Genomic DNA, 72,089 nt, shown 5'->3' on the forward strand with positions numbered 1-72,089 from the left:
TAAAGATAAGTGAAGCCTGGCCCTTCTGTTGTTCCACATGAATTTAGAAAACATGCTTTTCATTTTTGCAAAACATTTAGTAGGAGGACTAAGAGGAATCGACTGGAAAAGGTAAAGGAATTTCGGAAGAATATTCATCTTGAGAATATTTACACGGCCTATCATGGAGATTGGTAGCAACGACAATCTATTAATTGACTCCGTCACTGAATCAATTACTGGATCGTAATTTGCAGATACTAAGTTAACAATTTTAGGGCTGATCTGTATGCCAAGGTAAGTGAAACTATCTGAGACCACTTTAAATTTTGTTTGAATAGGTGGACTTACTGTGTGTTTAACCCTTGTGTAATGTTCATGTTGTTGTTACTCAGCCAGTGTTTGTGGGTCTGATGGACCCGTTGCATTTTGTGGCTTTTAATGCGAGGTAAAAAAATTGTTTCATGTGATGTGTCCGCTGAGTCCCTGAGACATGTCGAGGACAACTCTCATTCCTTGGTTTTTCTCGGGGGCTCCTCCATCAGGTTTCCCTGTGTAGACTTGTAAGTTCCAAGCATATGTGGCATCACAGGCAGCCCAGCTCTTTGTACCATACTTTGCAGGTTTGAAGGTCTGTTTATTTTGTGTTTCTGCACCTTCGGTTCCCACACAAGGTTGCAACATTGTTTGTCAACACTGTCTGCTCTCATTTTCTCGCACATTTGACCCTCTGATGTTCTGTGTGTGGTACACAGAACATCAATTTCCACACTTCTATTAGCCCCGGGTCCAGTGGACCTGTACATCTTATATGTAATAGAAATGTGTAGGGGGGGTGTATGGTGTTTGGTCATTAAATATGTATTCTGATATATGTTCTTCACAGAAAATGAGCCAAAGTCAGTGAGTCTCAGTTTGAAAAATTAATTAATTGTATAATTTTTCTTTTAATAAAAAATGAAAACGGGTCCCACAGACCCGAACACCACACAAGGGTTAAAGGAAAAGGACAGCAGATTTTGATTTGTTGATTTTATAACCCGATAGAGAGCCAAATGACTTAATAATGACAGAGAGCGTAACGACCGTTCCAAATGGGATAAAAACACAATGTAATCCGCAAATAGACCAATCTTATTCTCCATATTGTTTGTGTTTATACCCATAATATTTTGATTGCTCCTAAGGGCATTTGACAATGGCTCTATTGCCAACACAATCAAGAGTGGGGAAAGGGGCAGCCTTGGCGTGTGCCCCTTGCAAGTTAAAAACCTTTGGATGTGATATTGTTAGTCGCCACCGAAGCCACTGAGTTTTTGTATAATATTTGAATCCAAGTGGAGCAACAATTGCCTCGACCAAAACGAGAAAGCACTTCATGGAGATAGTGGTGTTTGACCCGATCGAAGGCTTTGTCTGCATCTGGAGGCAGTAGTGTGGCATCTGAATGAACATGAATAATATTTAGGGCTCGACGGACACAATGGAAAGCTTGCCGCGCCTTGATGAACCCACTCTGATCAGGGTCAATGAGAAAAGCCAGGTGCCTCTCCAGCCTAAGCACCAGCACTTTCGCTAAAATCTTCGCGTCAGAATTTATTAGCGATATTGGTCGATATGACTTACATTATGTGGGTGCTTTCACGGGTTTTAATAGCACAAATATGAGAGCACTACACAAGGATGGAGGAAGTTCACCTGTTTTAAAAGCTGTCCATCAGCACATCGAAAAGGGAGATATTAATTTATCTTTAAAAATGTTTTACATATCTAATGAACACTGTTAGAAACACATAACTGCAAACAGATTCTCCCCAACTAACCACTGTGTAAAGTCTACACAGTTGTCCCCCCGCCCCGGAAAAAAGACTTGGTTATAGTCCCTGATCCTTTAGAAGGAGCAGAGAAATCAACCTGCTCGAACACAGATCCATGCTCCGACCCTGAGAGCAGTGGTCACCCTATAACCCAGCTAAGTGAAATATGCCTATATGACAGTCATTTTATCTCAAATATATAGATTTATGCATATAAAAGGAAAACAAATAAAAATGCCAATACTGAATTGTCAGTCTTGAGGATACACACGTTAGTCAGGTAACTCAGTGTGCTCAGTGTAACCGGTTACAGACCCTCATGGTTAACCAGCACTTTGTTGTTGGACCGGCCGGCTGAAATCCTCCACCTCCGCTGCAGAGTTGAAAAGGCTTCGGCTGCCCTGATGGAAAATCCTCATCCTCGCCGGTAAAATGAGTCCAAAGCTGATGTCTAATTCCCGGAGCTGTTGTTTCACCCCGTCAAATTGCCTCAGTTGTTTTTGTACCTCCATGGACAGGTCCGGGAAAAACACAACATGTCGATCTTGGTACATCCCTTTACCTCTTTGAACTACCTTCACCTTGTCTTGATATTTGAGAAACTTCATGATGATGGCGCACGGGGGACCATTCGGAACCTGTCGACCCGGTAATCTGTGGGCCTGTTCTAAGACGGTTGGATTCGGCAGTGCATTTTTTTGACGGGACGACTCCTTGCTAGTTAGCAAACAGATGTTGTCTTTAGCTTTACTGATACGGGTCTCGGCCGAGGTCAGCCTCTCGGAGAAAACAGCTATTGCCTCTCCTATTTCTTGGTTGGAAGTTAGGACTTCTCGTATTTGAGTAGAGACGTCCGCTCTCAAATGTATGGCCGCTAAAATGTTAATCTCGTTGTCTACCTGGCCGCTAGTGCTAGCATTAGCATCTTCCTCATCCTCTCCATCCAGTGAGGTGCGGTCTGTGCTAGCTTCGTTAACGTCATCGACTTCACCCACTTCGTTCGGTTTATATTTACGTGTGTTAGGCATAATGGTAGAGAAAGTTGGAATATACTCGGTACTGGGGCAAGCGTGGGCAACTAAGTGACTCTATGTTAATATGCGAATGACTGTCGTAGCATATTATGTCATATTAGGAGGCCTGTAGTTACAATCATTTAAAGTCTTCTTGAGGGGGAGGAGCCTCACCATGGGCCTGTGGTTGGTGACTTCACATCCTGGTGTGATGAGTCCTTTCTCCAGCTAAACGCTTTGAAAACTAAAGACATGATTCTTGATTTTAGGAAGACTCAGTCTAGTCTTAAAGGGTGCTGGTATTGAGATAGTTGACAGCCACAAACATCAAAGCACAAACTGACCTTTGAGCAACATGCTGCTGCTACAACATCAAAAGGTTTTTCTTAAAATAACATGTTTTTTTTATTTTTCCTCTGAGATGTGGACGCTCTTTTATTGAATATGCTTTAATGTTTTTGCTCAAGGGTTCATGGGAGTTCGCCCAACCAGTCCATGTGCTTTGTAGATCAGGAGAAGGCGTTTGACCTTGTACCCGATGGCGTCCTGTGGGGGGTGTTCCGAGAGTATGGGGTCCGAGGCCCTTTGCTAAGAGCTACCCGATCCCTGTATGAGCAGGAGCCTGGTTCGCATTGCCGGCAGTAATCGGACCTGTTTCTGGTGGTCCTCTGGCAGGACTGCCCTTTGTCACTGGTTCTGTTCATTACTTTTATGGACAGAATTTCTAGGTGCAACCAGGGGTCGGAGGGGGTCCGGTTTGGGGACCACAGGATCCCCTCTGCTTTTTGCAGACGATGTGGTCCTGTTAGCGCCATCTTACATGGACCTCCAGCGCGCACTAGGGCGGTTCGCTACCGAGTGTGAGGCAGCTGGGATGAGGATCAGCACCTCTAAATCTGAGGCCATGGTTCTCGACCGGGAAAAAGTGGCTTGCCCTCTCCAGGTCAGTGGGGAGTCCTTGCCCCAGGTTGAGGAATTTAAGTATCTCGGGTCTTGTTCACGAATGGGGGGAGGATGGAGCGTGAAATTGACAGACAGATCGGTGTATCAGTCCATCCTGGTAAAGAAGGAGCTAAGCCGAAAGGCGAGGTTCTCCATTTACTGGTCGATCTTCGTTCCTACCCTCACCTATGGTCATATATATATGACCATGAGCTTTGGGTCATGACCGAAAGAACGAGATCCCAGATACAAGCAGCCGAAATGGGCTTCCTCCGTAGGGTTGCTGGGCGCACCCTTAGAGATAGGGTGAGGAGCTCGGTCACCAGGGAGGAGCTCGGAGTAGTCAGCTCCACATCGAGAGGAGACAGCTGAGGTGACTCGGTCATCTGGTCTCGATGCCCCCTGGACACCTCCCTGCGGCGGTGTTTAGGGCATGTCCCTCCAGGAGGAGGCCTTGGGGTAGACCCAGGACACGCTGGAGAGACTATGTCTCTTGGGAATGCCTCAGGGTCCCACCTGAAGAGCTGGAGGAAGTGTCTGGGGTGAGTCCTGTACATGTCCATGCCCGTGACCTAGCCCCGGATCAACAACAGAAAATGGATGGATGTTATTGCCCATTATTGTAATCTGCCTCTGGTCAATAAAAAACGACGTGGTAGCCTGGTTAAAGGCTGCAGGGAAGATCAGCCCAGATCAGCCTCTGTATGCAGAGTCCAGATCAGCATCTATATGCAGAGTCCAGATCAGCCCAGATCAGCCTCTGTATGCAGAGTCCAGATCAGCATCTATATGCAGAGTCCAGATCAGCCCAGATCAGCCTCTGTATGCAGAGTCCAGATCAGCCTCTATATGCAGAGTCCAGATCAGCCCAGATCAGCCTCTGTATGCAGAGTCCAGATCAGCCTCTATATGCAGAGTCCAGATCAGCCCAGATCAGCCTCTCTTTGCAGAGTGAAGCCTCCTCCCGTCAGGCACATGGTCCTGACTAAAAGGCTTCAGGTCTCAAGTCTGGTTGTCTCCTCTGGTCTCTTTTATCTGGATGCTGGAGCATCTCTGCTGGCCTTTCATGGTTTATGTATTGATGCTCTTAATGTTCACTGGATCATTTATTAGTGTTGTTGTTGTGTTTGTTTGTTTCCAGCTGCAAACAAATAAAGCTACCTGTGACCTTTGACCTTCAGTCACATTATAAAGACTCTACCAAGGAATGGATTATATTACTTTTTATTGGTTATAATTATTCAAACATTGATCAGTTATCATAATTCAAACATTGATCAGTTATAATAATTCAAACATTGATCAGTTATAATAATTCAAACATTGATCAGTTATCATAATTCAAACATTGATCAGTTATTGGTTATAATTATGCAAACATTGATAAATTATTGGTTTTAGTCATTTAGTCATTAGTCATTTAGTTATCATAATTCAAACATTGATCAGTTATTGGTTATAATTATGCAAACATTGATAAATTATTGGTTTTAGTCATTCAAACATTGATCAGTTATTGGGTATAATCATTCAAATATTGATCAGTTATAATCATTCAAACATCGGTCAGCTATTGGTCATAATCATTCAAGCATTGATCAGTTATAATAATTCAAACATTTATCACTTATTGGTTATAATAATTAAAACATTGATCAGTTATACTAATTAAAACATTGATCAGTTATTGGGTATAATAATTAAAAAATGTATCAGTTATAATCATTCAAACATTGATCAGTTATTGGTTATAATGATGAAAACATTGATCAGTTATAATCATTCAAACATTGATCAGTTATTGGTTATAATGATGAAAACATTGATCAGTTATAATCATTCAAACATTGATCAGTTATAAGCATTCAAACGTTGATCAGTTATTGGTTATAATGGATCATGATTCATTGCTGGATTGATCTCTTCATTCGATGATCTCCATGTTTTTGATGTGATCATTCTTCAGACATGGGGCCTTGTCTTCGCTGTAAAGAAAAACAAAACAACAGTAAACATTTGACCTGCTCACCTGAACACAAAGAACAACATGTACAGGATGTCTGTGTCATGGTTTCTCTGGTTTATTAGATTGCCTGTGTCTTATAGGTCTCACCTGTGTCCTTTTGGTCTCACCTGTGTCTTATAGGTCTCACCTGTGTCTTGTTAGTCTCACCTGTGTATCATTAGTCTCACCTGTGTCTTATTGGTCTCACGTGTCTTATTGGTCTCACATGTGTCTTGTTTGTCTCACCTGTGTATCATTAGTCTCACCTGTGTCTTGCTGGTCTCACCTGTGTTTTGTTAGTCTCACCTGTCTCCTATTGGTCTCTCCTCTCCTCTCTCCTGGTCTTGTGGGTCTCTCCTGTGTCTTTTTGATCTCTCCTGGTTTCTAATGAGTCTCACCTGTGTCTGAGTATTATTATTAGTCTTCTCTTCTGTGTCAGTTCATAGTCAGATTTTCCCCATAGTTATGCATCTACATACCAGCTTTCTCTTCGTTGTTTTTTGTCAGATATTTTGGACATTTAATTATGTTTTTTGTTTTGCTCTGTAATTATTTAATATTTTGGTGTCCTCTTCTACCTTTTGTTTTGCTCGAATTCCAAACTTTACTCTCTCTATTGTCATCTTCATGTGGAGTTAATAGTAAAATCTTCCCTCCCTCAGAATCAGTAGGTAGTGGCTGAACATGTATTTGTGGGATGGGGATGAGGAAAGTGCAGTTTTTCCTGCTTTCTGTTCCATCCAGGTACTTGAGCTAATCACCAGGTACTAAACAGGTATATTTTACTAATATTCATGAATGTCTGCTGTGTATGTGCTTTACTGAAGAACAGCATCAGGTGTGATGTTACCTTGTTATTATTTAAGAGGCTGGAGACCAGGTTCCGGTGGGGGTCGTTCTGATCATTGTAGCCCTTGGTGTCGATCCATTTATTGATGGTGTTGAGGTGGTCGTTTGTCATGACCCCCTTGTCTTTCAGCAGGTTGAACCAGTTCTCCACCATCTTTTTACTGTGATGTGGAAAACTGTCTTCATAAATGGAAAGCCTGGTTTTACTCATTGGGGTGTTGTTAAAGTCCTTAAAGCCCTGGTTGCTGTTCAGTCTGAACCTCGGCATTGAACCAAGAATCGTCAGTTTGAAGGTGCCAACAATGTCATCATTTTTTATAGCGTTGGCCAATTCTTGTCTAAAACCTTCTGATCTTGTACTGGGTACATCCATATGTATGTCCTTTGGTACATAAACAGCTGGAAGGTAAGGGCCACGATTTCCCTTCATCTTCATCGCCAGGTCTGTATCCAGAGGAGATGAGTTTGTTCCCACTTCAAGCATGGCATTGGCTAATTTGCTATTTTGGTTCAACTTTCCTGCATTTACAATACAGCTCACTGGTGGCTGGTGGTCAGCATGAATGAAATCTCCATTTCCTGGATTATCCTTTGTAATTTTTGTCAAGTCTTTGTACGCTTCTACTGTTCCAACATGTTTCTCATAAAATTCTCTGGTTTCTTTTATTTTTTTCTCTGGGTGAGCTCCCTCTGCCATGTACCAGTCCCCTCCTCTGATGGCTTCAGTCCACTCCTTCCTCTTGACGAAGGGCTCCCATTGGCCTGGGTGTCTGAGGAGAGCTTCCGCCTCCTCAATGCGCAGGCTGTCTGCTGTCTTTGTGATCTCTGCTTCACTGGCGCCTGGTTTCATGCCTCGTGCCAGAGCATGGAAAAGGCAGCTCTTGCCTGTACTCTCTATGCTAACTGTCTGGTTATTAATGAGCACATCATAATGGCCATCTGGGTGCTGGTCGCTCTTTGGTCTGTAGATCAGAGTCACTTTTTGATTGGCAGGGTTTGTATTTGGGCTGAGCTTCTGCATTGTGGTCAGCTTGCCCGTGCTGTTCTCAGTCAGGATGACAACCTCAGTGCCGGTGGTTTCTGACAGCACCCTGATGTCCAGAATGGTGCCTGCAGTCATGTGGTCCTTGATCTTCTCAGCATGTGACTTTGACTGTTCACCTGCTTTACTATGATGTTTAGAATCTGTGTCTCCTGGCATGTGTCTGATGTAGTTGTTATTCTGACCAGCTCTGAGTAATTCCTCTGTTCTGTCACTCTTTAGGCCAGATCTCACATACTTGGAAAGGACGCCATGTGCTTCGCTTTGAACCAAAGAAACCAAGTGACTAGAGAACTTCTGGTGGAAAACTTCTACCAAAGCATCAGCCATTAAACCACTGATGACATCAGCTAACTGCTGTTTGAATTCTTTCACCCTCTCAGAAGCAGATAGATGCTTTGCCTTCTCGTCCTTGGGAATATCATTTTCTTTTTCAAAGTTTCTCAGCTGTTCCTGAAGGTTTAAGAAAAACTTGCTGGAGAGGCTGAGCACTGCAGCGGTGGCTTCTCCTGCCAGGGACACCATGTAAACAGATTTGATGGCTGTTAGAATCCACCGTGCTTTTCCTTTGACTTCTGCTTTAGCCTTGTCAATCACTCCCAGGATGGATGAGTGCAACTTGTTCAGCATGCTAAGGTCTGCAACAAACGGCTGTATTGCAGTCTTACTCAGCTCTGTGAATATGTTCAGGAGTTTAGTCTTTCTGTCCTCGTCCTTCAGGAGATCCTGAAGTTGCTCTTCATTTTCAACATGTGAGAGGATGATGATGTCTACTAATGAACCCAGCTCTTCTTTTTCTAAGTGTGATTTCACATCATCAACAATTCCTTTTTTGACTTCATTTCCAATGCAGTCCAATTTTTCCGTTAGTATTTCCTCCTCTGCCTTCCCTAACCCAAAAGTAATGAGTTCCTCTGCTGTTTGTTTAACTGTGTGCATTACTGCATTCTTCATATTTGTTCTTGTAACTGAACTCAAGACATCTTTAGTCTGTTTGGAGAGAAACTTTGGCATTGCTTTAAGTTTTTTGCAGAATCCCTTCAACAACGATTTACAAGCTTTGAAGCCCTTTGAAATGAGCTTTCCGATTCCAAACCCAATGAGAGACACACCAATAGAAACAGCCTTTTCTATTGCCCACGATGTCCAGCTGAAGACCCCGGTCACCATGGACTCAATGCCAGAGATGCAGTCTGATATTCCTTCAGAGATGAGTCCCATGCCGACTTGAGCCAATGTACCAAATGTAAATGCAGTCAGCAAAGCACCTCCAACGATCTGAACAACTCCAAGGATGAAAACCACCAGAGCTCCCCATGGGAAGCGAGGCTCCTCCTCGACACTAAATACGTATCGCAGACCTTGTCTGAAGAGGTTGCCAGCCTCTACTTTTAATTCTTTTTCAGCGCTCGACACCAGGGAATGAATTGAGGATTTTTTGGCGATTGCATCCTGTCCATTTGCTTTGATGTCGTCCAGCATTTTGATGGCCTCGTCAATGTTTTTTTTTAAGAAGTCGTACATCTCCAGCTTGGTTAATAGCTGCTTATGAAGGCTGTTTTGGTCACTGTTGGCTGAAATCATATTCAGACAGATGAGGCATTCTTCAGTGAGATACGTCAGAGACTCCAGCGCCTTCATTAGGTCGTCTCTGGCCTCAGTGAGGTAACCTTCTTTCTTCTGCATTATGGTGCAGTATGCATGACTGTAAAAAGCTATGGCTGCCCAGCTTCCATCTTGTTTCATAGCTTTTTCAAAAAGCCTGCTGCTTACTGCCCATTGTCCTTCAATCAGGGCAACATTTCCAAACTTGATGTAGTGATATATGCTTGAAAATGGGGAAGTTTGATTTCGACACTGACTTTTTGCCAGTGACAAATCAGCTTTCAAACTCTCTTTCAACTCCTTTGTTTTGAACTGGTCAATTTCTTCAGATTTCATTTGCAGCCATATCCCCCAGAACTCATTCATGATGGCAACAACAGCCATTTTCTCTTCCTCGTCTGTGTTCTTATGAATTTCTTGAAGAGTTTCACAGTAGTCTGAAAACAGCTCCTCCCGCAGTCTCAACTCCTCGATGTCTTTCATCAAGTGTTCTGTCTTTTCAGCTGAAAGTCTGTCCCTTGTGTCTTTAGCTTCCTCCAGAGTGGATGCCATCTTGAAAGACTGCTGCAGGTGTTCAGTGGACATGATTATCTGAGCAGATCCAGGTTTACCTTTGCGGGCAGTTCGACCAAAGGCCTGGAGTTCCACTCTTGTGTTCTCAGAAAGGAAGGAGAGCACCACAAACAACCCTCCATTGTTGTTCACTGTTTTGGACACTTTTATGTCTGTGCCACGCCCGGCAAGGTTTGTGGCAACAACGACATGACCGGGGAGAAGCTCGGTACTTATGCGGCTCAAACTGTTTGTATCACTGCGGCAGTAGAGGATGGTTTTATCTGGAATAATGCTTTGAAACACGTCATGGATTTCTTTGGCTTTGTTGATGGTTTCACATATCACAAGGGCGGCTCTTCCCTCTTTGTATGAGTTTGTGGAAATCTGATCCATCACAACACGTTTTATTTCTGATTTCCATTCTTCAGCTGAGGTAGTCAGTGTTCCTCTGAGTTCAAATAATTTCTTTCTGTTGAATGTTGGCATTTTGCAGGCAGCGAGGTTTGGGTAAAGTTCCTGCAAAAACTGAATGTCTGCTGTGCTCCCAAGTGTCCCAGTTGTTCCATATATTTTTCCATTGTACGTTTCAAAGAAGGAGATGTTCGAAACATAATTTGTCACGATAGACATTGTGCTCAGTTTGACTTTGTGTTTTATCTCTACAAACTGCTGCAGACCATCACCCCATTTCTTGTTCAGTTCTACAATACCAGTGGACCTGAAATCCACTGGGCAGACGTTGTCGTCATGAATGACGTATTCCCGCCCTTCTCTTAGTTGTATTGCCAAAAAGGCATTCTGAACCCACACACACACTTTCTCCTTAATCAGATTCTCCAAGAATCCAGGAATGTTGACTTTCTCAGCATTGTTCTCACAAGGTGTGTACTGCAACTTCTGTAAGATGATCTCTGCAATGGGCTTGATGAGGTCTTCTTCTGAATCATAGAGAATACAACACAAGCCTTCATCCAACACGAGAAAGGAAAGCTCTGGAATGTCCTGCTTGTTGTACGGACTATGCTTTCTTAGAACAAGCAATCCCTGGTTGTCTAAGGTGTAAACAGTGAAACCATAGGGAACATAGTTCTCAATTTCTTGGAAAAAATCAACCATGGCATCCTGCCTCACAGTCTTCAGTTTCTGTAAAAGTTCTTCCTTCTTAGTTTGATAGACAGCCTCTGTAAATCCTTTCTCCACAGTTTGTGTTTCTTCAGCGATCTGTAAAATGTCCATTGGATCTTCAATTTCTGTTCCTTCTGTGTCTATTGAGTCAAAGATGGCTTTAAAGAATGAAGCAGGAGGACTTCGTAGGAATGTTTGGTGCCCTGCAGACAGGAAGCCATACTGGCTGACGTGGACAGAGATCATGGCCAGGATACTGTTGAGGTGCTGCATGGAGACCATGGGGCTGGACAGGTATGTGAGCTGCACTCCTTGATCCAGGAGCAGAGAGTCTACTTCATCGATAATGATGCACTCGTACTTTCGAAAAGGCCTCACGTCCCTCATCTCGAATATCTGGCGAAGGTGATCAGCAGCAAAGGCTTCGATGGTTCCGTACACCACATCTTTCTGGTAGCATTCTTTTCGCTCTGCATCTTTAGTTTGTTTTGTGTTTGAGTCAGCTGTCATGCCAACGTACTTGTAAAAGTTTTCCCATTCTTTTGCGTCTCTTTCACATAACACAGAAGAGCTGGACACCACATCTACTTTTTCACCCTGCAGGACACGCAGCGCTGCAAACATCGCTATCACACAAGACTTCCCCTCTCCAGTGCCCATCTCAAGCAGCCTCCCAGTGTTGGACAGGGCGAGGAGGCACCAGCTGATTATTTGAGTGTCTCTTGGCCACCATCCACCAGCTGTGTCGTGTACAGCATTACACAAAACTGCTAGGATCTCCTGGAGGTGTTCTGGCTCTCTGCTGTGACTCAGACTCCTGGCTCTCTGGACATCTGTGTGGTTTTTAATGTCACCAGTGTTGATCAGGTTCCTGACATGAGTCACTACTTTGTAGGATTTACTCAGTGTTGGTTCATCAACGTCTTTCATGTGCCGTAATTCATCAAAGAGAGTGTCGATGCTTTTTACTTCCTCATCTCTGAGGCTCTCCTCTAAATGTTTGATCAGATCCTCAGTCCTGTATGTGTCCACAAGCTTCAGGAGACATTGGTCGTTTTCATTGGTCCATTGTGACGAGATCTGATATGTGGACATTAGATGCAGAATTTTCATGATGTTTGTACAGTCGTCGTTGTGATGGTGGTCAATTAAGGCTGCAAGTAGGTTTAGAGACTCTGCTGCTGACCACAGTCGTTGTGCATGAAGAGCTGAAACCATCTGGATGACTTCTTTTAATATTGTTGAAGAATTGCATTGCGTCACACAGGTCAATAAAACCTCCAAACACTGGTTTCCTGCAGGAGAGTCTTTGTTTATCTCAGCATCTGTTTGTTTAGTAACCTCTCTGAGAAGGTTCTCAAGAAAGGTGAGAATGAAGACCTCAGTGGGAGGCACTTCTTCTCCAGTGACCTTCTGTGAGACGGAGATGATTTTACTGTCAGAGGTTGTATCTTTGATGAGGTTGGAGTGGAGCACCTGAAAAATAGTCTTAGTAAAACTGTGTCTCATCTCCTTATCTTCACTGTGGAATTTTCCCATGAGGCTTTGAAGGACCTTTGCAGCTAACACCCCAGAATCAGGGTCCTTAAACCTTGAAAATTCAAGATTTGTTGACAATTTGAGACTCTGTCCTTCAAAGATGAATTCACGGCTCTGCTGAGGACTCCCCTTTTCCATCAGCTCCATGCCCTGCTGAAAGTAATCTGAGAGGAAGTCATCCATCTTTCCATACACAATGTCCACTTCATAGACGTTCCTGCCTGACGCTTTAGATACCTTCATGTTTGTGTCGACAGACATTCCCAGGTACTCGTAGAAGTCAGACCACTCCTCAGCTGTCTCCTCTGGGTGACCATCAGAGTTCAGGACGATGTCCACTTTGTTTCCCATGAGCACTTGTGTGGCAGCAAACATGGCGGTGACACATGTATCTGATTCCACAGCAACCGGGTCTAAGGCTGCGCTCTTCTTAGTCAGCACCAATGCACACCAGCGCAGCATCATCCTGACTGTGGGCCGCCAGCCTTTGGTGTCATAAACTGCTTTGCAGAGCTGAGACAGAGAGTTCTGCAAGTCACCTGTATCAAAGGTCACACCTTTAAAAGAATCTTTTATGGATGGACCATCTCTAAGTGCATTTTCAGAACAGTGCAGGACACCAGTGGTGATGTTTTTGATGATGTCGGTAACAGAATCATCCAAACTCCACAACATCTTTAAATCTGCTAAAGCTGCACTGAGGCTGATCTCATCTGTCCTTCTAAGGGTCTTCTCAAAGTCCACTTGAAACCTGTCAGGGTCAGCAGAGTCCAAAGCATTGATGAGGGAGTGTCCAGACTCATCTGTCCAATCTGGAGGTAGCTCAAACACCTGGTTCAACACAAGGACTTTACATATTAAACTATCCTCTGCATATCTCTGTGACAGCGCAGTGAGCAGAGTCACTGCCTCCATCGGAGTCCACTGGTTTGTTTGAACAAGTCTGAGGATCAGCTCGGTGGATTTTGAGTGGGTTTCTGTGTCATTAATGTTTGTGAGTGTGGACAAGAGGTGCTTCAGGCTCTGGATCTCCATCTTTAGAATGAACACAGAGGCTCTTTCCACTGTTTTCTGCAGTGATGAAATGAGGCTGCTGAGGAATTCTATAATGACGACATTCACAAAGGGAAGCTCCTCTTCAGCCCATCGTCTCGCCATGAGAACTACATCACAATCAGAGTAGCCTTTGAAAAAGTGCATCAGGGTCAGGTACAGGGCCTGGCTCAGCAGGAAACTCTCAGGCACGTTACATGCTGATTGGCTGATGGAGTCCACCAGGTACTGCACCTGTTTGGAGACGCTCTGCAGGGAAACTCCCTCCGATGTGTTCAGAGACAGCACACACAGCTCTGTGATGAAGACTTGAGTGTGCTGCAGAGTACTGAGGGACGGGGGGGCACTGATCCACTCATCAAACAGGAGTGTGTCCAGGGCTGACAGGATCCTCCCCAGATCATCAGCTGTCAGTTGACTCAGGCTCAGATTCTGAATTTGACATTTCACAGAGAGGATCTCCAGAAGCTCATCACGGTCACGGCCTGAATCATCGTCCACCTCAAACTCATCCAGAGTACTTTTCAGAACGTGTCTCTTGGTCTCAAGTTCTTCTTTGATGATGGTGCTCATCTGTTTCTCCTGCTGCTCCTCTGCTCGTCGTAGGGACTTCTCTAGTCTTTCATTTAGTTCTTCTCCTCTTCTCCTCTGTCGCTCCTCTTCATTTTTTCTCTCCTCCTCTCTCCTCCTCTCTTCTTCTCTCCTCCTTTCCTCCTCTCTTCTCCTTTCCTCCTCTCTTCTCCTCTCCTCCTCTCTTCTCCTCTCCTCCTCTCTTCTCCTCGCCTCCTCTCTCACCCTGTCCTCCTCTAGCTTATTAAAACAAGATGCACACTGATACATATTATCACAGCCGACTCTCCTGTAGTATTCCCCTCCATTGAATACATAAACGTCCAATCCATAAACAGTACTTGTGTACATATTGTCAAAGCTTGTGCATGGAGACAGGAGACGGGAACACTGGTAACATCTCAGGTTGTTGCCCATGTTACATTCTGATGGTACGTTCCCCATTTTTCCTGATGATTCAGCAGTTAAATATGTTGAACCTGAAACAGTAAAAATCTCTTTTATACATATGTAATGTAACAGCTTAGAAAAGGCTTGCTGATCTAACACTTGAAGCCTCATTGTGTGAACAAACACAGATGGAACATATAGACATTAATCGTATGTTGTAGCGTTGAGGAATCAAAGGAGGTATGAGTAATTCTAAGAGACTGTTTTCACTACTTAATGTTTGTTTTTCTCTCTAATAAAGATGAGTGGATGTTTTTAGTATAGGATCGTAAGACCCGTTCTCTTATTTTCAATGAATATGTGTCAAAGACAAACTTACGAGTATGTTTCTCTCTTCAACAGTCAGCACTCAGAATGATGTTGAGACGTCTGGAGTCTGTACGAATGAAAAGAGTCAAACATTTTCACTTTTTACTGTCATAGACATCTTTACCATTCATGTGAACTTGAGCTGGTTTAGTTCTCTTCTAGTCTTCAGACTATTCAAAGCAACTTTACACAGATCACACCTACACAGACATATGATGATGGTAGAGGCTGCAGAGTAAAGAGTCCATCAGTATGAACTCATCCATTCATACACATTCACACACTGATGGTAGAGGCTGCTGCAGAGTAAAGAGTCCATCAGTATTAACTCATCCATTCATACACATTCACACACTGATGGTAGAGGCTGCTGCAGAGTAAAGAGCCCATGAGTATTAACTCATCCATTCATACACATTCACACACTGATGGTAGAGGCTGCAGAGTAAAGAGTCCATCAGTATTAACTCATCCATTCATACACATTCACACACTGATGGTAGAGGCTGCTGCAGAGTAAAGAGTCCATCTGTATTAACTCATCCAATCAGACACATTCACACACTGATGGTAGAGGCTGCTGCAGAGTAAAGAGTCCATCTGTATTAACTCATCCATTCATACACATTCACACACTGATGGTGGAGGCTGCAGAGTAAAGAGTCCATCAGTATTAACTCATCCATTCATACACATTCACACACTGATGGTAGAGGCTGCAGAGTAAAGAGTCCATCAGTATTAACTCATCCATTCATACACATTCACACACTGATGGTAGAGGCTGCAGAGTAAAGAGTCCATCAGTATTAACTCATCCATTCATACACATTCACACACTGATGGTAGAGGCTGCAGAGTAAAGAGTCCATCAGTATTAACTCATCCATTCATACACATTCACACACTGATGGTAGAGGCTGCAGAGTAAAGAGTCCATCAGTATTAACTCATCCATTCATACACATTCACACACTGATGGTAGAGGCTGCAGAGTAAAGAGTCCATCAGTATTAACTCATCCATTCATACACATTCACACACTGATGGTAGAGGCTGCTGCAGAGTAAAGAGTCCATCAGTATTAACTCATCCATTCATACACATTCACACACTGATGGTAGAGGCTGCAGAGTAAAGAGTCCATCAGTATTAACTCATCCATTCAGACACATTCATAGGCCGACAAAAAAGATTTAACAAAGTAACAATGGTTAAATGTCTCCATAACAATCTTTAGATTCAATATCGTACAAGTACATGACATGCAGGTATGTAAAAATATGAGTATATCTTCAAATCAATGATATAAACACTCTAAAAATTAATAACATGCACATCTAGAGTGTGTTTTATGTGTGCGAAATGATGTGTGAACAAACATACTGAAGGAAAATACATGAGAATAAATAAAAATAATTGAGACAGGATCACTTTGTCAAAATGGATACTTTGACACAATTATTGACATTATATTAAAATATATCTTTTTACATGACTCTGAGGAAACTCCCTGCCCTTCCACGTACTTATGTGGAAAGCATCAGGTAGGAACTGCACACATCCCTGACCTTCCTGTGCATATAAGGAGAGCTATAAGGCAGGGAGATAAACAGCAACCGCCCCAGAGCAAGCATCAATGACAAGCATGATGTTGATGAAGTCAGAATAGCATCAGAGGAGGAGCAGGGGAGGAGGACTGGTGCATATGCAGCATGCAGAGAGAGCAGAGAAGCAGAAGTGGGCTAGAGCACTTTAAATAAGGTGTCAGAAGAAATGTTTGGCCAATAGGATTCTTTCAGCAGGTCAGCTGGCCATCAGCTGATGAGGCTTGTGTGAGATCAGCCGATGCAAACTCTCGCACAATATTAGAGTGGGACCAGATCTAGGTCCTGGACTCTGACAGAACTGAACTCTGATGGACTTCATATAAACCATTATCAGTCACCTTACTTTTACCTCCTCCTTTAACTCATTCCCCGCCATTGAAGAGATTTTCTGTCAATTGGTGCTTTCAGTGAAATACGATAGGGGGCGCTCTGACGGATGTTGTGAAAAAGTTACAGGACTGTGGGGTCAAAAACCAACAAACAAGACCACCCGCGGGAAAGTAGAGAAAAAAAACAAACATCTTCTTCGTCCTTATTTTCTAGCGGGCGGAGTTCGATCAGTCTGTATGTGAGTTTGACGCGTGTCAAAAAGTCAACATTAGCCGTATAGATGTGAGATAAAAGCTCTTGGACAGTACAAACATGCCGGCGCCAGCAAGGAGATATTCAGCTGTGGAAGCTACAGAGTTAATTATACTGTAGATACAGACTCTGATAATTAATTTGTTGACGTATGTGAAACTGATCTGGATGAAGACAGATAGTCGTTATGTCAATAGCATCATATGATAGCAGCTAACCGCTAACCGCTAACTAATAAATTGAACAAAGGAGATGAACTGCTGGATGTCTCCAGCAGTTCATCTCCTTTGTCACTGTCATGTGACTCTTTATTACTAAACTCATCCAGCTTTGTTTCAGAGAAGGCTGTGTGCGGCGAGGACAAATACACACGTAAACAACCAGCTGTGTTACAGTCAATGGTTTAAACACGGCAGAGTTTTGTTTACCGACGTAACACGGAAAGTGAACATTCTTTCACCCAATCAGCGGACTGCAGGGTTTAGCTCCACTTTTTGGGTCGGCTCCACATTAGAACATGCTGACAGACTTATCATGGCCTAGGGATCTATTATTACTGGATGATACATGTAATATTTGAAGTTAGTTATTCAAGTTACTTCAGTTTTCTTCAAAACCACGCACACACACCCACACACACGCACACACATAAGCACACACACGCACACACACAAACACACGCACACACACATGCACACACACGCACACACACACACGCACACACACACATGCGCGCACACACACGCACACAAACACACGCACACACACACGCACACACACACACATGCGCGCACACACACGCACACAAACACACGCACACACACATGCACACACACGCACACACACACGCACACATGCACGCACACACACACACACACAAACACACGCACACACACATGCACACACACGCACACACACACGCACACATGCGCGCACACACACACGCACACAAACACACGCACACACACATGCACACACACGCACACACACACGCACACACACACACATACAAGCACACACACACACACACACACATACAAGCACACACACACACACACACACACACACACACACACACACACACACACACAGAGTAAAAAAAGGAAGAAGCAAAAGACTAAATATCGGCGTGGAGATTTTTAGCCAATCAAAAACCATGACAGCTTTCTCATCATGTTTGAATGATATGTTAAATGTTATTCTATGATCAAATGTGTAAATAAAAATCTTTCATTACCTGCAGAAGAAAGCCAGCTGTCCGGGGGTAAGGTTAGACCTGGACCTAGACCGAGGTCCTAGACTCAGCTGAGCTGAACTCTCATGGACTTTATATAGACCGTCCTGAGTGCACTTGTGTCACGTTTCTTCACCTTGATGGGTCGTGATCAGTGCACTGAAGTCACGTTTCTTCACCTTCACTTCCTCCATCAACCATGGAGTTCCCTAAATATGACTAAGTTACGTGATTAAACACACACACGTAAAAACACACTCACACACACACACGTACACACACACACACACACAGTGTTGTGTATTGTGTGTACTGTACTGACACTAAAGTAAATCTATACTTTAAAAGAAGATTCTAATCTGAGTATAAAATCAGCCCCCCCCCCCCTTGTCTCGTCCCCCCTGCTCTCTTCCCTGTGGTCTCGTCCCCCCTGCTCTCATCCCTGTGGTCTCATCCCCCCTGGTCTCATCCCCCCTGGTCTGGTCCCCCCTGGTCTGGTCCCCCCTGGTCTGGTCCCCCCTGGTCTCGTCCCCCCTGGTCTCGTCCCCCCTGGTCTCATCCCCCCTGGTCTTGTCCCACTGGTCTCGCCCCCCCTGGTCTCATCCTACCCCTGGTCTCGTCCCACTGGTCTCATCCCCCCTGGTCTCATCCTACCCCTGGTCTTGTCCCACTGGTCTCGTCCCCCCTGGTCTCATCCTACCCCTGCTCTCGTCCCACTGGTCTCATCCCCCCTGGTCTCATCCCCCCTGGTCTGGTCCTACCTGGTCTCATCCTATCCCTGGTCTCGTCCCACTGGTCTCATCCCCCCTGGTCTGGTCCCACCTGGTCTCATCCCCCCTGGTCTCGTCCCCCTGGTCTCGTCCCCCCTGGTCTCATCCTCCCTGGTCTCATCCCCCTGGTCTGGTCCCACCTGGTCTCATCCCCCCTGGTCTGGTCCCGCTGGTCTTGTCTCCCTTGACCCTGCAGACATGAGGTGATGTGAGAGTGAAGTGAGCATGATTAGATCCTGCTGACTCTGAGATCAGTGAGTCCACCATGTTCATCATGACCTTTTTTAACCTCTGCTGTGGTTTGTGTACTGTGGATGTGTGTGCGTTACGTCTGTTAACTGAACCTTTAAACTTTCTACGAAGGGAAATAGTTTCACACACACAGACACACACACAGACACACACACAGACACACACGCACACACACACACACACACACACACAGACACACACACAGACACACACACACACACACACAGACACACACGCACACACACACACACACAGACACACACACACACACACACACACAGACACACACACACAGACACACACACACAGACACACACACACACACACACACACACAGACACACACACAGACACACACACACACACACACAGACACACACACACACACACACAGACACACACACACAGACACACACACACACACACAGACACACACACACAGACACACACACACACACACACAGACACACGCACACACACACACACACACACACACACACAGACACACACACACAGACACACACGCACACACACACACACACACACACACAGACACACACGCACACACACACACACACAGACACACACACACAGACACACACACACACACACACACCCACACACACACACACACACCACGTGTCCTGTTCGGTGTGGTTGCTGACTTCATACTTTCACTTTTGTTTTTGCTTCTTTCTCATAATTTTCTTTCTTACTTCTGTAAATCAGTTCTTGTTTTTGTTTCAGAGTGACTGAGCTTCTGTCTAACACGCACACACACACACACACACACACACACACACACACACACACACATGTTCCACTACACCTTCCAGGACGGTTGAGGGTTTGATCTCCAGCTCCTGCAGCAACATGTCTGACGTGTCCTTGAGCCAGACACTTAACCCTGAATTGCTCCCACTGCTTCTGTTAGCAGCCTCTATACCATCAGTGTGTGAATGTGTCGGTGTGTCCTGTGGTGTAAAAGAGAAAAGACAGATACACAGTGCACAGCCCTTTCTGACTTTGAGTTTACAGTTGACTTCAGTTGAGATTCATTTAGTTGATCTGGTTTGTTAGTTTGAGTTTTTTGTCTCTATGATACATGCTTCAAGCAGCATCTTTAAAACTACAAGGTGTTCTTTAACAAAGGGACTCCAGGGGCCTGGAGAAGTGAGTTCAACATATCCAGGCTCTCTCTGGGTGATCTGGCTTCACGAAGCCGGACATTAGAGATGGTGATTATCAGTCCTACGAGTTATAGAGTGCATTCACTTCATCTACCGTCAGCAGATCGTCAGATCTAAAATCTCTATATTCACAAAAACTACAGACTATATTAACAATATAAATAAGTTCAAGACAAACAGGCTCCAAAGACTAAAGTGACACAGCTGCAGGAGCAAATGCAGGAAGGACAACAAGGGCAAAGAAAGGAAAAATCTGGGATTATCAATGTGAAAACTGCAGTTTATTAAATTTGTTCCATTCTGAGTTCTTTTAGAAGTGACTATAATAACTCCTGTTTCTTCTCTGAGCTCACTCTTTAAAGTGGAGAGAAGTTTTGTTTCAGCAGAGCGGCATGGAGACGCTAAACATTCAAATGAAAATACAATTCAAAGCAATAACAAAATATTTGTAATTTTACATCTTTAACTCAAATGCTCTGGTGCTTTTTCAGTCTGTGTTGAAGTTTATCAGTGAAACACAATCAATAACTTAACAGACTATAATGTGAAATCATGTCCTCCCCCCTTCTCCATCAACTCCAGGAGCTCCACGATCTAAAGATCTGATTGGTCAGTAGGCAGAGCTTTTCACAGGATGACCTCTTATCTCCAAACATAGGCGTGCAGTCAGATACCATGGTGATATATCCAGGTAACAAGTGAACGACCCTCGCAGGACTGAAAACCCAAAGTTAACCCTGAAGTGACCTCGCTGACCTCAAATCCTGCTACATCGTTAACTGAAGACTCTACCTCCTGTAGTACATTTAGAGACTGTAGGTACCAGCAGGTCTGATAACTGAAGACTCTACCTCCTGTAGTACATTTAGAGACTGTAGGTACCAGCAGGTCTGATAACTGCAGACTCTACCTCCTGTAGTACATTTAGAGACTGTAGGTACCAGCAGGTCTGATAACTGCAGACTCTACCTCCTGTAGTACATTTAGAGACTGTATGTACCAGCAGGTCTGATAACTGCAGACTCTACCTCCTGTAGTACATTTAGAGACTGTATGTACCAGCAGGTCTGATAACTGCAGACTCTACCTCCTGTAGTACATTTAGAGACTGTAGGTACCAGCAGGTCTTGTTCCTACCTGCCGGCTCATGCTGAGTCATTTTGTGGAATCAGCCAAAAAATGGCCAGCTGGGACTGAAGGGTAGCGACGTAGCAGGACACAAAAACTAGGATAACTACTGCTCGTCGATGGACTGATGAACCGACGGTCTCCTTGGTGTGTCAGGACCTTAAATCATTAAACACAGGAACTTAATTTGCTCAGGGGTCTCCAGCCATGTATCATTTGCTTCCTGTCACTGTAAACGTTTAAGTTTTCACCCTGCATTATTATAGATCAGCCCTGTTGTTGCTTATTTTATTTGAATGACATTTGAGTGTTTTCTCATAATACTACCTAGAGGAAGCATCTATAATGTAAAGAGAATCGGACCAAGCACTGATCCTTGAGGCACTCCATGGCTAACTTTGGTGTACATAGAGGACTCATCATGAACACACTGAGACCTGTCTGATAAATAGGATCTAAACCAACTTAAAGCAGTCCATGTAACTCCAAGTCATTGTTCTAGTCCCTGTAACTCCAAGTCATTGTTCTAGTCCCTGTAACTCCAAGTCATTGTTCTAGTCTCTGTAACTCCAAGTCATTGTTCTAGTCCCTGTAACTCCAAGTCATTGTTCTAGTCCCTGTTACTCCAAGTCATTGTTCTAGTCCCTGTAACTCCAAGTCATTGTTCTAGTCCCCGTAACTCCAAGTCATTGTTCTAGTCCCTGTAACTCAAAGTCATTGTTCTAGTCCCTGTAACTCCAAGTCATTGTTCTAGTCTCTGTAACTCCAAGTCATTGTTCTAGTCTCTGTAACTCCAAGTCATTGTTCTAGTCCCTGTAACTCCAAGTCATTGTTCTAGTCTCTGTAACTCCAAGTCAATGTTCTAGTCTCTGTAACTCCATGTCAATGTTCTAGTCCCTGTAACTCCAAGTCATTGTTCTAGTCTCTGTAACTCCAAGTTATTGTTCTAGTCTCTGTAACTCCAAGTCATTGTTCTAGTCCCTGTAACTCCAAGTCATTGTTCTAGTCCCTGTAACTCCAAGTCAATGTTCTAGTCTCTGTAACTCCAAGTCAATGTTCTAGTCCCTGTAACTCCAAATCATTGTTCTAGTCTCTGTAACTCCAAGTCATTGTTCTAGTCTCTGTAACTCCAAGTCATTGTTCTAGTCCCTGTAACTCCAAGTCATTGTTCTAGTCCCTGTAACTCCAAGTCATTGTTCTAGTCTCTGTAACTCCAAGTCATTGTTCTAGTCCCTCTAACTCCAAGTCATTGTTCTATTCCCTGTAACTCCAAGTCAATGTTCTAGTCTCTGTAACTCCAAGTCAATGTTCTAGTCCCTGTAACTCCAAGTTATTGTTCTAGTCCCTGTAACTCCAAGTCAATGTTCTAGTCTCTGTAACTCCAAGTCATTGTTCTAGTCCCCGTAACACCAAGTCATTGTTCTAGTCCCCGTAACTCCAAGTCATTGTTCTAGTCCCCGTAACTCCAAGTCATTGTTCTAGTCCCCGTAACTCCAAGTCATTGTTCTAGTCCCTGTAACTCAAAGTCATTGTTCTAGTCCCTGTAACTCCAAGTCATTGTTCTAGTCCCTGTAACTCCAAGTCATTGTTCTAGTCTCTGTAACTCCAAGTCATTGTTCTAGTCTCTGTAACTCCAAGTCATTGTTCTAGTCTCTGTAACTCCAAGTCAATGTTCTAGTCTCTGTAACTCCATGTCAATGTTCTAGTCCCTGTAACTCCAAGTCATTGTTCTAGTCCCTGTAACTCCAAGTCATTGTTCTAGTCTCTGTAACTCCAAGTCATTGTTGTAGTCCCTGTAACTCCAAGTCATTGTTCTAGTCCCTGTAACTCCAAGTCATTGTTCTAGTCCCTGTAACTCCAAGTCATTGTTCTAGTCTCTGTAACTCCAAGTCATTGTTGTAGTCCCTGTAACTCCAAGTCATTGTTCTAGTCCCTGTAACTCCAAGTCATTGTTCTAGTCCCTGTAACTCCAAGTCATTGTTCTAGTCTCTGTAACTCCAAGTCATTGTTCTAGTCCCTGTAACTCCAAGTCATTGTTCTAGTCCCTGTAACTCCAAGTCATTGTTCTAGTCTCTGTAACTCCAAGTCATTGTTCTAGTCTCTGTAACTCAAAGTCATTGTTCTAGTCTCTGTAACAGGATGTGATGGTCGATGGTGTCAGAAGCAGCAGTCAGACCTAACAGGTCGAGCACAGATAGAAGTCCCCTGTCTGAGGCAAACAGAAGATCATGTGTTACTCTAACTAGTCTCAGTGCTATGGTAAGCTCTAAATCCAGACTGACACTCCTCTAACAGGCTGTTGTTGTGGGGAGAGTCTCAGACACATGAAGAGAGACAGACAGCTCTGTATTCAGTGATTTTTATTTTAAAAGACGATCACTACATCTGATGTAATGACACTGTGAGCAGCGTACTGAGCATGTGCAGAGTGTGACACGGGCAGGCAGGAGCATATGGAGTGTCTTCATCCTCCTCCTCCTCCCGTGTGTGTTTTTTTACATTCAACCTTATAAACATGTTTTTAGTGTTGCAGTCGAGCATGCCTTTTTTTACACCTCTGTTTTTTTAACTGTTGACATGTTTTCACGAGCTTTGGAAAAACTTGTCCTGCTGAAGCTTCACTTTGTGATCAGACAGTGTGTGTATGAGAAAAAGAGTGTGTGTGTGTGTGTGTGTGTGTGTGTGTGTGTGTTCACAGAGTGGAGTGTGTTCATATACACTGAGAGTGTAACATTCAGGTGTGTGAGAAACAGAGAAATATCTCAGTACAATCGAGTTACCTTTATGGTCATGTGATGTCACGTTGTGTCCAACAATCAGTCAGCCAACATGGCCGACAGTCAATGGTGTACTTCCACTGATGGCCACCAGGTGCTGTCTGTCAGAACGCTCCAGGTAAAACATTCATGTGATGACCTTTAAACTTTTAACAGGACGTTTTTTTATCTTCAGCTTCATGAGGGAGAAAGCACATCTGCAGAGGAAGAACATTTGATTGACAGGTGTATCAGCCAATCAGGCGTCCATCCAGCCTCCCTAAAGTTTGTTGATGTGAGAACTTTCTGTGTTTGTTTGTTTGAGTCAGTGGAGATAGTGAGGTGACAGCACAGGTGGTCAATAAATGTTCACCGTGACATCCCACCGTCTGATGACCTCACAGTGACATCACACCGTCTGATGACCTCACAGTGACATCACCTCCTGGTCCCTCTCTGTTCAGATTGAATCGTTCCTCCTTTATGGCTTTTCTTTCTTTAAAAACAACACGAGCATCTTCATCCTCTCTCGCTGATGGACGACACACGAGGACAACGAGCCCTGAGACATCATTTTAACGAGGTCACATGATGTCACACGTGGTCATGTGACACAGGTATCACCATGCACAGACAACATGAGGTGTGTTGAACAACATTGACATTAAAAGTTTCATTATGAAGCATAAACAAACACAGACATGAAGAGTTAACATCACGCTTCTTTTCAGCTCCTTTAAGGTTTTTTTTTTTTTCAGAGTGACGTAGATCTCGACCTCTGACCTTTTCACTCGTCTCTTTGGCGTACAGTAAATGTTCAACATTATCTTTGAATAACCTTTTCTTTTTTTTCTGCATCATTGGCATTCATTCATCCTCCAGCAGAGTGAGTCTGAATTTTCCTGACTGACAGCAAACGTCTCTTTTTTATCAAACAACTCAGGTCCAGTTGAATGAAACACGGTCATCTTTTTTTCACCAGTCATGATTCTGTGATCCACCACCGATCCATCCTAACCCCCCTAACCCTGGTCCTCACTGACTGACCCTGACCCCCGGACCTTGGTCCTCACTGACTGACCCTGACCCCTGACCGAACCCTTAACCCTGGTCCTCACTGACTGACCCTGACCCCCGGACCTTGGTCCTCACTGACTGACCCTGACCCCTGACCGAACCCTTAACCCTGGTCCTCACTGACTGACCCTGACCCCCGGACCTTGGTCCTCACTGACTGACCCTGACCCCTGACCGAACCCTTAACCCTGGTCCTCACTGACTGACCCTGACCCCCGGACCTTGGTCCTCACTGACTGACCCTGACCCCTGACCGAACCCTTAACCCTGGTCCTCACTGACTGACCCTGATCCCCGGACCCGAACCCTGGTCCTTACTGACTGACCCTGACCCCTGGACCCGAACCCTTAACCCTGGTCCTCACTGACTGACCCTGACCCCCAGACCCGAACCCTGGTCCTTACTGACTGACCCTGACCCCCGGACCCAAACCCTTAACCCTGGTCCTCACTGACTGATCCTGACCCCCGGACCCGAACCCTTAACCCTGGTCCTTACTGACTGACCCTGACCCCCGGACCCAAACCCTTAACCCTGGTCCTCACTGACTGATCCTGACCCCCGGACCCGAACCCTTAACCCTGGTCCTTACTGACTGACCCTGACCCCCGGACCCTTAACCCTGGTCCTCACTGACCCACCCTAACCTTCACACCTACAGAAAGAGAAACTCATCAAAGAATAAAACAAAGTCCAGCTCTGTTTGTGTGTCATCTGCTGAGGTTGTTCTCACAGAGGCAGAAGTTACACCATAAATGGAAGCGGCACATAAATCTGCTCTGAGCTCATCTGTGAGAAAAGAATCCAGTTACCACTAAGTCTCACTTCTGGTTTTTCTCTGTCAGTGTTGAAAGAGACAATCCAGCAGCTTCATGTTCGACGTAAGAAGCATGAAAAAGAAATGATTGATCCATGATCGGACACTAAATGTAAGTCGTTACACTGTGTTACCTGTCCGGGGTTCATTAGATAAACATGGAGCTATAATGTAGCCTCTTATTGAACTAAAGAGTAAAGATAGTGTATGTGTTACGGTTCAGCAGCTAGGTCACTGATTGGTTCATCCTGTGTTATAATAGTATAATAGTGAATAAGTGAGGGAGAGGTCAGAACAGAGACGATCTGAGGCTGTCACGAGTCACATCATGTGTGACATGATTCAAACAGAGAGACGACCGTGCACACACACTGAGACCTGAGTTGTTTTCATCTTCACCTCTGTTTCTGCATGTGAATAAAGCACAGTGAAAGTGTGATGTCACAGTTTAAAGCGCACCAGGTTTGTCATGAATAAGAGACATAAGGCACTGATGGCTGAGTTTCAACGCTCTGTCTGTCTATGGGTCCGTCTTAATCTGCAGCGCCGCGCTTCCAAGCTTTAGCTCGCTCTCAGACTCTTTGATCTCCAAGTTAAATCCGTTCTGAGCTTTACACGCTTCCACGAACAGCGGGAAATCAGACAAGCTCGTGTTGCACTCCTTGTCCTCTGTGTCGTCGTCCCCGTCATCCTTCCTCTTTCCTTCGTCGGCGGACAGCGTGCTGCAGTCAAAGACAGGCGTCCCGCAGCTGTAGGCCTCGCTGTGCGGCCGGCGGCTCTCATCCGGGATGTTCTTCTTCAGATCTCGGTTCCGACTGCGTTTGGTGAGTTTGGTGACGGAGCCTAGCCGGTTGAAGATGTTGTCCTCGGACGTGGTCTTGTGGTCAGAGCTGCGATCGCAGTGCTCCGCCCCTCGCAGGCGGAGGTTGTTGAGCTTGGTGTCGATGCTCTCCTGGGAGGAGGTCTTGTAGTTGTTGGTGTCCAGGCTGTTGAACATGGCGCGGCGCTCTGGGGACAACATGTCCAGCGAGACAGCGCGCTGGTCCAGTCCCAGCTGGCGTCGCTCCATGCTGCGGATGGTGGCGGCACGCTGAAGCTTGTCGTGGACTTCCACGCTCATCCGACGCCGCGTCTCCCTGAACTCTGCTCGAACGTTAGCTTTCCACTCTGCAGCGTGAGCTTTAATCTCTCCAACCTGACAGGAACAGAACATCAACACGAGAACGGATTTAAAACATGGATACAGATGAAAACAAAATGATTCAATTAAATACACCTGCTAAATTTACTTTAGACTGAAGATCACATTTCTAGACTTCTGTAACTTAAAGCGCATTTATCCTGCAGGTCACACACACACATTCACACACTGATGGTAGAGGCTGCTGCAGAGTGAAGAGTCCATCAGCTAGTCATAGATAAGATGTGTTGTCACAGATATGAGGTCAATCTCTAAGGGCCAGATTTACTAAAGGTTTGCGTGTATTAAAACGTGTGCAAACTTGATTCCACCAGCAAAACATGTACTAACAGCGTGCAGTGAGGATTGCGTCTTTATATGAGCAAAACAACACGTACAGTTCATTTAGTACGTTTGTCTTAATGAATATGTAAAACGAGGCGTTTCTGCCTCAGAGTGTAAAATACTGGGAGGAGAAAATGTAAAGAAGTTCAGTTAGTACACACAATGTGATTTACCAAGCCAGGTAAAGACTGCTGTGGTTGTGACGGTGTCTGAATTTAACACCTTTGAAAAGAACTAATCCAAGAGCCCCAGTGTTACACACTGCAGGCTGCAGGTAGGAGGAGACATAGGCTCAATAAAAGACGTGTTCACATGTTTAAATGACAGAAACATAAATGGGATGCATTTATTTTGTATCTTTCCTCAATAATAGTTCAAAAGAAACGCCATGATTAAACTGTGAACATTCACAGCGTCTGCATTCTAAAGAATTTACACATTGACATGATGTCGGCCTATTTCCCTTTTCTCTCCAACATTACATTTTAAACTGGGCATTTCATTTTCTCTGGTTACGTGTCTCTGGTGCGCTCCGGAGCGCGCTTGTCTCTTCACTCTACAGCCCCCCCCCCCTGCTGCTGCGCTGTGGGACGCTTGAACGGGGGGCTCACCATGCTTGTACCCCCAACTTCAGTACCTGTCGCCATGAGAATTACGTCTGATCAGACACAGAGCTGACCAGCTTCTGGTGCGCAACCATGGCATGAGTGGCACACCACAGAGGACCGTGTTTAATACCGAAGTTTTCTTATAAGCCACTTTTTCCTTTTGTTATATTCACATTTATCTGATATTACTTGAAAATACTGGACGTTCATTTGCCTCTAACTATCTAGAGGCTATAACTATCTATCTATTTTGTGCCTTATATGAGCACGCACTGTCGTACTCTTTAATGGAGAGTAAATCAGGCCCTGTGTGGAGATGTTAAGGAGTGTGTGTGCGTCTTCCTTCTTCACGTTGTTATTTGTTGGTGTGTTTGAGATCATCAGCTGAGGTTCAGTTTATTCAAATGAAGAATCAATCTGAATATTAAGACCATCACATGATTTCTGAATCGTCTCTTTCATCAGTGGCTCCTCCTCTTCCTCACTACATACCTCCTCCTTCGTCTTTTTGGACAGAACCCTCAGCCAGTCTCCGATCATGTTCAGCACCGCGGCAAAGTACACCAGACCCCCCAGGATCCAGAACCAGACCAGAGGACGGTACCACTGCCTGTACTCGATACGACGGTCCCCCCCTGAGAGGAAGAGGAGGACATCTTCATCATCTTCAAAACCCCTCCTTCATCATCCTTTATCACCGCACTCATCTTCATCACCACACTCACCTTCATCATCAAACTCATCTTTATCATCACTATCATCTTCATTACCACACTCATCTTCATCACCACCCTCATCTTCATCACCACACTCATCTTCATCACCACCCTCGTCTTCATCACCACCCTCATCTTCATCATCACACTCATTTTCATCACCACACTCATCTTCATCACCACCACACTCATCTTCATTATCATATTCCTCTTCATCACCACACTCCTCTTCATCACCACACTCCTCTTCATCATCACACTCATCTTCATCACTCCTCTTCCTCACCCCCTCATCTTTAGACATTTGATATTAATAATGTATAATGATCACCTGCCACATAGTCTCCAATCCCGACGGTGGTCAGTGTGATGACCACGAAGTACGTGGACTCGAGCGCCGACCAGCCCTCGATGTGTTTGAAGATCACTGCAGGGATGGTGACGAAGAGGATGCAGCCCGCCAGGATGAAGAGCAGGGTGGAGGCCACACGGATCTTAGTCTGACTGATCTGGTTGTGTTTATTCTGCGACAAACACACACACACACACACACACACACAATATGGAGCTGTTAGTAGCCATAAAAGGTTCCTTGAGCGATGTCCTGCACCACCTCTGATCACCACAGGATGGCAGCACAGGAGTCCCCTCAGAACATCTGATCCTGTGGATCATATCAGCATGTTTTATGAGTACAAAACTTGAACAAGCTCATGTTTTTATTTCAAACTAAACGCTTAAAAATGTGACTGATAGGAATCTATGTTACATGATAAAAGACCTGAGTTCATATTCTCAAAGTGGTGGAAGTGATCAGGAGGAACGGGTCGTAGTTGATACTGGGTCTACTATCTCTATGGTCAGGCCATTAACCTGCCTGGCACTCAGGGACGATCTCACATTACCAAGGTGACCTGGGAACAGGCCAACATGACAGGTCTGTGTCAAAGTCACCAGCCATGGCATCTGGTAGGCCAGCATACAGGATCCATAACCGAACAGAACCTGGAGAACCTGCTTCAGAGGGACTGTGAAAGTTTAGAACCTCAAGATTAGAGGCAAAAACTGCTGGAGATATTTGCTGACATCTTGACTGCCAAGGATGAGGAGTGCACACACAATGTCATGGTGCTTTGCAGAAGCTGCAGGATGTCTTCCATGCTATCCGTCAAGCTGGCTTACGACTCAACCTGAAGAAATGTCAAGCATTAGGGCGGAAGAAAGTGTCCTCTGATCCTAGAGAAGGTGGCTGCTGTGAAGGACTTAGATGTGCCAAAAGGCTTCATGGAGTTACACATCTTCCTGAACTGGCCTAACATTACAAGGACTGCCAACCTTGCCAGCCCGACGCATGCTGACACAGAACAGCAAGTTTAATAGTGGACTGAAGACTGTGGGACTTTAAGTATTGGAGTCATTTGACTTACACAGACCCAAAACAACCATTAATTGTTGTTTACAGGCGGCTGTGGCTCAGATGGTTGGAGGGTTCGATCCCCGGCTCCTGTCATGTCCGATGTCTCCGTGGACAGGACGCTTAAACCTGAATTGTTCCAGCTGCTTCGTCAGTGGAGTGTGAATGTGTACGAATGGGATTATTTACTTCTGATGGTATCACTACATAACAACCACTGTCCACACTGTCTCCATCTCAAGTGCAGAGTGTGTGAGTGTGTTAGGAACAGCTGATTGAGTGTGTGTGCTGCTGTTGATTTGAGTGATAATTGTGAATTCCCCTCTGTGCCAGAGGTTTAGGACATTAAGCACTGGGTACATGGGACAGCTTACCATCCAGGTGGGGACTATGTGGCCTCCCAGCTACTCAGTATTTTAGTTCAGCCAACTGGAATTGTGGGTAAAGGATCCATGCACCTAATGTTCCTATAATGTAATGAAGTTGTTTTGTTGAAATTCTGCATTATGTTTCATTAGAGTTCAGCAGTTATCACCAACGTGGCCAGTTTGAACCACGAGTGTGTTTCAGGTGCACTGGACGATGTAGGCGGTCGAGACTGTTGTGAAAGTAAACAAAGCCACAGACACAATCTGTATTCAAACTGTGTCTAATGAACACACTACACACTACAATATACCACATCAGTTATAGTTTATAGTCATTGATCAGTACATAGAGAGTTTCATGAATATTTTATGACAGATCATAAACCAATGAATAATAAAGCATTATGAATTAGCTCTAAACCAATGTATAAATATGATAAGATGTCATGAAGCTGATAAATCATTAGAAGACCTCTGTGACTCACTCTGAACATTTTCTCCACCTTCGCAATGCTTTTCACAAAAATGGTTCCCAGCTGATCGCCAACGCCCGCCAGCAGGAAGCCAAACAGAGGAATACCAAATATGGCATACAGGATGCAGAAGATCTTCCCCCCCTCAGTGCTTGGTGCAATGTTTCCATAACCTGAGAAGAGGAGAAGGAGGAAGACGAGGAGGGCAGAGAAGGGTGGAAGAGAAAAGAAGAGGAGGGTCAGGCAGAAGGAAGAAGGGAGGGAGAAGGAGGAGAAAAGAAGTAAAAAAATGGAGAAGGAGGAGTAGAAAAGAAAGGAGGAGGAGGAGGGTGAATAGGAGGAAGGAAGTAGAAAAGAAGAGGAAAGGAAGACAAGGAGATGACGAGAAGGAGGGGAGGACAGGGAGGAAAGCTAAAGTTTGACGTGATTTTTTTCTTTATGTTATCTTCTTTGAACCAACAGCTAATCAGAAAGAACTGAGCTGATGAAAAAAGGACGTGTTGTTCTTTGAGTGAGCATTTTAAATGGAACATATATTTCTATTTCTGCACAGGTTATGTACATTTCTTTATATAAGCATCATTTTAATTGCACAGGTTTAATTTAATATTTGTTCATTCTTATTCATATTGATGGCTCTCTAAATCATGTTTCAGGGTATTATATATGTGAGGGAGGGGGGACAGGGGTTTATTCTAACTAATGTCTTGTGTCTTGCATGTCTTCTTTGTCTGTATCTAGATGTGTTGATAAAACAGAACATTCGATAAAAACAATAACAATTCTGTCTTCATAAAGTGACTAACAAAATAACTGAAGAAACTATCCACACACTCGCAGATTCTCCAGAAGGACAGTTTCACGAGTTTAAAGTGCACACACACACACAGCGAATGTTGTCCTGAATGAACCTCCATACCTATGGTGGTGATGACCGTCCCAGCGAAGAAGAAGGAGCTTCCCAGGTCCCAGTGACTCGAGTTATACGACGTGTCACCGATAGGACTGACACCGGCATTCACAGCGTCCACAGAGTGCTGACGGAAGAAAGAGAAAAAGAACCTGTTTGTGTTAGCTGTTCAAAATGTGTGGACTAAACCTCCATTTAAAGAAAAACTAACAAGACATCACGATCACACACTTCACTATATAACACTTCACTATATAACACTTCACTATATAACACTTCACTGTATAAAACTTCACTATATAACACTTCTCTATATAACACTTCACTATATAACACTTCACTATATAACACTTCTCTATATAACACTTCACTGTATAACACTTCACTATATAACACTTCACTATATAACACTTCACTATATAACACTTCACTGTATAACACTTCACTATATAACACTTCTCTATATAACACTTCACTATATAACACTTCACTATATAACACTTCTCTATATAACACTTCACTATATAACACTTCACTATATAACACTTCTCTATATAACACTTCACTGTATAACACTTCACTATATAACACTTCACTATATAACACTTCACTATATAACACTTCACTGTATAACACTTCACTATATAACACTTCTCTATATAACACTTCACTATATAACACTTCACTATATAACACTTCACTATATAACACTTCTCTATATAACACTTCACTATATAACACTTCACTATATAACACTTCTCTATATAACACTTCTCTATCACATTTTCGATTTTTGAACCCTGCAGTCACAGTAGCACGTAGGTGAAAAAGTTCATTTCCAACCCCAGTGTGTGTGTTTTTCTGTGTTTGTGTGTGTGAGTGTGTGCATGTGTGTGTGTGATGGCAGATGGCGCCTCAGTATATCGTGGCACATGCTGGGTGTGATGGCTGGCTGAGTGGCTGAAGGTCAAGCACACAAGGTTAGGACTGAAACTGATCACACACAGACTTCCTGTCTCTCGTTTGATCTCTTTATCTTAAAGTTCTTCCCTTAATGTCGTAAACATACACAAAACTAAAATTACACCTCTCGTGTATAATGCAAGATTTAGTTTGATCCCTTTTTATTTACTGCCACTATTGAAACTAAAAACACAAACAGGTAGCTAAGGGCTCTTTAAGTGTAACTGCTCTCACAGATGGTCTCAGTGAAGGACACTGATGGATGGCACACAACTTTTTTCCTCACACCTACTGAAAGGCACTTGACCTTCCCTTTGAATCACATGAAGTGGTGTCCAAGCAGGGGTTCAGGCCAGTGGCTTCCTCAATTTCCAGACATCCCAAGAAGTATTCTTTAACTTCTGGCTTGGATATGAATGCCACACTGTGCAGTACGACTGACATCTGTTCTTTATGATTTGCCTAAAATGGGGCCCCTGATGGACACATGCATGTGTGTTCTGCTTGTAGGGAGGGGCGTCGCAGAGTTCATCCATGTATGTATCAATTATACATCATCTCCAAAAGCTAATCTCGATCAGACAATGGAAAAGTTGTCCACGCCTTCATCGTCTCTAGACTGGATAATGGCAACTCACTCCTGACTCCTCCTCACTCACTCTTTCCTGAAATCCTTCTGATCCTTCTCTCTCCATTCCAACAAATACAGAACACACAACCTCCCAGTTGTAACTTCCTTTCAGCTGCTTCCTGTTGGTTTTGGAACTGATTTAAAGGTTTGAAAGATCACTTTTAAAGCACATATATCCAGGCCGGAGCCTTAACTCCTCAGCTGGAGTCCCCAGATCTTCAGAAGGGGTTCATATCTTCAGGTGGACCATCAGCTCCACAGGTAAGATGTCTGATCATTGCTGCTCTGGATATTTTGTTGTTGTTTGGGTTTCTCTGTGTTTCTGGATATTTCTGTGTTTTGGTGGTACTTCTCATTTTGGTGCTGTTTGGGTACAGCGTTACTCTGGATGTTTTGTGTTCTTTGGTTTCTTCTGTTGTTCTGGTTATTTTTGTGTTTGACTTCTTCTGTGTTTGGGTTCTTATATTGTACAAACAAGTCTAAGAGCCAAAGAGATTACAAGGTTTATTGGTGCTTTCATGAAAAAACTAAAGGAATCTTATTTAGTCATAATTTGTCTTCAGTCTCATTTTAGTCAAATAAATTGTGAGAGAATCGTATCATGAATCCTATTTGGGAGTTTAGTGAATCAACTATTAATTATCTTTCATCCATTTGCTGCCGCCTATCCGAGGCCGGGTCGTGGGGGCAGCAGTCTAAGCAGGAATACCCAGACTTCCCTCACCCCAGACACCTCCTCCAGCTCTTCAGGTGGGACCCCGAGGTGTTCCCAAGCCAGCCGAGAGACATAGTCTCTCCAGCGTGTCCTGGGTCTACCCCGAGGCCACCTCCCATTAATTATCTGTAAGAGCCAAATTGGAGTCTGACTCATTGGAAATCTGACAATCATTTCTATAAGTCTGTTATCTGAACTCCAAGACGGCCTGTAAACAACAACAAGATGAAGTCAAGTATGATTTTAAATCACAGTTTTTTGGAGGTGACGGTTTGCTTGTTACAAAGGATGTTTTTAAGAAAGATTCCTGATGTGACATGTGCCCTTGTTTTTGTTGCTTGTGTTTGGAAATGCAATGAGGTGTGAGTTGTGCGTATAGAGCCTGCATTACAGAGCTGTTAGTAACCAAGCTCACTCTGCAGCTCTGGATTTCTGTGTGAAGGTGTCCACCTCAAAATGTGAGCTGGCTCAGAGCCAGGGAAGCTTTCTCCCTGCATTAAGTTGTCCATTATCATCCTGGGTTTCAGCTGGACTCCATTACACCCAGACCAAACAGCTGGAGTCCATTACACCCAGACCAAACAGCTGGACTCCATTACATCCAGACCAAACAGCTGGACTCCATTACACCCAGACCAAACAGCTGGACCCCATTACATCCAGACCAAACAGCTGGAGTCCATTACACCCAGACCAAACAGCTGGACCCCATTACATCCAGACCAAACAGCTGGAGTCCATTACATCCAGACCAAACAGCTGGACTCCATTACATCCAGACCAAACAGCTGGAGTCCATTACATCCAGACCAAACAGCTGGAGTCCATTACACCCAGACCAAACAGCTGGAGTCCATTACACCCAGACCAAACAGCTGGACTCCATTACATCCAGACCAAACAGCTGGAGTCCATTACATCCAGACCAAACAGCTGGAGTCCATTACACCCAGACCAAACAGCTGGAGTCCATTACACCCAGACCAAACAGCTGGACTCCATTACATCCAGACCAAACAGCTGGAGTCCATTACATCCAGACCAAACAGCTGGAGTCCATTACATCCAGACCAAACAGCTGGAGTCCATTACACCCAGACCAAACAGCTGGAGTCCATTACACCCAGACCAAACAGCTGGAGTCCATTACACCCAGACCAAACAGCTGGAGTCCATTACACCCAGACCAAACAGCTGGAGTCCATTACATCCAGACCAAACAGCTGGACTCCATTACACCCAGACCAAACAGCTGGACTCCATTACACCCAGACCAAACAGCTGGAGTCCATTACACCCAGACCAAACAGCTGGACTCCATTACACCCAGACCAAACAGCTGGAGTCCATTACATCCAGACCAAACAGCTGGAGTCCATTACACCCAGACCAAACAGCTGGAGTCCATTACACCCAGACCAAACAGCTGGACTCCATTACATCCAGACCAAACAGCTGGAGTCCATTACATCCATCCTGATCCGAAGACTGATCTGCATAAACCCCCCCTCTCGATCAGAATGAAATTTCTTTCCGAATGAGTCTGATCGGATCAGTCTCTTCTGATTGACGTTTACAAAACATCCTGCGCCTGTCTCATTCCAGGTTCAGGTTAAGTTTTCATCAGAACATTCTTCACACAGCATGGGAGCTAGGAGGTGTTACAGTGTTATTGACGTTTATGTTTCAACTCTGTGCTGAGCAATAAAAACAGCTGGCTGCTCCTTAAAAACATCTGGAAAGACACCCAATGATCCTGAGCACTAAAAACAGCTGGCTTCTACTCAAAAACATCTGGAACAAGGATCAACAATAACCCTTCTGTTGATTTGACTAAAAATACATTTAAACTCCTCAGAAGAACTTTTCTTTCAGCTTATTCAATGACTTTCAAGGATGTATGAAGGCTGTGTGAGAGTGTGTGTGTGTGTGTGTGTGTGTGTGTGTGTGTGTGTGTGTGTGTGTGTGTGTGTGTGTGTGTATGTATGTGTGTGTGTGTGTGTGTGTGTGTGTGTGTCTGATCGATATGGAGCTCAGGTTTCAGTGGTCCCGATCCCGGGCTGAGCATGGCGTCTCACCTTGATGAGAGCTTCCAGTTCGTCGGGGGACACACACGGGTGTTTGTGGAGGAAGGCGGCCTTCTCCGCCGTGATGGTGATCTTCTGGTTGTTTTCAAATGGCTGCTCCAGCGCACGGAACACCAGCCCCCCTCCCATCAGGTACAGCACTACCACCACAAACACAGCCAGCACCGTCTTCAACTTCATCATGGCGAAGGGCACGGAGCCATCCGCCACCGCCTCCATGCTGGCCACCACGCTAGTGGGGCGCGTGGAGACAGAGAGCCGCGGCACGGCACAGCCCATCGGGTTCTGCATGGTGGCCACGCTGGCCTGGACCAGACTGGACTGAAGCATGCCCGACTGGACTTTCTTTGGGGGGACCATGTTGGTCTGGACCGCCACTGAAACAGGAGAGACAGACAGTCAGAGAGAGGGACAGACAGACAGACAGAGGGACAGTCAGATAGAGGGACAGTCAGATAAAGGGACAGTCAGACAGACAGTCAGACAGGCAGACAGACAGACAGACAGACAGACAGACAGACAGACAGACAGACAGACAGACAGACAGACAGACAGACAGACAGACAGACAGAAGGACGGACGTTGGAGAGGAGGTGTCCTGTTGTAGACGAAGCAGAGTGGTCTGTGAACAGAAGGACTCTGATCATATTTCAGTACACAGTGACAGCGGAGCCTCCACCTGCTACTTCATCACTCTGTGACCACAGCTGCTCCACCTGATGCTGTCTTTAATCTCTACTTCACCTCTGTCCTTGAACGTGTTGTGTTTAATGCTCCACCTATGTCACTGCCTCACCGCAGCCGGCCCAAGGTGAATAGGAATGATTCTTTTTCTGTAATGTGCTTGGTGCAGGAAGTCCTTTGTATAGTGTTAACTTGAAGAAATGTACGTCTTGCACATTTGGATAAAGTGTAAGACACTTGTGTGTTTCAAAATAGGAAAAGGACTTGATTTAATATATTTCTTTTCTAGTCTTCTGACTACTGAACACACTTTTTACATTGAGGGTCACAACAACACATCACCACACTGATGGTAGAGGCTGCTGCAGAGTAAAGAGTCCATCAGTATTAACTCATCCATTCATACACATTCACTTTAAACGGCGGTTGCTAACGAGTAGCTAACTGAAACTACAGTGGTTGTCATGGAGACGTTAAACGTCATCATGCCAGGAACTCTCTCCCTAATCCTCCTCCTCCGTTTTTCAGTGCTCTTGTAAATATTAGGTTAATAAACAACTTATTAAGCTAATGTTTAGCTATCTTGTCAAATCCAATGATTAGATCGATGAAGCATAACGGTCGTGACGTCATTACAAACTGACCACGGTGTAGTTAGCTTGTAGCATAGCATTAGCTTTTTACTTCTCTTGGCTGCATTAACTCTTCAAACTTCATATAAATGATGTTCATCTGTAAAGATTATCCAGCTGAACAAAACAACAACGCGTCAGAAACGTGTGTTTGACACAGAGATTGTTTACTGCAATGATCCAAAATCCAATGCAAAAATCCCATAGGCGAATTTTCGTAGGAACCACCGGCGCCATTTTTTCGGGTACAAAAATACGTCATTACTATACCAGTCTATTATGTAAAGAGTAAAAGTTGTCACGGAGTGGCAGGCATTATACAGGGGAAGGTACCAACATGCGGTAAACAAAGATTTATTTAACAAAAAGCAAACTCAAAATCAAAAGGCAAAAACACAAATCAAAAACTTACTCAAAACTAAATCCAGAAAGGCAGGGAACAAACGACAGGCACCGACAGACTCCAACTACTCAAGACAAACTGACTACCAGAGACAAAGACAACTACCATAGACTACCATAGACGAAGAACCAACAGGGGACTGAGGAAAAACACAGAGGCTAAATAGACATGGGGTAGCCAGACGCAGGTGAGACTAAACAGACAGGTGAGGAACATCAGGGTAATCAGACAGAAGAGAAACAAGGAACAAAGAACACAAGACCAGAACACTGAGGACAAATATAAAGTAAAACCTGACAATGAAAAGACATGAACTAAAACAAAATATTACAAAATCAAACAGGAAACACTTAAAACAAGACTAGGAAACATTAAACACCAAACTAAGAACCTGAAAACACAAGCAACAGGAAAACAAGCCTACAGACAACAGAGAAGGACACAAGGATACAGGGAAACACACCAAGGACTAAAGTAAACCACACTAGGAATCACACATACACAGAAGACGAGGGAAAGAATGAAAACTAAAACAAGATTAATTGAACGTGTGGTGAACATGTTGTGAACGTGTGGTGAACATGTTGTGAACGTGTGGTCACGTATTGAACGTGTGGTGAACATGTTGTGAGCGTGTGGTCAAAGTGTTGTGAACGTGTGGTGAACATGTTGTGAACGTGTGGTGAACATGTTGTGAACGTGTGATGAACATGTTGTGAACGTGTGGTGAACATGTTGTGAACGTGTGATGAACATGTTGTGAACGTGTGGTGAACATGTTGTGAACGTGTGGTGAACATGTTGTGAACGTGTGGTCACGTATTGAACGTGTGGTGAACATGTTGTGAGCGTGTGGTCAAAGTGTTGTGAACGTGTGGTGAACATGTTGTGAACGTGTGGTGAACATGTTGTGAACGTGTGATGAACATGTTGTGAACGTGTGGTGAACATGTTGTGAACGTGTGGTGAACATGTTGTGAACGTGTGGTGAACATGTTGTGAACGTGTGATGAACATGTTGTGAACGTGTGGTGAACATGTTGTGAACGTGTGATGAACATGTTGTGAACGTGTGGTGAACATGTTGTGGACGTGTGGTGAACATGTTGTGAACATGTATGAACGTGTGGTGAACATGTTGTGGACGTGTGGTGAACATGTTGTGAACGTGTGGTCACGTATTGAACGTGTGATGAACATGTTGTGAACGTGTGGTGAACATGTTGTGAACGTGTGGTGAACATGTTGTGAACGTGTGGTGAACATGTTGTGAGCGTGTGATGAACATGTTGTGAACGTGTGGTGAACATGTTGTGAGCGTGTGATGAACATGTTGTGAACGTGTGGTGAACATCTTGTGAGCGTGTGATGAACATGTTGTGAACGTGTGGTGAACATGTTGTGAGCGTGTGGTGAACATGTATGAACGTGTGGTCACGTATTGAACGTGTGGTGAACATGTTGTGAGCGTGTGGTGAACATGTTGTGAACGTGTGATGAACATGTTGTGAACGTGTGGTGAACATGTTGTGAACGTGTGGTGAACATGTTGTGAACGTGTGGTGAACGTGTTGTGAACGTGTGGTGAACATGTTGTGGACGTGTGGTGAACAAGTTGCGAACGTGTGGTGAACGTGTGGTGAACATGTTGTGAACGTGTGATGAACATGTTGTGAACGTGTGGTGAACATGTTGTGAACGTGTGGTGAACGTGTTGTGAATGTGTGATGAACATGTTGTGAACGTGTGGTGAACATGTTGTGAACGTGTGATGAACATGTTGTGAACGTGTGGTGAACATGTTGTGAACGTGTGGTGAACATGTTGTGGACGTGTGGTGAACATGTTGTGAACATGTTGTGCACGTGTGGTGAACATGTTGTGAACGTGTGGTGAACATGTATGAACGTGTGGTGAACATGTTGTGGACGTGTGGTGAACATGTATGAACGTGTGGTGAACATGTTGTGAACGTGTGGTCACGTATTGAACGTGTGATGAACATGTTGTGAACTTGTGGTGAACATGTTGTGAACGTGTGGTAAACATGTTGTGAACGTGTGGTGAACATGTTGTGAGCGTGTGGTGAACATGTTGTGAACGTGTGGTGAACATGTTGTGAGCGTGTGATGAACATGTTGTGAACGTGTGATGAACATGTTGTGAACGTGTGGTGAACATCTTGTGAGCGTGTGATGAACATGTTGTGAACGTGTGGTGAACATGTTGTGAGCGTGTGGTGAACATGTATGAACGTGTGGTCACGTATTGAACGTGTGGTGAACATGTTGTGAGCGTGTGGTGAACATGTTGTGAACGTGTGGTGAACATGTTGTGAACGTGTGATGAAAATGTTGTGAACGTGTGATGAACATGTATGAACGTGTGGTGAACATGTTGTGGACGTGTTGTGAACATGTTGTGAACGTGTGGTGAACATGTTGTGAACGTGTGGTGAACATGTTGTGAACGTGTGGTGAACGTGTGGTGAACATGTTGTGAACATGTTGTGAACGTGTGGTGAACATGTTGTGAGCGTGTGGTGAACATGTTGTGAACGTGTGGTGAACATGTTGTGAACATGTTGTGAACGTGTGGTGAACATGTTGTGAGCGTGTGGTGAACGTGTGGTGAACATGTTGTGAACGTGTGGTGAACATGTTGTGAGCGTGTGGTGAACATGTATGAGCGTGTGGTGAACGTGTGGTGAACATGTTGTGAACGTGTGGTGAACGTGTGGTCACGTATTGAACGTGTGGTGAACATGTGGTGAACATGTTGTGAGCGTGTGGTGAACGTGTGGTGAACATGTTGTGAGCGTGTGGTGAACATGTATGAACGTGTGGTCACGTATTGAACGTGTGGTGAACATGTTGTGAACGTGTGGTGAACATGTTGTGAACGTGTGGTGAACATGTTGTGAACGTGTGATGAACATGTTGTGAACGTGTGGTGAACATGTTGTGAACGTGTGGTGAACGTGTTGTGGACGTGTGGTGAACATGTTGTGAACGTGTGGTGAACATGTTGTGAGCGTGTGGTGAACATGTTGTGAACGTGTTGTGAACGTGTGGTGAACATATTGTGAGCGTGTGGTGAACATGTTGTGAACGTGTGGTGAACGTGTGGTGAACATGTTGTGAACGTGTGATGAACATGTTGTGAACGTGTGATGAACGTGTTGTGAACGTGTGGTGAACGTGTGGTGAACATGTTGTGAGCGTGTGGTGAACGTGTGGTGAACATGTTGTGAACGTGTGGTGAACATGTTGTGAACGTGTGGTGAACATGTTGTGAACGTGTGGTGAACATGTTGTGAACGTGTGGTGAACGTGTTGTGAACGTGTGGTGAACATGTTGCGGACGTGTGGTGAACATGTTGCGAACGTGTGGTGAACATGTTGTGAACGTGTGATGAACATGTTGTGGACGTGTGGTGAACATGTTGTGAACATGTTGTGAACATGTGGTGAACGTGTTTTGAACGTGTGGTGAACATGTTGTGGACGTGTGGTGAACATGTTGTGAACATGTATGAACGTGTGGTCACGTATTGAACGTGTGGTGAACATGTTGTGAGCGTGTGGTGAACATGTTGTGAACGTGTGGTGAACATGTGGTGAACGTGTGGTGAACGTGTGGTGAACATGTTGTGAGCGTGTGGTGAACATGTTGTGAACGTGTGGTGAACGTGTGGTGAACATGTTGTGAACGTGTGGTGAACATGTTGTGAACATGTGGTGAACGTGTGCTGAACGTGTGGTGAACATGTTGTGAGCGTGTGGTGAATGTGTGGTGAACATGTTGTGAACGTGTGATGAACATGTTGTGAACGTGTGGTGAACGTGTTGTGAGCGTGTGGTGAACATGTTGTGAGCGTGTGGTGAACATGTTGTGAACGTGTGATGAACATGTTGTGAACGTGTGGTGAACGTGTGGTGAACATGTTGTGAGCGTGTGGTGAACATGTGGTGAACATGTTGTGAGCGTGTGGTGAACATGTTGTGAACGTGTGGTGAACATGTTGTGAACGTGTGATGAACATGTTGTGAACGTGTGATGAACATGTTGTGAACGTGTGGTGAACATGTTGTGAAGGTGTGATGAACATGTTGTGAACGTGTGGTGAACGTGTTGTGAACGTGTGGTGAACGTGTGGTGAACATGTTGTGAACATGTTGTGAACGTGTGGTGAACGTGTTGTGAACGTGTGGTGAACGTGTGGTGAACATGTTGTGAACATGTTGTGAACGTGTGGTGAACATGTTGTGAACGTGTGGTGAACGTGTGGTGAACGTGTGGTGAACATGTTGTGAACGTGTTGTGAACGTGTGGTGAACATGTTGTGAGCGTGTGGTGAACATGTTGTGAACGTGTGGTGAACATGTATGAACGTGTGGTGAACGTGTGGTGAACATGTTGTGAACATGTTGTGAACGTGTTGTGAACGTGTGGTGAACATGTTGTGAACATGTTGTGAACGTGTTGTGAACGTGTGGTGAACGTGTGGTGAACATGTTGTGAACATGTTGTGAACGTGTGGTGAACATGTTGTGAGCGTGTGGTGAACATGTTGTGAGCGTGTGGTGAACATGTATGAACGTGTGGTGAACGTGTGGTGAACATGTTGTGAACGTGTGGTCACGTATTGAACGTGTGGTCAAAGTGTTGTGAACGTGTGGTGAACATGTTGTGAACATGTATGAACGTGTGGTCACGTATTGAACGTGTGGTGAACATGTTGTGAGCGTGTGGTGAACATGTTGTGAACGTGTGGTGAACATGTGGTGAACGTGTGGTGAACGTGTGGTGAACATGTTGTGAGCGTGTGGTGAACATGTTGTGAACGTGTGGTGAACGTGTGGTGAACATGTTGTGAACGTGTGGTGAACATGTTGTGAACATGTGGTGAACGTGTGCTGAACGTGTGGTGAACATGTTGTGAGCGTGTGGTGAATGTGTGGTGAACATGTTGTGAACGTGTGATGAACATGTTGTGAACGTGTGGTGAACGTGTTGTGAGCGTGTGGTGAACATGTTGTGAGCGTGTGGTGAACATGTTGTGAACGTGTGATGAACATGTTGTGAACGTGTGGTGAACGTGTGGTGAACATGTTGTGAGCGTGTGGTGAACATGTGGTGAACATGTTGTGAGCGTGTGGTGAACATGTTGTGAACGTGTGGTGAACATGTTGTGAACGTGTGATGAACATGTTGTGAACGTGTGATGAACATGTTGTGAACGTGTGGTGAACATGTTGTGAAGGTGTGATGAACATGTTGTGAACATGTTGTGAACGTGTGGTGAACGTGTTGTGAACGTGTGGTGAACGTGTGGTGAACATGTTGTGAACATGTTGTGAACGTGTGGTGAACATGTTGTGAACGTGTGGTGAACGTGTGGTGAACGTGTGGTGAACATGTTGTGAACGTGTTGTGAACGTGTGGTGAACATGTTGTGAGCGTGTGGTGAACATGTTGTGAACGTGTGGTGAACATGTATGAACGTGTGTTGAACGTGTGGTGAACATGTTGTGAACATGTTGTGAACGTGTTGTGAACGTGTGGTGAACATGTTGTGAACATGTTGTGAACGTGTTGTGAACGTGTGGTGAACGTGTGGTGAACATGTTGTGAACATGTTGTGAACGTGTGGTGAACATGTTGTGAGCGTGTGGTGAACATGTTGTGAACGTGTGGTGAACATGTTGTGAACATGTTGTGAACGTGTGGTGAACATGTTGTGAGCGTGTGGTGAACGTGTGGTGAACATGTTGTGAACATGTTGTGAACGTGTGGTGAACATGTTGTGAGCGTGTGGTGAACATGTATGAACGTGTGGTGAACGTGTGGTGAACATGTTGTGAACGTGTGGTGAACATGTTGTGAACGTGTGATGAACATGTTGTGAACGTGTGGTGAACATGTTGTGGACGTGTGGTGAACATGTTGTGAACATGTATGAACGTGTGGTGAACATGTTGTGGACGTGTGGTGAACATGTTGTGAACATGTTGTGAGCGTGTGGTGAACGTGTGGTGAACATGTTGTGAGCGTGTGGTCAAAGTGTTGTGAACGTGTGGTGAACATGTTGTGAACGTGTGGTGAACATGTTGTGAACGTGTGGTGAACATGTTGTGAGCGTGTGATGAACATGTTGTGAACGTGTGGTGAACATCTTGTGAGCGTGTGATGAACATGTTGTGAACGTGTGGTGAACATGTTGTGAGCGTGTGGTGAACATGTATGAACGTGTGGTCACGTATTGAACGTGTGGTGAACATGTTGTGAGCGTGTGGTGAACATGTTGTGAACGTGTGATGAACATGTTGTGAACGTGTGGTGAACATGTTGTGAACGTGTGGTGAACGTGTTGTGAATGTGTGATGAACATGTTGTGAACGTGTGGTGAACATGTTGTGGACGTGTGGTGAACATGTTGTGGACGTGTGGTGAACATGTGAACATGTTGTGAACGTGTGGTGAACATGTTGTGAACGTGTGGTCACGTATTGAACGTGTGGTGAACATGTTGTGAGCGTGTGGTGAACGTGTGGTGAACATGTTGTGAACGTGTGGTGAACATGTGAACGTGTGGTGAACATGTTGTGAACGTGTGGTGAACATGTTGTGAACATGTTGTGAGCGTGTGGTGAACGTGTGGTGAACATGTTGTGAACGTGTGGTCACGTATTGAACGTGTGATGAACATGTTGTGAACTTGTGGTGAACATGTTGTGAACGTGTGGTAAACATGTTGTGAACGTGTGGTGAACATGTTGTGAGCGTGTGGTGAACATGTTGTGAACGTGTGGTGAACATGTTGTGAGCGTGTGATGAACATGTTGTGAACGTGTGATGAACATGTTGTGAACGTGTGGTGAACATCTTGTGAGCGTGTGATGAACATGTTGTGAACGTGTGGTGAACATGTTGTGAGCGTGTGGTGAACATGTATGAACGTGTGGTCACGTATTGAACGTGTGGTGAACATGTTGTGAGCGTGTGGTGAACATGTTGTGAACGTGTGGTGAACATGTTGTGAACGTGTGATGAAAATGTTGTGAACGTGTGATGAACATGTATGAACGTGTGGTGAACATGTTGTGGACGTGTGGTGAACATGTTGTGAACGTGTGGTGAACATGTTGTGAACGTGTGATGAACATGTTGTGAACGTGTGGTGAACATGTTGTGAACGTGTGGTGAACGTGTTGTGGACGTGTGGTGAACATGTTGTGAACGTGTGGTGAACATGTTGTGAGCGTGTGGTGAACATGTTGTGAACGTGTTGTGAACGTGTGGTGAACATGTATGAACGTGTGGTGAACGTGTGGTGAACATGTTGTGAACATGTTGTGAACGTGCTGTGAACGTGTGGTGAACATGTTGTGAACGTGTGGTGAACATGTTGTGAGCGTGTGGTGAACATGTTGTGAACGTGTGGTGAACATGTTGTGAACGTGTGGTGAACATGTTGTGAGCGTGTGGTGAACGTGTGGTGAACATGTTGTGAACATATTGTGAACGTGTGGTGAACATGTTGTGAGCGTGTGGTGAACATGTATGAACGTGTGGTGAACGTGTGGTGAACATGTTGTGAACGTGTGGTGAACATGTTGTGAGCGTGTGGTGAACATGTTGTGAACGTGTGGTGAACATGTTGTGAACGTGTGGTGAACATGTTGTGAACGTGTGGTGAACGTGTGGTGAACATGTATGAACGTGTGGTGAACGTGTGGTGAACATGTTTTGAACATGTTGTGAACATGTTGTGAGCGTGTGGTGAACATGTTGTGAACATGTTGTGAGCATGTAGTGAACATGTGGTGAACATGTGGTGAACATGTTGTGAGCATGTAGTGAACATGTGGTGAACATGTGGTGAACATGTTGTGAGCATGTGGTGAACATTGTTGTTGATGCTCTTTAGATGCTGTTGGTGCATACAGCTTTGTTTACAGTTGCTGTTTACATTTTGCTGTGAACAATACTGATAATGATAATCTCTCCATCACCATGATCATTATCATCATTATTATTATTATCACTGATGATGTCCTGTTTCTAATGAGTCATTTCTCACGCACACAGGCACACACGTTCACACACAAAAAAACAGAAAAAAGACAGAAACAAACGATCATAACTTTCTCAGGTAAAAATCAAAACAAGAAACAGATCTTCGTCGAATGACTAATGAATGTGATGAACAAACCTCACATGAATTTCAAGTGCGTGCGTGTGTGCGCGCGTGTGTTAGAGTGTGTGTTTGTGTGTGTGTGTGTGTGTGTGTGTGTGTGCGTGTGCGTGTGCGTGTGCGTGTGTCTGAACGGACCAGAGCTGCGGACTCACTGCTGCAGTAAACTCAGAAACACTCACCTGGTGGGGGGTTCACGGTCCCTGGTTTTCTCGGATTTTCAGTGGGAAACTTCATCTTGACTCAGCCTCGGTTCTGGCTCTGTTTGTGGGAAAAGGGTGTGACAGAACCTCTGAGCACGACGTTCACCGGGAGAGGAGGGAAGGCAGCGAGCAGGAAAAACACATCATCCGCAGAGGGAGGCTCTTCTCCGGTCAGGACTCACACCCTCCGCCCGCTGCAGTTCCGTCTCACCGAGTGCGGGAATGACCGCGGGAACGCGCAGCGGGAGACGAAGCTCCATTGAAGAATTTAACGTTCACATCGTGACGGATGTTTTGTCTCTCATGATCACCGTCAGGATGCAGCAAACCTCTGCAGGATCCACCCGACGCGGATAGTGATGCTGCTGAGTCCGTCTGCCTCCACGCTGCGTCGCACCAGCGTGTCTGCGACTGCGCACTATGACACACGACGTCAGCTCACAGAGGGAAAAAACACATTAAAAATAAGATTACATCAGGAGTGATTCAGTTTGATGAGGAGGAGAGAAAGGAGAGGAGAAGAAAAGAGAGAAGAGGAGAGGACAAGAGAGGAGAGAAGGAAGGAGGAGAGGACAGAGAGAGGTATTGGTTTTCAAAATCCCTCTAATAAACCATGCAAAACCTACTGTGCAATAACAAACACCTCAAATCAGAAAAAACAACAACAGAGAAGACAACTTCAATTAGCCCCACGGAACATAGAACCCCCCCCCCCCCCCCCCCCCCCCCCCCCACACACACACACACACACACACACACAGCGAAAATTATTAAATTAAATGTCAACATGTTGTCTGTCATCTTTAGGCATGTTCCACTCTAAGCTTGTAGTTTTTAACAAGGCCTCCAGAACTGACAGCGGCGCCACACTGCCCACGCCCTGAGCACGATTCTTACGCGCCAACTTGGCAGAACCAGATAAGAAGTTCATCAGCGTGTGCTCACTAAAGACCGCTTTATTCAGACTTTCCGCTTTTCAACGGGCATCTTGTACAGGGACATCCAGCTGCCAAAAAACTCGGCCCACCTCGACTCTTTGAGGACAAAGAGTTCAGGTTCAAGACCTTCACGCAGACGTGGTAGAGTGGTTTCCTCCCCAGCTCCTTAAAAGTGTCCAGCTGAGGGGTTGTGAAAGACAGCAGCTGGCCCCTCCTTCCTGCCACTCCCCCACTGCTGGGGTGATGAGCAGACACGGGAAGCTGTACTCCCCCTTTTCTGTACATTGGTCCCACAGCGTTCGGTCCGCTGCAAACAGTCTCAGGCTTTGTGGCAGGGCGGCACAGACTTCCTTCACCACCCTGTTGATGAGCCTGACAGAGGTGATGTTGCTCCTCGCTCTCTGATTGTCCACAGATGTAACTGTCATGTTCATGAGATGGCCCAGTTTGGTGCAGCCAGCTTGTCTGAGGCTGGCACGTATACTCCTGACTCGGCAGAAAGTTATTAAAAAACAACAATCAATATTGGTCAATATTGAATGTTGTGAATTAGTCTAGAGTTGAGATTCTGAGAAATATAAATCCTGTGTAGTCTGGCTGCACTCGTCTTGTTGTTAGCCCTCACCCATGAGCACTGTCTGGATTGTGGATGTTTAAACCTCTAATTGTCTATCATGTTTAAATGTGAGATGACATTATGAAGGCTTTGAGATGACTGAGGGTGGGGCTCCTCCCCTGTCCGGTTTATAGTAAAATCCAGAGTACAGTTAAAATCCCCACTAATAATTAATTGGTCCTGGTGATAATTGATCAGCTCGTTTTTCAACAAGGCATAGAAACTCACTCTTGCTGGTCCTTCATTTGGGGCAAAAACCTTAACAAAAGAAAACACAGAACCTTCTATCTCAGCTTTAACCACCAGCAGTCGACCCTTCACCACTTCAGAAGATGACAGAACTGTTGCGTTTGCAGTCGGTCTAAACAGAACAGCTACTCCTGCACTGAGACTGGTGCCATGGCTCAGGGTATGTGAGCCCTCCCTCCATAACCCCCAGTCTACCTCATCTGATGGATTAGTGTGAGTCTCTTGCAGAAAAAGCACATTTAACTTTTTTTTGAGTCGCTACTAAGGCTCTTTTCTGTCTGTCCCTCCCACCATTAATATTCACAGACCCTATTTTAAGGTTCTGCATTGAAAGATGAGAGAAGATTAGCAGGCACAAAGAAACAATCAAAGGACAGTGAAGAGAGGAAAAGGGAAAGGAAGTGGTACATGATCACTTTACTTTTCTGGTTTTTCTAACATGTCTGACAGTTTTATTTCTCCTTGTGGTTTTCATGTGCTCAAAGAACATCCTTGAGTGTCATCACCATCCTTACAAGGGACAGGCCAAACTTTTTTTCTAACCCAAGAGATCAAAACCAACCAGTCTTTTCAGTATAATCACAGGTTTGATGATTTTTTTCAGTGTTACTAAAGTAATCGCTCACTTGTGCAGATTTATTAAAGGTAATGTCAAGAAATTTATTAATGTCATCTAAAGAATAGAGATCATCTTTATTCCTGTGACTTTCACACACTGATATGGTATTTGACTCTGAATAGTCCATCTCCTCTCCTTCACATGATGCCTGGCTATTAAGCACTTCACTTTCACTGATGTTGTTGTCTACACCTGCAGAGCTTGTAGATGCTGCTGCCTCTGCAGACTGAGAGCTAGCAGGGTTTTCTGCCTCTGTAGACTGAGAGCTAGCAGGGTTTTCTGCCTCTGCAGACTGAGAGCTAGCAGGGTTTTCTGCTTCTGCAGACGAGAGCTAGCAGGGTTTTCTGCCTCTGCAGACTGAGAGCTAGCAGGGTTTTCTGCCTCTGCAGACTGAGAGCTAGCAGGGTTTTCTGCCTCTGCAGACTGAGAGCTAGCAGGGTTTTCTGCTTCTGCAGACTGAGAGCTAGCAGGGTTTTCTGCCTCTGCAGACTGAGAGCTAGCAGGGTTTTCTGCTTCTGCAGACTGAGAGCTAGCAGGGTTTTCTGCCTCTGCAGACTGAGAGCTAGCAGGGTTTTCTGCCTCTGTAGACTGAGAGCTAGCAGGGTTTTCTGCCTCTGCAGACTGAGAGCTAGCAGGGTTTTCTGCCTCTGCAGACTGAGAGCTAGCAGGGTTTTCTGCCTCTGCAGACTGAGAGCTAGCAGGGTTTTCTGCTTCTGCAGACTGAGAGCTAGCAGGGTTTTCTGCCTCTGCAGACTGAGAGCTAGCAGGGTTTTCTGCCTCTGCAGACTAAGAGCTAGCAGGGTTTTCTGCTTCTGCAGACTGAGAGCTAGCAGGGTTTTCTGCCTCTGCAGACTGAGAGCTAGCAGGGTTTTCTGCCTCTGCAGACTGAGAGCTAGCAGGGTTTTCTGCTTCTGCAGACTGAGAGCTAGCAGGGTTTTCTGCCTCTGCAGACTGAGAGCTAGCAGGGTTTTCTGCCTCTGCAGACTGAGAGCTAGCAGGGTTTTCTGCCTCTGTAGACTGAGAGCTAGCAGGGTTTTCTGCCTCTGCAGACTGAGAGCTAGCAGGGTTTTCTGCCTCTGCAGAGCTAGCAGGGTTTTCTGCCTCTGCAGACTGAGAGCGAGCAGGGTTTTCTGCCTCTGCAGACTAAGAGCTAGCAGGGTTTTCTGCTTCTGCAGACTGAGAGCTAGCAGGGTTTTCTGCCTCTGCAGACTGAGAGCTAGCAGGGTTTTCTGCTTCTGCAGACTGAGAGCGAGCAGGGTTTTCTGCCTCTGCAGACTGAGAGCTAGCAGGGTTTTCTGCTTCTGCAGACTGAGAGCTAGCAGGGTTTTCTGCCTCTGCAGACTGAGAGCTAGCAGGGTTTTCTGCCTCTGCAGACTGAGAGCTAGCAGGGTTTTCTGCTTCTGCAGACTGAGAGCTAGCAGGGTTTTCTGCCTCTGCAGACTGAGAGCTAGCAGGGTTTTCTGCCTCTGCAGACTGAGAGCTAGCAGGGTTTTCTGCCTCTGTAGACTGAGAGCTAGCAGGGTTTTCTGCCTCTGCAGACTGAGAGCTAGCAGGGTTTTCTGCCTCTGCAGAGCTAGCAGGGTTTTCTGCCTCTGCAGACTGAGAGCTAGCAGGGTTTTTTGCCTCTGCAGACTGAGAGCTAGCAGGGTTTTCTGCTTCTGCAGACTGAGAGCGAGCAGGGTTTTCTGCCTCTGCAGACTGAGAGCTAGCAGGGTTTTCTGCCTCTGCAGACTGAGAGCTAGCAGGGTTTTCTGCCTCTGCAGACTGAGAGCTAGCAGGGTTTTCTGCTTCTGCAGACTGAGAGCTAGCAGGGTTTTCTGCCTCTGCAGGAGCCTGCTGATCAGCCTGGATAGATTCCTCCCTGTCATCACTGCCAGCGGGCCGCACATCACCGCTCTCCGTCGCTGCACTAGCAGCCACAGGCTCAAGGTGGCATAGGATGCAGCGTCGGGTGATTAGAAGTGATCGAGAGCATGGAGATGGGGGGGGATGTGCTACCTTTCTTAGAAGTGGTATCTAGAGGAGGTAATCTAGAGTGCATAGTAGTGGAAATATGGGACAGAGGAGAACCAATGGTAATCATAAAGTTGTCTCAGGTTAGAGCTGCAGAATCTACTTAGTATTCAGAGGCAAGACCGAAGGAGTGTGGTTTGGGCGGGGGACTTCAATGCCCATAGTGGAGTATGGGGGGTCAGCGTACAGAGGCTAATGGCAGTGTGGTTTAATGCTGTGAATGGGACTGCTTCAGTGTTGGATTTAACACTGGTGTCTAGTGTTTGTGCAGGAATCAGCCAGTGGACTGTCAGAACTGACACTACTCTGGGGAGTGATCACTATCCTGTTCTTAGCTCAACTGAGGAGAAGGTGCATAAGACGTACAAAGAAGGAATTCAAAAGTGGGCCTTCCATAGAGCTGAATGGGAGAAATTCCAAAGGCTGTGTGAGGAAGCTGCAGTGAGTGTTGGTAATTGAAACAATGTAGATGACATGAACAATCAGTTAACAGAGATAATGATGAGGGCTGCACAGCAGTGTATACCAAAGAGCAAGTCTAAACAAAACAGAGTACTTGTTGTTCCTTGGTACCTTGGTGGACACAGGCGTGTCAGCGTGCTGTCAAGGAAGAAACAAAGCTTTTAGGGTTTTAGTACGCAACATCTTATTCCATACAAGAAAGCACAGTCAGTTGTCAGGAGGACAGTAAGATGGGCAAAGAGAGCTAGTTGGAGGGAGTTCTGTTCAAAAGTAGGGAGGACCACTCCTGTGGGTGAAATTTGGGGTATGGTAAAAGGAATGGGAGGAGACAGACGTGAGTGGGATTACCCTGTGTTAGTGAATCAGTATGGCACAGCTATATCAGACATCGATGAAGCGGAGGTCATGGCTCAAAGTTTTGCGATGGTTCATAGTTCAGAGAATTTATTGGAAGCTGCTAAGAGGAGGAAAGATTAAACCAGAGCTAAGTATCCTGAAGCATTAGCAATGACGATTGCTACAAACCACCACTTGGATTCCCTGTTCACATTGGAGGAGATGGTAAGGGCAATCAGTAAGTCAAAACCAACGTCTCCAGGTAAAGATCAGATATGTTACTCAGTGGTAAGAAGGTTGGGGAGAGAAGCCCGTAAAAAGTTGTTGTTGTATAGGCTCTTGGAAGGAGGCTGTAATAGTGCCGATAAAGAAGCCTGGGAAGGACGCATCTAAGCCAAGCAGACCTTACCTCCAACCTTTGCAAAATAATGGAGCGAATGATTGTGGAGAGGTTGTCTTTTGAACTTGAAAAAATCTGAATGGCTTTAGGAAGGCTAGGAATACATGTGATTCAATTATTGGACTTGAATATGAGGTAAGGAAGGTACAGGCTAATAAGGAGACTAGCTGTGTTCTTTGATATTGAGAAAGTGTACGACATGATGATGGAAGGAGGGTCTGCTGATCAAACTGCATAGGTTGGGGGTGGATGCTAGGGGCTTTAACCATAGACCTTTGCTTTAACTGGATCCGAGATTTCCTCTGTGAGAGGAGGTTCCAGAAACGAGTTGGACCAGCCTGTTCAAGGCAATATACAGTGGAGAATGGAACCCCTCAAGGCAGCATAATAAGCCCTTTGCTTTTTATCGTCATGATTAATGACGTGTTTGGTGCCGTTCCTGGGAGTGTGGGCAGATCTTTGTTTGCAGATGATGGGGCATGTGGATCAGAGGGATAAACATTGATCATCTGGGGCCCAAGGTTCAGGGAGCTGTCAATGGTGTGGTGGAGTGGGGACTTGGCTGGGGGTTCAGGTTCTCAGTGGAGAAGACTAAAGCTGTTTTCTTTACAAGGAAGAGAGTGAGGGAGGATTTAAAGCTGAGGATTTATGGAGAGGAGATTGAGAGAGTAAGTTCATTTAAATTCTTGGTTGTTGTCTTTGATTTACGTTTAACTTGGAAGGATCATCTTGACAGGATTGAAGAGAAATGTAAAAAGACTGTTAATATGATGAGATGTTTGGCAGGGAGAGATTGGGGAGCCAGCTGCTCTGCTTCGAAACGTCTCTATCAAGCTTTAATAAAACCAGTATTCGATTATGGGTGTGCGGCAAACATCCTTCTTTGCTAAAAAGGTTGGATGTAATACAGGCCTGAGCCTTCAGGGTGTGCTGTGGAGCCTTTAACACATCTCCAGTGAATTCATTACAGGTGGAGATGGGGGAAATGCCACTAGGCTTGAGGAGACATTTTATGGTTAATTATTGGGTTCATTTGGAAAGTCATGGGGAGTCCCATCCCACAAAGCAAACACTTAAGGATTACTGGGAGTATGGAAAACGCCAAAGAGACCATTTTGGGAAGTTGGCTCAGGACTATTGCGCCCATGATCTTCAGATAGACGCCCCCCCAGTCATGTTAGTGTGTCCAGGGGTAGACTGGTATCTGTTGGAATTAAAGAAAAAGGTTGATCTAGTTGCAGCTTTTAATCACCATGTGGAGGAACTTTATTTAGGCCATGCACATGTTTTTACAGACAAAGGATCCCGAGTCGGGTGTCACAGGCTTTGGACTGGCAGTTCCAGAGAATGGTCGAGGTTTCAACAGGTGAACATCAGTCGAGCTGAGTGTGGAGTGGAGAAGGTGGCGATGTTAATGGCACTAAGGTGGGTGGATCAGGCTAAAAGGAGCAAGGTTTGTTTAGATTCAGCTTCAGTCCTTTCATTCTAATGATCGTCAGGATATCTTGTATAATATTGTTACTAGAATACATCAGAAGGGGAATAGGGTGCAGTTTTTGTGGGTGCCTGCACATAGGATAGGATAGACAGGCTGGCTAAGGGTGCACTGAGTAATCAAAGTGTAGAAATGAGAGTGAATGAGGCGAAGAGTGTGGTATGGAAACAGATAACTCAGGAGTGGTAAAAAAGTTGGGACGCAGGGACCACAGGAAGGAAATGTTATCAGATAAAGAAGGAACAGAAGGTGGCGGTAATGCACTAATGTCTGGTCGCCAACCGCCGTAAAAATCAAAGACGAAGAAGAAGAAAAAGTGTGGGACTGCGTGAACTGCCAGCTCAGCACTGCGCAGGGCTGCAGCTGCCTCCAGGTGGGCTGCACGGGTTCAAACACTAAACACTCGTCCTCTTACCTTGTTAGTTGTTCATGTTGAGTGACTCTACCAAACACAAACCTGCAGTACAGACATGTGAAAAGGTGATAATCCAGTGAGGTCCACATTCTCAAGGTTTAACAGAACTTTATTTAATTTCTCACAGGGTTTTAAAACGTACTTCTTCTTTTAGATTCTACTGAGGTTTAGGGCTTTCATTTTGGATTTGAACCTTCACATTCAAACTGTAATGAGCCGTTTCAATAGTCCATCAGCACATCAGACTGTCTGAAGCAGTATGCAGTTTGATCCTACAGGGGGCGCTCTCAGTGTAACTTCACCTCTGCATGCACTCAACCAGGTTTAAAGACTGTGTATAATTAGAGAGGCGGAGCTATAGATGAAGGCGGGTCTACAGAAGGGGAAGCTTGAAGGACTGCAGATGTATGGACCCTGGATCTGAACACAAATTCGAGGTATCAAATGTTTATCATTGAAAATAAGATCTTCTGTTGGATGAGAGCTCGTTTGTGGTAAAATTAAATCTTCACCTTTTCTGCTCTTTTCGGTCCAGCTGTGATTTTTTAGATTCCCTACTCTGAACCCTTTTACCCTCTAAAGGCCAAAATGAAGGTAAAGTTCATAATCAGGATTAAGAGCTTCTTTAAAAGTGAATCATAGATCTCACTTTATGGGTAATAAATATATTATAAAGATTGTGTTTGCTCCTTACTTTCACTCTACATCTATGATGAGTCCACTTATTATCCCTAAAGGAACTCTGTAACAGCACAACCTTTTCATCAAGGTTTGTTTTTTTAAATGGAACGAGGCCTTAAATGGCTCTTTGAAATGATTGTCATCATCAGAGACTGGAGGGTTAGCCCTCCTCATATGTAGAACATTTAAGATGGTGAGACACTGAGTGGGTAAAAACAGAGAAGGCCTTACAGCGCCATCTGGGGGGATCCAAGTGTAATCACAAAAAGACAAACTCTGCAGCACTCTCAGCGTGGACAGCACAGATGAAACACAGCTCCTCCTCAGTACGATTGGGTAAAACATTTGATTATAGGAGACCTGAAATGAAGACTGCTACAGAAAGCTAGAGTTGGGCTGATAGAGGGGGTCTGTGGAGGTCTTACAGGAGTAGAGTTGGATCAGTGAGATGAGGAAGAAAACAAGCTGAACTCAACATGCTGCTGCAGCGTGAAGTGAGAACAAGGTAAACAGACTGTGTGAAGGCTCGAGGCTGAGTTAGAAAAAGGATCTTAATACTCATATCAGGGAGCACTTATGGAAATGTAGGCTGTTTCACAGGAGAGGCAACACATGCATGAACACAGAACGAGATGATTATTATTATTTCACACCTCTGGGTCAAACAAATGATAACAGCTGTTGGGAAAGCATTAAAGAAGTGGGCAGGTTTCTCCACACTGTATGCCTGCAGTCTGATAATATGGACAGCATGTATGGATTATATCAGGTTAGCATAAATTATTATTTATACTGATTTACTTATATCAGGTGAGGATGCAGCATAGGAACTTCATGAAAAATGAATGGGCTGGAATAATGAATCTGGGTGCTCAAATTTGAAAGCTCTGTTCTGGACCGGCATCCAGAAAAACAGCGTTTGAACATCACAGAGTTGAAAGTTGGAAGTCATGGGTTGAAGATGGAGATCTTGATTCTGATGAATTGTTTTACTCATCCAGGGGGCGCTCAGCTGGTCGGATGTCCGATCTGGAGAAGTCGGTTCTGAGTGAGTACACAAGATCACCAATGTGGACAGATCCTATTTAAGTGTCATTCACCATCTGAAGACCACCTCACGCTGTTAAGAGCCGTTTGCTGCGGCAGAGCCCCCAGTTGCCGCCCAAAGATGACATCCAAGGTCCCGTAGGCGAGTCGGCCCAACTCCCCGAAATTAGTCCTGGCCCCTTTTTTCCAAGTTCAGCCCCAAAACACGCCACACTCTAAAATCTAATACTGCATATTACTTAATTTAAATAATGAAACATTTCTACACATACAAATATTGACTAAATTTCAAAGCTTTGAAATCAAGTGAAACAAACCATGAATAATGAATAGATTTACTCAATATTTTCACCTGAATTAATTAAGTAAAATGACAAAAGGTATTTTGTAAATTTCATTGAACTACTCTATAAAGCCTTCAGAAAATAGGAGCAGAAAGAACTTAGATGAGTAGAGATAAGTAAAACCATAAGGAGGATATAACTAAATACTTCCCTTTTATTTGCTTAAAAAAACAAAATGTATTCATTAAAAAATTCTCATACTTGTTTTTTTTTACTTAAAATGTGACATTCTATCAGAGCATATTACTTCAAGATGTCAAACTTAAATCAAAAATACAATAAGCATGACCAAATCTTGTCACATCCCCGGGTTAACGGTTTAGTTTATTTCTGTTTTCCTCTGCTATCATGTCCTGTGTTTGTGTTTTACTTGTTCTTGTCCTCAGTTTTTGGTCTTGTGCTCTTTGTTCCTTGTTTCCCTCCTGTCTGATTACCTGATGTGTCTCACCTGTGTCTTGTTAACTCCACCCCCTGTTCAGTATATAATGTCTGCCTTCCCCTCACTCTGGGCCAGTTCGTTTTTGTCTCCATGTCTCTTTGTTCCCTGAATCAGCGTTCCAGCTTTATATCTGTCTCGACTTCTGATCCGATCCTGTTTGTTTTTTTACTTTGAGTTTTGCCTGCCGTTTTTGTACCTCTGCCTGGATTGACTGACTACCCGTGAACTGAACCTGCTTATAATAAATGGATTTTTGAATTGTGTGTTTGGGTCTCTTCCCCTCTGATCCGTGACAAATCTCAAACATGTTTTATTCTTATTCTTCCTGCATCAGATTTGAAGCATTCAAATAAAAACAGCTTATTTCAGCGCTGTATGAAACAGCAGAAACATTACTGACACAGTGTTGTGTAATTACTGCAGCAACCAAACAGTACACTTAAACATTTTGCAAATATCTTTGAATTTGGCCAAGTTTCAAAAAGAACTGGAGCAAACTCAACAACTCACTACGGCCAACGGGAGTTCAATCGTGCTTTTTATCTTTGACCATCACCAACTGTCATTTAACTTTGAACATGATGTCTGTCTTTCAACATGTTATGTAAAACACACAATACAGTAGTCAGCTAAGTGGGACGTAAAACCAAGAAATGTTCACGGCTTACTTTTTAACAAAAGACATCTCTCTCTAGGACTCCTATCCACAATGTTTTCAGACTTTACAGCTCAACCTTTAAGTGGCAAAAACAAACAAACACTGTCTGCTGACAGTGTGACTATATTTTACTCCACTAGTTTGAATTACATGTAATATTTAAGCAATGGGCTCCGAATAAGGAACTTTTCCATCATGTGTTATAAATCCCTGTTAAACTCAAAACACATGGAAACATAAAAGCTGGTTTCAAAATTCCAGTGTTACTCTTTAGGTGACTTTACAATCAGAATGTGTGGTAAATGAAATCATCCCCACTTTAAGTTTCACATTTAGATGACCTTATATTGATCATTTCTCTTAGTTGTGATAGATGTTTGTTTTTATAGAAAATTAACATGCATTCAGTACAGTCTCCTCTAAAGTACATTACAATCGGTGTTTTATTAAACTGACGACATAAAATCAGATGTGTCAAGCCTAGAAGAAAATACAAAATATAGAAAATCCTTCTTAAAGCAATTTGTAAACAGACTGAATATTCATTCAAATGAAATGAAAACTGTGAGTCTGAGCACACCTGGTGATGGTAAGTAAGTAAAGTTTATTTATATAGCACCTTTCACAGCACAAGGTCACAAAGTGTTTTTATAAGTATTAATCAGTAGAAAATAATAACAAATAACAACAACAACAAGGCATTGAAATATGATCAAATCAATGATTTGAAAACACAAAAGCAAGTCTAGAAAGATGTCTTCAGATCCTTTTTAAAAGCATCTGGAGAAGCAGCTGAGCATCACTGAGATGGAAGCGAGTTCCAAAGAGTTGGTGCCCCGACTTCAAAAGCCCGATCAGCCTTAGTTTTTTGGTCTGACGAGATGGAACTAAAGGTTGCTTAAGTTTCTCTCCTGAACCAGACAACTAACAAGAGTCCAATATCACACTCCATACATGGTTCAATGAGTCACTTTCTCATCTGAACAACTGCCTCCAAGCAACTACATGACCATGTGTCTCACTCTTTGCACCTTAACTGAAAGGTTTCCTGCATCTACCTCCAAAAACATCTTTAGAAATAAAATGTAAACAAATGTATTTAAGAGTGTTGGGCTATTTCAGATCCAAGGCAGTCAGTCCTAGCAGGTAGCAGCAGGCTCTGCTGAGATCTCTGAGATGGTTGAGCACAGTGAAACCCTCGATGACGATCCAGACATCGACTTGTCCACTTTCATTCAAGTACACATCCATCACCTTTGCTGCAGCTCTTCTTCCACACTGACAGCTGCATCAGCAGTCTGCAGATACAGTAAAGACAACTGATTATAAGAGGCAGGCAGGAAGCCAAAATATAATAAAAGAAATAATAATAATAACCAAAATAACTAAATTAAATCAGTTGTAAAACTTTGTCCAGCAACTTTTAACTTAAATATAGCATCATGATTTTTTGCCACTTGATTAATTGCATTAAAATAATATTTTATTTGTACTGTAATTTTTAAAGAAATGTTTGAATTAATATAAACATTTTGCAACATCCAACTAATTATGCATACATTTGCAGAGTTCAATAGAGCAGATTTTGGAAAGAGCCTTTTTTTTAATTTCATAAATCAAAAAATTAGGGTTTTTAAAAAATATTTTTTGGTACGTGTCAAAAACAAAATGTTTCATAAATGAGAAGAATATGTACAAATCCTGTAGATTATCCTGTAATAACCTTCAGAATAATTTTAAGAATGATTATGGAAAGTTTGATTAATAAAAGTGCTTTAGAAATTTAGTTCAGAGTAAGTAAAAAAATAATAGTAATTAATTGATAATGTCTGTTAAAGATGGTTGTATAGGAGAAATATACAGACATGGTTTAGTCACATAAACACCTAAATATACATTCTGGACCTCTTATACATCCTGGTATGAAAAATATTGAAGCACTTAAGCATTACCAAAAGAAACTGGATTTCAGTTGAGCACATTAGTTTTAGGGAGAAACCCAGATGTGTTTTTATTGGACCTTACATATGGCACACACATCTTCACCGAGGTGGTCAATAAGACATCTGCTCTTCTCAATGTGAAGCCGCTCTGTTCAGGGGAAAATACATTTTCATTAAAAGCATGACACACTGCTTTCTTTCCTCAGTGCATATTCTAGCCTGGAGAAATACTGATGACAAACCCGGAAGAGGAAGAGAGAAGCTAAACAGAGGAGTAAACTAGCGTGTTCATCTCTGTGCGATGTCTCTCTCCAGTAGCACCTTTCTTGGCTTTGACGATGGAAAGCAGTTTAGGTGAAGAACGGTCCTACATCGACATGGCCTCAAGATTTACGGCGGTGATTCACTCAGACTCTGCTTTGACCTTTGGAATTAAAGACAGAGTTGATTTTGAATGAAGGTGTAGAAGCTAAGCCGACGCTTTAAGCCACTGAGGTGTTGCACCTGGGTTACTAATTGACTCGCTGAACATTGTTACCTTGTTTCATGAATTAAAGTCCACTTGATTCATTGTTGTTGATCATGCCATTGATTTATTTTCATCCATTTAGTTCTCCATTTACTTGTTTCACAGATCAACATCACCACAGGTAACCGTGCTTTCCCTGAGCGTTAGCGGTCAAAAACTGTTTTGCCCTTCCGGGTGGAACACCTGACCAGTAACAAAGGTTCCTACCTTATATAGAAATTGTGGGACACCCGTTAGTTGACACACACACACATACACACACACACCCTGCATATTGTGTTAATAATCTGCTCCTACACACCGGCCCCTAATTGTTATGGCAAACAAACATAACAATTTAATATAAAACAAATAGGAGCAGGCTTTGAACACCTCACTTTCAATACAACAAGCACATTTATGACTAATTTTCAACCTCTTGTACCAGACAAAGTTTAGTTACAGGTCTCTCTATAATACTGCTTTTGGTTTGTAGTTTCACTGAACGCACCATGCCCTTTGCATCAGAGAAAATCTCCAGTACTCTGCCTAGGGGCCAGGATCCACGTGGCAGTGAAGAATCCATAATTACAACGATGTTTCCAATAGCTAAACTTTGTTTCCTTTGATTCCACTTTTGCCTCTCTTGTAACAATGGCAGGTACTCCCGGATCCATCGCCTCCAAAACAAGTCTGAGATGAATTGAATTTGTCTCCAGCGACGCTTCACGTAAAGGTCAGAAGATTCAAACAGTCCAGGAGGTAATGCTGGTTTTCCTTTTAAGAGAAGGAGATGGTTTGGAGTAAGAGCTTCCAAGTCATTTGGGTCTTCTGACAGTTTAGTTATTGGACGATCATTAAGAATGGCTTCGACTTCACACATAATGGTGTGAAGTCCCTCATCATCCAATATCTGCTGGTGCAAAACTGACTTGAGGCAGCGTCTAACCATGCGTATCATACGCTCCCAAACACCACCATGATGAGACCCTGCTGGAGGATTGAAACTCCATTCAACTCCAGCTGGAATCAGAGCTCCTTGTATACGCTCATGGTTCAGTGCAGCGAGAGCCTCTCTCATTTCTCTTTCAGCCCCGACAAAGTTTGTTCCGTTGTCTGATCTGATATGAGCCACTTGACCTCTCCTGCTAATGAATCGACGGATTGCATTTATGCAGGCATCCGTTTCCAAAGAGTTTGCTACCTCCAGATGAACTGCTCGGCTAGTCATGCAGGTAAATATTACTCCATATCGTTTGCAAGTTGTTCTGCCTCTCTTTATCTCCACAGGTCCAAAATAATCTACTCCAGTGTTTGTAAATGGAGGCAGGTCTGGGACAATTCTCTCCTTGGGAAGATCTGCCATCTTTTGCTCCATGGCCCTTCCATTAAGGCGTCTGCAATAGCTGCAATCAGATATGATCCTCCTCACAGCCGCATTGGCATTTGTTATCCAATATTTCCTCCTCAGTACAGACAATGTATGATTCCGTCCACTGTGCCCCAATAATTGATGAGTGTATTTGAGAAGAAGCTTGGAGACATGTTGATCCTCTGAGAGGATGAGTGGATGTTTTTCTTCCAATGGCATTGCTCCTTTGCTTAATCTCCCTCCAACTCTTAAGAGTCCATTTTCCCAAATGGGATCCAGTTTGTAGATGGAACTTTTTCTGCTTACTGTACCCCTTTCAGACAGCAGGGAAGAAATTTCCTCTGTAAACCTTTGCTGCTGACAATAGTGAATGATTGCTAACTCCGCTTCCAGCAGATCCTTTGGCGTCAAAACACTACATTTTGGTTTGATGGAGGCCCTTTGTCTTTGACTTGTTTGTGAATCCTTCAAACCCTTTTTACAACAACTGAGCTCCAACAAAAGTTCTTTCAGTCTAAGAAACCAGGCTACTGACACCTTTAATTTCCTCCAGTCAGAAAAATAGCTCATGAAGTGATCAGAAGCATTGATTGAACATATTGTGGAATTCACCAAGGCGTTCTTTCTGACCTCTGTATCATCAGAACCCACTTTCACATCGACATCATTTACTGGCCATTCTTCCTCCGACTTCCAAAGAAAACTGGGACCCTCAAGCCAACCATGATTTTTTAGAAAGTCTGACACTCTCATCCCTCTGGACGCAACATCGGCTGGATTGTTCTTGGAGCCAATGTGTCTCCATTGAGAAGGGCTTGAAACTTCTGTTATGGCTGATATCCTATTGGCCACAAATGTGTGGAAACGATTGTCATCATTATTGATATATTTCAAGACTGATGTGCTATCTGTCCAAAATACAGATTCTTCCAACTTCATTTGAAGTTCTGCTTTCAGCATAACATCCACTCTGGCAGCTAGAGCAGCAGCAGTTAGTTCCAGTCGTGGAATTGTGATAGATTTGAGAGGTGTAACTCTGGCTTTACCCAAAAAGAAAGCAACATGAACACGGTTTCTGATGTTCTTCAGCCTGATGTACGTTACAGTTCCATAGCCATCCTGGCTAGCATCTGCAAAATGATGTAGTTGGCTGTGTATGGGTGTACCAAAGTTTTTTGGTTTTATACATCTTTCAACCTTGAATGAAGACAGCAGCTTGATCTCCTGCAACCACATTTCCCATTTACTTAATATGTCTGCTGGTATTGCATCATCCCACCCGCAGTTTCTTCTGCACAGCTCCTGTTGCAACATCTTGGCAGTCAGAGTAACTGGTGACAAAAATCCTAAAGGATCATACACTGAGCTAGTTGTGGACAACATCCCACGTCTGGTTAGTGATTGCTGCTTTACTTCCATTTTGAATTTAAAGGAGTCTGACTCGACACACCAAAGCAGACCTAAAGCTCTTTCCATTGGAAGATCCTCACTATCCAGATCAACCTCCTTAATGTTCTTTGCCCGCTGGTCTTCTGCAATTGTCTGCAACACTGCCCGACTGCTGCTCACCCATTTCTCCAAAATGAAACCACCTTTTTTACATAGAGCACCCAGTTCCTTTGCTTGCTGCATGGCCGCCTTTTCAGAGCCTAAACTTAACAAACAGTCATCTACGTAAAAGTTTTGTTTCACAGCTTGAACAGACTCGACAGAGAAGTTTGATTTGTTGTCATCAGCAGTTTTTCTAAGTGCGTAGCTGGCACAACTTGGAGATGAAACTGCTCCAAATAAGTGCACTGTCATCCTGTAGTCTGCAAGTTCTTTGCTGAGATCTCCTTCTGGCCACCAGAGAAAGCGCAGAAAGTCTCTGTCTTGGTCTGCAACCTTCACCTGGTGAAACATAGCCTGTATGTCTCCCATGCAAGCCACAGGCTCCTGTCTGAAACAAGTGAGAACTCCAAGAAGGGAACTAGTGAGATTAGGTCCCTGTAACAATTCACTGTTTAAAGATGTGCCTTGAAACTTTGCTCCACAGTCAAACACCACTCTCAGGGAACCCTTTCTGGGATGATAGACACCGTGGTGAGGTATGTACCACACTTTTCCTTTTTTCCCTTGCAAACACTCCTGTGGAACTTTCTCTGCGTAACCCTTTTCAATTACATCATTGAGACACTGTGAATATTCCTTGTGGAACTGTGGGTTGTTAACAAGTCTTTTCCTCAGTCCAATTATCCGCTGCTTAGCCACTGTGAAGCTGTTTGGCAGGTTAACATTCGGTTTTTTAAAGGGCAACATAAGGCTATACCTCCCGTCCTGTAGAGTTGCAGAGGATTCCATGATCTCCATGAATCTGACGTCGTCTTTAGACATCTCTTTGTTCTCCGAGGGCCTTTCATTAAAGTCATGATTATACTGATTGATTAGCATTTGTTCCAAGTTAGACACAGAAATTCGATTTACAGCAACAGAAGGAATCCCCATGTCACAAGTGCTGCCACTTCCATTTAAAGGACCATTGATGACCCAACCCAACACCGTCCTAATAGCGTATTGGCCATCTCCACAGCTGTTAACCACATCCCAGGGTTCCAATAACCTCGGTGCGTTGGTTCCTATCAGCAAGTCTACACTGGCCTTTATGGTTGGGATATGAACCTTTGACAAATAAGGCCATCTTTCCAATTCTGCAGCAGTGACAATGTCATCTGGAGAGACTGGCATCTCCTTCTGTGTGAGTACCTCTGGCAGAGGATAAAAGTTATTTCCATGCAGCTCTGAAACCTCAATCCCAAATAAAGAGTGTGCTGGTACAACCTTTTCCTGTCCCATTGTTTTCAAAAGAAAATTTGTTCTTTTACCTGGGATATTTAATTTTTTCATCAGGTGTTCTGAACAAAAAGTAGCCGTGCTACCAGGATCCAAAAATGCATACGTCTGTATGACCTCATTTCCTTTTGTGGATTTGACCTGCACAGGAATAATGGAGAGAATGCAGCGATCTTTTCCGGCCCCTGTACACATGTCTGAGACCAAGTTGATAGTCTAGCTCCTGGTGGCCCACTTTTTTGTTCTGATTCAGTATGTTCCTTTATAATATGAAGTGCTGTAGGATGTTGTTGATTGCATACCTCACAGATCAAACGTTTGTTGCAATCCCGGCTCATGTGTCCAATGCCTAAGCATCCGAAACACATCCCTTTCTCCTTAAGAAAGCGGATTTTTTCTCTGTGTTTCTTTCGTTGGAACAGTTGGCACTTTTCCAAATAATGCGCACGTTGACAGCACTGACAGTACAAAGTCTCCGGTCTCTTTGAGTCGTTTGTCATAGTTTTTACTTCAGAGGAATCATCAGATGTTACTGTAGTAGCAAAACTACTTCTTTTCACTCTGGATGTATTTGCCTGTAGCTTCATTTTGTTAGGATATCTTAAGGCATTTGTATTTTGTGGTGCATGTACTTCAATATCTCCAAAGATTGGATCAGACACAATCCTGACATGTTTCTCCAGAAATACAACAACATCAACAAAATAAGCTCTTCGATTGTTAGTTTCCATGATATCATGAGCAATAGTTCGCCATCTTTCCCTGAGCTTGTAGGGCAACTTGGAAACAACCACTTTCATGTTGCTTGGCATATCCAATTCTTGCATATGATGAAGCTCTTCCATCACATTACAGCATCCACGTAGAAATAAAGCATAGGCTTGTAAAGACTTCACATCCTCTGTCTTTACTGTTGGCCAAGCTAAAGCTTTCTCTATATATGCATTTGCAATCTTGTACTCATTCCCAAAGTGTTCCTGAAGAAGTCCCTTTGCCACAATGTAGCCACGTTCAGGGTCCATGTGTTGGCAACTACGAACCAGCTCCTTTGGCTGCCCACTTGTAAACTGCTCCAGGTAGTACAAACAGTCAGCTTTACAAGCTTTGTCTTCCACTCCTTGTTGAAATGCCTTAACAAAAGCTTTATATTGAAATGGATCTCCTTCAAACACAGGAATATCTCGTGGTGGCAAAGATAGTAAACACTGTTGGTGCACAAGTGCAGCTGTTATTTCATTTTGTTTACGCATAATAGTGACAACATCTCCAGAAGGAATCTGATCACATTGTTGATGATCCATGCTATTTTGATTAGCCCAAACAGTTGTATTAGGCTTCCAAACTTCAGATTTTTCCAAAGGCTTTAGGTGATGAGAGTCATGATGTTGCTTTGAGATTGACATCCATTTTTCAGGTTGTTTTGCTCGAACATCCAATGGTTCCTTTTTACTTTGTGGTAATGACCAATCCCTTTTCTGTGTTCTCTTACATACTTCATGCTCATATTCTTTGGCCAAAGGGTTGAGCGTGTTGACTGGTTGCACTTTTCTTTTTTCCTTTTCAAAATAAGAATTCATGCCATCTGTTGGTGCATGAGAGAGACCTTGTCCAGCCGAAGCTTCCAAAACTGATAACTTCGCATTAGATGCAGCCAGTTCAGTCTCCATCTCAAGCCTTTCCTTTTTCCTTTTTATTTCTTGTTCCTGTTCCTCCAATGAATGTCGTTCCTTTAAAGCTTCCATTCGGGCAACAAGTGCAGCTCTTTCTGCTGCTGCTTTTATTTGTGCAGAAGAAGTGGTACTTGACTTATTACTGGTGTAACTTTTGTTTGAATATTTACCCACATTAGACACACTATCATTTGGGCCAATATCATCATTTTCAACACCATTGTCACCATTTTCAGACACATATGTTCCACTTGTTTTCACCCACTCTTCCACATTGTCAATAAATTCATCATTGAACATCATTTTCGCCTTAAACCAAGTTTCATGTCTTTCCTTTTCCTCCAGTGGCAATAAACACAAAATAGAATTATGTACACACCGTATTTCATCACACAATTCAATAAACCCAACAATAGATTTTTGTACCTCGGATGTTTTATAATATTGCATATAACCTTGAATCGTTTTCTTTAACCCGTTTGCTTTATTAAGTTTAGACTTTCTACTATTTTGCAATCTGTCTAACCTATCAGCAAGCGCTTTAGCAGAAAGTTTGCTTGTTGGTGTGTCACTGCAGCTGACCGCAGGGCCCGGTTCGCCGGCACCAGGCGGCTCACTTATACCAGTCGGTGTGTCAACATTCTCCGCACATTCATCCATACTTAATAGTCCGACAGTTCGCAAAAAGTCAATTGATACAAAGTTAAATGTTTATCCTCTTCCGCGACCAATGCATTGGAATTACGCAATTATGTGTGCACACATTTATAACTCAGATGGCCATCTATATTGTTGGTAGCGCTACACATACCTATTTCCGAAGATCAAACCAAAACAGCCACGATCAGCTCCTCCGCGTCCTCACCAACCCAGCCACGAGCAGACCTTACGCGTCCTCACCAGCACAGCCACGCGCTCCTCCGCGTCCTCATTGGCACAGCCACGAGCTCCTCCGCGTCCTCACCGGCACAGCCACGAGCTCCTCCGCGTCCTCACCGGCACAGCCACGAGCTCCTCCGCGTCCTCACCGGCACAGCCACGAGCTCCTCCGCGTCCTCACCGGCACAGCCACAAGCTCTTCCGCAGGCCTCAACTCAGGCGTGCAGTTTGACAATCAGCTGATTCACCTCTCCAAACATTCAACTTTCACTGAAGCTCCCAACCTTGTCGCGTGCCCCAATAGCACGAAACGAATTGTCTTTGGCTCCAGCAATAATTGAACTTCCCAAGATGTTTTTGCAGTTTTTGACTTTGATTGTAGAAGCTAAGCCGACGCTTTAAGCCACTGAGGTGTTGCACCTGGGTTACTAATTGACTCGCTGAACATTGTTATCTTGTTTCATGAATTAAAGTCCACTTGATTCATTGTTGTTGATCATGCCATTGATTTATTTTCATCCATTTAGTTCTCCATTTACTTGTTTCACAGATCAACATCACCACAGGTAACCGTGCTTTCCCTGAGCGTTAGCGGTCAAAAACTGTTTTGCCCTTCCGGGTGGAACACCTGACCAGTAACAAAGGTTCCTACCTTATATAGAAATTGTGGGACACCCGTTAGTTGACACACACACACACACCCTACATATTGTGTTAATAATCTGCTCCTACAGAAGGTCTCACTTAGATTTGGGCAAACAGAGCTTTTTCTGCCTAAAATGGCTTTGTGTTGAAGACACGCCACTAACTCACCTGTGTCACGTGGAACACGGCAGGCCATCTCTCCTTGAAGACTGACGACATCATGTCTTCTATGCACGAATGTCTTGGACATCAACTCCTGGACGGTTGTGCTGCGGTCTCTCTTCTTTAATTCAGAAAGATTTTGTATGCGCAGTTGTTCTTGGTTTTCTCTGCTTTCTCCTGAAGAATAGTTCAGGAGATAAATCACTTCTCATTTCAGGGCTTTTTTGGGCATTTTGGGCTGGTTTCCTTTCACCAGGGCGCTTGTTTTTGAGGGAGTTGCATGTAACTTCAGGGAACCCAAGGTTTCTCATCTTCGACCTGTAATTTCCCATTTTGTATTTTAGGCTATACATCCATTACGACTCCCAGGTTCTGTCAGACAGGGATGTTTTTTGTCTGTGGGACAGACTGTCTGTATATACAGTCAGCCTGTATAAAAGGCTCACACAGTCGATGCTCCATCTGCATGTCGATGACGTCAGCACCTCATGAACAGTGATCAGAAGCAGCAGCGTGCAAGTTCCCGGGACTTTATAAATAAGTATGACCTTTGTTCAAGGATCCTTCCTGTCCTGTTTCCAACAGTGTTTCCAGAGTTGAGTCAATGACGGAACGTAAGTTGTCCTTAATGTTTGATAATATTCATAAGTTAATACTTACACCTCCTGCTAACTAGAGAAAGGATGATTGTATTATGGTGTTTACCCTCTAGTTTATTGCTGTTGAATGTTTGTAGTAGTTTAATGTTATTTCTGAGTTTTTATTTCTGTTTCTCTTTGATGTTGATTTAATTGATTCCATGCGTGGTTGAAAGTCCGTTTGTGGACGCTGCTTGTAATATTCTTTGTTGACCAGCAGATGGCGCCTGTAATACTTAAGCACACAGTATAGTGAAATAGTTATGTCTAGAAAGATGATTTCTGCCATTTTCTATTTTCCACTCTAATATTCCTGTTGAAGAATTTGTTATAATGATTCTGAGGAATGTATTTATGTTAGAGATACAGTAAGAGTTTACCAATTCACATTTGTATTAGAGCCTTTCTTTTATTTACCCTTTTTTGTTACAGACTAAATGAATACAACACTGGATAAATACTGCTGGATCACAGGCAGTTTAAGACTAATCAGGTCTCCTCATCATTTTCCTCTGTATCCTGACCGATACACCGTCCTGTTTCATGTCAGACCTTTAAAGAATGAGCTGTGCCTCATTACCTCTGAAACACAGCCGGTCCTTCCATGATTTCACACCTGACTCAGGTGTTGGTGAGGACAGTGCTATCTAATCTGCAGAACGAGACGACAGCCATGATGAATTCCAACTGGAGGTGTCGCAACAATTCTCCCCCCAGTTACATTTTCAGTCTCAGGTACTATTGATGGAATAATTAGTACTTTGATTGTCCCCTTATGTTGAACCTGGTTAGTAGAATGAAGTGTAGAGTAATCACCAAGGTCTTCATCAAAGTATTGCATGGTGAATTCATCCCATAGGAAATGTGTTTGGGACGAACTGAGATCTCCCCCGGGACGCCGTTGAGACGGCATTTGTCAAAACCTCCGCTGAGTAAATGAGATACTACACCACCAGCTGACTACCACTCAGCACATCTATAATATGTATATTTTGGTTACTGCCGGTCCATATAGCCCCTCATTGAAAAACGGCTCGCTGACAGGACCACCACAAGTCTGTTACGGTGGTTAAAGGTCACGCCGATCGAGCCTCGAGAGGTCACTGCTGCATCATCTTCATCACACCTGAGTAGGTCTCATGATACAAAGCCTGACTCTGAGGTAAGGACACATTGTTTTTGTTTTTTTAACAGTCATTCATGATCAAGATACGTTACAGTAAGAGATTGGTTATAAGCTAAGTAACATGAACTTAAGCCAGCCAGGCACTGTGGGCTGTGATTAACGCTGTATTAGATCAAGCATAATGTTGTTTAGAGACAATTTCAGTGTCACATTGTTGTGGTCTCTTTTAGTTATTCGTCTTATTTCTTAAAGGTAAAAGGCAATGTGACAAGAAGAAATAAAATAAACGTTCACTGTGAACTATTTCTCAGCAGGGAGAAAAGAGCGCTGCTCTCGTGTTGCTTTAATAAACAATCAGGCTGAACAAAGAGAGAGAGGTGACACAGAATGTAGACTTTCTAGAGATGGAAGGACAGGTATTTGTTTTGTCTTATTTGCTCAGTTGCATCATACACAGGTCCTGTGGTTTAACGCGTCCTCGCATTACTCACGGTCCACGGAGCTCGCACAGATTCATGGCCCATAAAAGGTCAGTGACCGGGTTAGATGATGATAGAAAGGACACGTAGAAGAACTCATAATGAAGGTCTATTAGTAAAAGAATGTGACGCAGCAGCGCTGAAGGAAAGGTTCTGTTTGTTTTGCTTCAACATTGTTGACGGCACATACCTAAGCGCTCTCTCTCTCTCTCTCTCTTTCTCTCTGCCTGCCTACCTACAGTACCTACCTATGTGCATGTCAAGAATCAAATTTACTGTATCCACATTATATCAGAAGATGCAAGGGTCTAAAACTAAATAAAACTTAAAGCAGTTAAAAGTGATATATGGATTACTTTAAAATGAATCCTCATCTTTTAGTGTGAATGTTTATTTATGGGGCTTATATATGTGAATAATAAGGACTGTTGAAAAATCTTTCCACACATGCAGCGTTTTGACCAAATATATGTATTTTCCACTTCTCCTCAGAAACAAAGCGGCTCTGGCTATGAAGCCAAACGAAAACGAAAATTTCTCCCCGACTGAAAAAAAAAAAAATTTGAATATGATGAAACTGCACAACTAATGTACTGCAAAACATTCCGGAGCTGTGCAGCTCAGGCCATGGGGAACAGCCTGTTCCACGGGGTGACAGGAGAGAAGGTCAGAATCAGGAGCATCAAAGAGCATGCAGCCACAACTTTACACAAGTCAGCTGAAGATGCCCTAAAAGTTAGACTAAACCCAGAAAGAGGAGCACTAGTGTCAGCATGTTCCTGAAGCTGGTGAATCTGCATCAAACAAACGGTCTAGACCTCGGCACAACTTATAGCAATGACCAGACATGCCGCATGTTTATCCAAGCCATTGGCTTGTGCTTCATTGAGGACCTTCAAGAAAAGTTGCAATCAGCCAAGTTCTTTTCAATCATGTCTGACTCTTCAGGTGACCGATCTGTGAAAGACCAGGAGCTAATCCATTGCACCTACCTAAAGAATGGCAAACCAGTGAACCAGCTCATCCAGTTAAATGCATTATACTAGCCAGGGCATTTTGGATGCCCTTCTGGCAGGGCTGTTGAAGGTTGGGGTGGGAGAGGAGGACCTGAAAAAACGTCTGGTTGACTTTGGGTGTGCTGCTGTTATGCTGGGTGTGACTAACGGAGTGACTGCCAGACTCCAGCGTTCCTCCCAATCTGGTGTGTAGCTCATCGCCGAGAGCTAGCTGCTCTAGAAGAGGTACCTCAGCTGAAAGAAATCAGACACACGCTACGTGCCATCCACAAACACTATACCTGCTCTGCAAAGGAGATTACCAAGGCGATGGAGATATCGATTGTGAGGCCAGGCAACATTGAAGGTACTGGCTGGCTACCACACATGTCCCATGCATTGGAGGCCTTGATGAGGAACTACAGGCCCATTTTGGTACACTTTGAGAACCATGCACGTGACCCTAATGACAGGGAAGCAAGTGCAGCCATGAAGGGGAGGGCAAAGCTTGTGCAGCAGTCCCTGAAGCAGTTCAGTATGCTGCTATTCATCCACCTCATGCTTGATGTCTTGCATGAGCTAAAACACCTCAGCCTGTTGTTCCAGCAAGAAGACCTCACCTTGCAGATGGTCTCAGATGGACTGCAGACAACATCTCTGGCTCTTGTGGCCAGTCAGCTCAACATAATTAAAGTTGTATGTTTTTTACTATAAGTAACATGTTCTATACATTTCTTTTTTTTTTTAACTGCAGACTGACCCAGGTCCAAGGTTATACACAGGTGGAGGAGGTTGGAGCTGGAAGTACCTGGCAGGGTGTCCAGATCTGCAGAACCAACACTGTATATGACACCTTCAAGCTTGGCCTCACCAACAACTTCTGTGAGTTTGTGTCAGAGAGGTTCAAGAGTCTGGAGACTGGTGTTTTGAAGGCAACCTCCACCCTCTTTGACCTGTCCAGCTGCTCAGAGAACACCACTGATCTGTCAACATTTGGCACAGCTGAACTGAATGTTTTTATGGAACATTTCCATCCACTACTTGTGGCATGTGAAGACTTTGAATCAATGGAGGCAGCCATGCCAGAGTGGCTTGACCTCGAGAGTCTCGTTGCCCGTTGTTACAGGCACCCCAGGTGCTGTGGCAGCGTCTGATACAGGGTGCCATAGGACAGGAAGGCCAGTTCCAGCACATGCAGGTGGTGGCAGAGATAGGTCTTGTCCTCCCCATGAGCTCTTCTTGCTGTGAGCGTGGCTTTTCTAGCATGAAGAGGATCAAGTCAGACTGGAGGTCCGGCCTGTCAAATGAGATGCTCAACAGCCTACTGCAA

The 72,089-nt window shown here is 44.2% G+C and overlaps 2 protein-coding genes across 10 annotated transcripts; both read right to left on the minus strand.

The window, feature by feature from the left end:
• Positions 1–9,229: 9,229 nt before the first annotated feature.
• On the minus strand, positions 9,230–12,524 carry LOC306838436 (protein translocase subunit SecA-like). The gene is given in 2 exon segments (XM_079366618.1): positions 9,230–9,500; positions 9,502–12,524. Coding segments are annotated over 2 exon segments (3,033 nt in total). The 5' UTR covers positions 12,472–12,524; the 3' UTR covers positions 9,230–9,437.
• A 12,338-nt stretch (positions 12,525–24,862) lies between these two features.
• kcnk10a (potassium channel, subfamily K, member 10a) lies at positions 24,863–47,451 on the minus strand. 9 transcript variants are annotated; one of them, XM_079371646.1, is made up of 10 exons: positions 46,781–47,451; positions 36,671–37,056; positions 32,293–32,410; positions 31,386–31,546; positions 29,450–29,642; positions 28,895–29,037; positions 25,839–27,464; positions 25,711–25,758; positions 25,553–25,672; positions 25,450–25,514 (listed from the first exon to the last, which is right to left on the minus strand). In XM_079371646.1, exons 1-7 carry the CDS (start codon positions 46,833–46,835, stop codon positions 26,790–26,792), a joined length of 1,731 nt encoding a protein of 576 aa, XP_079227772.1. In that variant the 5' UTR covers positions 46,836–47,451; the 3' UTR covers positions 25,450–25,514; positions 25,553–25,672; positions 25,711–25,758; positions 25,839–26,789. The 9 variants fall into 9 exon arrangements, with proteins under 9 accessions (XP_079227774.1, XP_079227770.1, XP_079227769.1 ...); XM_079371647.1 differs by having other exon boundaries at positions 25,792–27,464; XM_079371643.1 differs by having other exon boundaries at positions 25,443–25,514; positions 25,711–27,464.
• Between the last annotated feature and the right edge of the window lie 24,638 nt (positions 47,452–72,089).

Source organism: Symphodus melops (assembly GCF_947650265.1).
Source record: "Symphodus melops genome assembly, chromosome: 1".
Lineage (NCBI taxonomy): Eukaryota > Metazoa > Chordata > Actinopteri > Labriformes > Labridae > Symphodus > Symphodus melops.

Bases quoted from the DNA above. Each gene is read 5' to 3' on its own strand.
- kcnk10a (XM_079371648.1), bottom strand. From the start codon at position 46,835: ATGAAGTTTCCCACTGAAAATCCGAGAAAACCAGGGACCGTGAACCCC. The intron at 37,057-46,780 runs GTGAGTGTTTCT...CTCCTGTTTCAG, and splicing joins GACCGTGAACCCCCCACCAG to TGGCGGTCCAGACCAACATG. The intron at 31,547-32,292 runs GTATGGAGGTTC...TCCTCTTCTCAG, and splicing joins GACGGTCATCACCACCATAG to GTTATGGAAACATTGCACCA.